The 69,598-nt window shown below is 32.2% G+C and overlaps 12 protein-coding genes across 18 annotated transcripts in view; 9 read left to right on the top strand and 3 right to left on the bottom strand.

Moving 5' to 3' along the window:
* LOC109354770 (AUGMIN subunit 6-like) overlaps nt 1-4,463 on the top strand; it is a 9,875-nt gene extending 5,412 nt beyond the window's left edge. Inside the window, exons 9-14 of one of the 2 annotated variants that reach the window (XR_002108596.1) lie at nt 51-176; nt 1,549-1,707; nt 1,812-2,058; nt 2,337-2,810; nt 3,701-3,841; nt 4,134-4,463. Coding sequence is in view for 1 of the 2 variants with exons in the window: in XM_019597480.1 (XP_019453025.1) it covers nt 51-176; nt 1,549-1,707; nt 1,812-2,058; nt 2,337-2,810; nt 3,701-3,741 (1,047 nt within the window). In the remaining variant the exon portion in view is untranslated. Of the gene's footprint in view, nt 1-50; nt 177-1,548; nt 1,708-1,811; nt 2,059-2,336; nt 2,811-3,700 lie in introns of both variants that reach the window. The other variant, XM_019597480.1, reaches the window with a different exon arrangement.
* On the top strand, nt 7,016-11,560 carry LOC109354771 (serine/threonine protein phosphatase 2A 57 kDa regulatory subunit B' theta isoform-like). Of its 3 annotated transcripts, none has more exons than XM_019597483.1 (4): nt 7,016-7,101; nt 7,249-7,362; nt 7,946-9,222; nt 10,785-11,560. In XM_019597483.1, the coding sequence occupies exons 3-4, from the start codon at nt 7,999-8,001 to the stop codon at nt 11,166-11,168; spliced, it is 1,608 nt and encodes a 535-aa protein (XP_019453028.1). In that variant the 5' UTR covers nt 7,016-7,101; nt 7,249-7,362; nt 7,946-7,998; the 3' UTR covers nt 11,169-11,560. The 3 variants fall into 3 exon arrangements, with proteins under 3 accessions (XP_019453028.1, XP_019453026.1, XP_019453027.1); XM_019597481.1 differs by having other exon boundaries at nt 7,669-9,222; XM_019597482.1 differs by having other exon boundaries at nt 7,651-9,222.
* LOC109354772 (myb-related protein 315-like) lies at nt 16,062-17,409 on the top strand. The gene is made up of 3 exons (XM_019597484.1): nt 16,062-16,220; nt 16,326-16,455; nt 16,776-17,409. Exons 1-3 carry the CDS (start codon nt 16,088-16,090, stop codon nt 17,332-17,334), a joined length of 822 nt encoding a protein of 273 aa, XP_019453029.1. The 5' UTR covers nt 16,062-16,087; the 3' UTR covers nt 17,335-17,409.
* On the top strand, nt 18,891-25,356 carry LOC109354769 (peptidyl serine alpha-galactosyltransferase-like). Of its 2 annotated transcripts, XM_019597478.1 has the most exons (9): nt 19,079-19,380; nt 20,367-20,537; nt 20,986-21,229; nt 21,356-21,556; nt 21,842-22,317; nt 23,079-23,243; nt 23,426-23,669; nt 24,291-24,992; nt 25,030-25,356. In XM_019597478.1, exons 1-8 carry the CDS (start codon nt 19,079-19,081, stop codon nt 24,963-24,965), a joined length of 2,478 nt encoding a protein of 825 aa, XP_019453023.1. In that variant the 3' UTR covers nt 24,966-24,992; nt 25,030-25,356. The 2 variants fall into 2 exon arrangements, with proteins under 2 accessions (XP_019453024.1, XP_019453023.1); XM_019597479.1 differs by having other exon boundaries at nt 18,891-19,380; nt 24,291-25,356.
* Nucleotides 26,893-30,705, top strand: LOC109353372 (protein WVD2-like 7). Of its 3 annotated transcripts, none has more exons than XM_019595611.1 (9): nt 26,893-27,146; nt 27,629-28,234; nt 28,325-28,684; nt 28,836-28,891; nt 29,000-29,074; nt 29,435-29,510; nt 29,625-29,687; nt 29,803-29,917; nt 30,269-30,705. In XM_019595611.1, exons 1-9 carry the CDS (start codon nt 27,078-27,080, stop codon nt 30,493-30,495), a joined length of 1,647 nt encoding a protein of 548 aa, XP_019451156.1. In that variant the 5' UTR covers nt 26,893-27,077; the 3' UTR covers nt 30,496-30,705. The 3 variants fall into 3 exon arrangements, with proteins under 3 accessions (XP_019451156.1, XP_019451154.1, XP_019451153.1); XM_019595609.1 differs by having other exon boundaries at nt 26,898-27,146; nt 27,629-28,235; nt 28,329-28,684; nt 29,803-29,916; nt 30,241-30,703; XM_019595608.1 differs by having other exon boundaries at nt 26,899-27,146; nt 29,803-29,916; nt 30,241-30,703.
* LOC109353373 (cystinosin homolog) lies at nt 30,945-33,085 on the bottom strand. Its single transcript, XM_019595612.1, has 8 exons — nt 32,909-33,085; nt 32,683-32,815; nt 32,262-32,351; nt 32,039-32,163; nt 31,871-31,913; nt 31,636-31,753; nt 31,494-31,543; nt 30,945-31,196 (listed from the first exon to the last, which is right to left on the bottom strand). Exons 1-8 carry the CDS (start codon nt 33,025-33,027, stop codon nt 31,062-31,064), a joined length of 813 nt encoding a protein of 270 aa, XP_019451157.1. The 5' UTR covers nt 33,028-33,085; the 3' UTR covers nt 30,945-31,061.
* On the top strand, nt 35,163-38,590 carry LOC109353561 (mitochondrial inner membrane protease ATP23-like). The gene is made up of 5 exons (XM_019595896.1): nt 35,163-35,294; nt 35,761-35,888; nt 36,161-36,295; nt 36,395-36,478; nt 38,198-38,590. Exons 1-5 carry the CDS (start codon nt 35,219-35,221, stop codon nt 38,330-38,332), a joined length of 558 nt encoding a protein of 185 aa, XP_019451441.1. The 5' UTR covers nt 35,163-35,218; the 3' UTR covers nt 38,333-38,590.
* On the bottom strand, nt 41,382-42,089 carry LOC109353530. The gene has a single exon (XM_019595844.1). It carries the CDS (start codon nt 42,035-42,037, stop codon nt 41,660-41,662), a length of 378 nt encoding a protein of 125 aa, XP_019451389.1. The 5' UTR covers nt 42,038-42,089; the 3' UTR covers nt 41,382-41,659.
* Nucleotides 48,243-51,126, bottom strand: LOC109354767 (elongation factor 1-alpha-like). The gene is made up of 3 exons (XM_019597475.1): nt 50,996-51,126; nt 49,518-49,990; nt 48,243-49,358 (listed from the first exon to the last, which is right to left on the bottom strand). Exons 2-3 carry the CDS (start codon nt 49,977-49,979, stop codon nt 48,477-48,479), a joined length of 1,344 nt encoding a protein of 447 aa, XP_019453020.1. The 5' UTR covers nt 49,980-49,990; nt 50,996-51,126; the 3' UTR covers nt 48,243-48,476.
* On the top strand, nt 54,157-55,385 carry LOC109354768 (ras-related protein RABB1b-like). Its single transcript, XM_019597476.1, has 3 exons — nt 54,157-54,408; nt 54,528-54,596; nt 55,039-55,385. Exons 1-3 carry the CDS (start codon nt 54,268-54,270, stop codon nt 55,129-55,131), a joined length of 303 nt encoding a protein of 100 aa, XP_019453021.1. The 5' UTR covers nt 54,157-54,267; the 3' UTR covers nt 55,132-55,385.
* LOC109354766 (uridine kinase-like protein 5) lies at nt 60,298-64,343 on the top strand. The gene is made up of 14 exons (XM_019597474.1): nt 60,298-60,513; nt 60,601-60,692; nt 61,089-61,158; nt 61,275-61,390; nt 61,618-61,714; nt 61,816-61,895; nt 61,967-62,161; nt 62,278-62,361; nt 62,443-62,503; nt 62,719-62,779; nt 63,280-63,373; nt 63,455-63,527; nt 63,709-63,791; nt 64,086-64,343. Exons 1-14 carry the CDS (start codon nt 60,396-60,398, stop codon nt 64,233-64,235), a joined length of 1,374 nt encoding a protein of 457 aa, XP_019453019.1. The 5' UTR covers nt 60,298-60,395; the 3' UTR covers nt 64,236-64,343.
* LOC109354764 (GDSL esterase/lipase At5g33370-like) overlaps nt 68,910-69,598 on the top strand; it is a 2,491-nt gene continuing 1,802 nt past the window's right edge. Inside the window, exons 1-2 of the mRNA XM_019597471.1 lie at nt 68,910-69,211; nt 69,570-69,598. The exon at nt 69,570-69,598 is cut by the window's right edge and continues 99 nt beyond it. Of these exons, the coding sequence (XP_019453016.1) occupies nt 68,962-69,211; nt 69,570-69,598 (279 nt within the window). The 5' untranslated portion in view covers nt 68,910-68,961. The remainder of the gene's footprint in view (nt 69,212-69,569) is intronic.

Here is a 69,598-nt window from a genome sequence, read left to right as displayed (position 1 = left end):
GTTAATTATTACATAGAAAAACTTCTAACCAACCAAACTATGACATTTAGGGAAAAGCAAATGATGGAGAGGGTCCAGATATATTGCGGAGTGCACAAGAAGGCAGTTCAAGTGGCCATGCCGAGTCTCTATCTGCAACCCTTGCAGAACATCAGCAACACTTGGCTAGCTTTCAGGTAATATATTAAAACATGTTTAAATTCTGCAAGACCCTACCAATGTTGAAGTACTCCGAGATGCAGCTTTATTTCTATTTGTCATTTGTTTTTGATGGATCTTTTGGATAACCTCTACCTCTTCCTTATTCAGGGGTATCATTTTTTGCACTATTTAGTTCATCTTTTTAAACTTATATATGCAGAAAGTTACATTGATTTATTATCTACACACTATTATAAAGGGAACTGATAGTTAGACGGCGTAAATTAGCTTTTGCCCTATTTTACCCTTACTAATATTTTATATTTCCAAGTTACACCTCAATCCTAGTATTTGTCTAAAGTAATCTACTTTTATCAGTTTATCAGTAATAATAAATTATACATATTTTATATTTAAAAGTTTGAGTCTATATTTGTATTAACTTTGATTTATGCCAGTATTAATGTACAAAATAAATTTGTTGAATTAAAAAATATGGTTTGACAGGCACGACGGTGCCTATCAAAATGCTAATTTTATTAGAAATTTTACTTTGCTTTATTGTTTTTGGTAGGCAGGGCGGATGGGTGTGTTGTTTATTAGAATGGATGAATAGTTTTGTTCTGAGAATTTTTTAGCAAACCCTGTATGAAGGATTAGATGTATGTATAAGTTTCTGCATTTTTCCTTGTAATTGCAAGTGTAGATGGACAGTGGACCTTGTCTTTGAAGAAGCAAACAGTCCAACACCTTATCATTTGCCTGGTCTGTTGACAGATGCTTGTGTATAACTAATGCTGTAGGACTATGGTTTATGATAAACTCGTATTGATGCAAATTCTAGCATAGACGAGTAAAATACTAGTTAGCTTTGTCCTTTGATTTTCAGCAAACATCACTGCCAATATAGAAAGGTAGAAATTTATTGTGCTATGGAGGAGTTACATAACTTATATCAATTACGTGCTGGTTCTACTCATAATATTAATATTTCATAGTTCATTCTGTCTTTTATCTCTCTTTCCCCCTTTTGGCTATATATAAAGCAAGAAATTTATTATGCTGTAGAAGAGTTACATAACATATATCAATTTGCTGCTGGTTCTACTCTGAATATTGATATATCATATCTTGAATCTGTCTTTGGTCTCTCTTTCCCCCTTCTGGCAATATAGAAAGCAAGAAATTTATGTGCTGTGGGGGAGTTACATAACTTTTATCAATGACCTGCAGGTTCTACTGTCAAATATTGATATGTCATAGTTTGAAATCTCACCTTGCTCTCTCTTTGTCCTTTTTTAATAGGGGTTGTGTATCTTATACTTGGTTGACCTGTAATTGTTGTTTCTATACTAATGATTCCCCCCCCTCTCTAGGAATTTCACATTTTTTACTTTTCATTTACAGGTGCTTATTAACCAACTCAAGGATGTTGCTCCAGCGATAAAGAAGTCAATATCAGAGTGTACAGAAAAGGTGAACTGCATAGCCTCCAATCTACCTCCAACTACCAGGCATCACAGTCAGTCAACTTCACATATTCAAGCACAGAGTAGTGCCAGGACGGTAATTTACCCTTTGTAGTATAATGCAATGGTTGTTCCTTCATTTCCTTTAAAATAAGAGATCTGATTTTACTCATCTTATAATTTGATTTTTGTGTTATTCAGGACAGTAGCACTGATGATGTTGGTGAGGTGACTTCTAGAATATCTAATGTTCAGCTTGACAAGGCTTCTGTTAGTCCTGCCACTTTAAAACTTCCTCAATTATTTAGTTTGACTCCATCTTCTGGAAAAGCTGGAAACGTACAAAGACGGCAAGGTAATGTTCCTCAAATCAGCCAAACAGAAAATCTCCCTGACAGCAAATCTTCTGGTCCTCCTTCAAGTACTCAAGTGGCAAGTTCGGCAGAAGGTATGCAGTGTCTTCTACTCTTCTTGGGCTTCCACCAATAGCTTAAGCTTTTAGGAGAGTTGGTCTTTGACATTGTATTAGAGCCTCTATGACCAAGTAGTTACAACTTCAATCCTTGCCACTCTTATTCTTCATTATTCAATTAAATTTTAGCACAAGTAAAGTGAGATTGTGCATTTTTGCTTGCTTTAACCCCAAAGAGCTCTTGCATGAGGTAGTATCACTAGGAATTTCGTCATGTTAGAAACCATGTTGCTGATAATTGCTCTATTTTGTAGAGGATGGTTATTCCTATATCATAAATCTGAAGAGGTCTGTAAGAGAAGCAGCACTGTCATTGCGATCATGCAATTCAGAGTCATCACGGGATAGTCGTTCTGATGGAAGTTCTGAGCACTTCTTTGCCCCGCTTTCAGAAACTGGGTTTTCTCATTTAGATGCAGAAAAAAGGGCAGCTTCATTAAGGAGCAAAAGGTTATTTGTATCTCAAATGGGTGATTCCTTCCTTGAGAGTCATGCATCTGATGGTCACAGGGAGAGCAAGTTTGATGAGCTTCCTGATATGTTGAATGAGATGGAACGACTTTCTGATTATGACAATGTAAATGGGTTTCTCTCGTACACTGGTTCAAATACAACTTCTGATGCACAACAGTCAATTTATGATTTTGAGGATGCACAGGATCAACTCTTGTCTCCACCTCTGCTAATGGACTCATCACTTTTAGCGGATACATTTGAAGATTTGCTGGGTATGTTGAGTTTTCACCAAGTTGTTTTGGTTATCGTAATTAGTATTTCAGTTATTTTTAATCATCTGATGGTTGTAAAATGCTTTGCAAGTTTGAAATATCATGCATGGCAGGGGAGTGTTTTTCTTTTTGTTGACTGGACTTGTGAGAATGATATATTTTGGAATCGATCTCGTAAAATATTTAGGATGCATGGCTTAGAGTCATACACCCAGTTTTCTCTAGATGTGGGAACGCATTTGAAGTTTGTTTCTTTATTCAAAATGCATTCTCATACATTTTGGAAACTGGACCTCATCTTTTTTTGCATTGCTTGGGGGGAAGTTCCTTTGAAATAGGTTGTTTGGGATCTTTGCAGGGTCTTCGATCTTCCCTATGGACTTGCATCCTTTTCTCCTACTAACTTCAGAGATTTTAGCTCTCACAAGGGTTTTGTGATAGTGCTTTGGTGCATATGTCTGGAAAGGAACAGTAGAATGTATAATGACTGTTTTTTACCCTAGAGTTGTAGACCTTGTTTAGGATAAAATTACTCTTTTGACATTCCTGTGGGGCTCTGTTTATGGGTGTTTTAGGTGTTTCTTTTGTTAGGTATGCAAAGGGATTGATTGCCGTGCTTTGTTGCATTGTTCTGTAACCTAAGTTTAGGGTTTTTCTTTTTGTTATATTAGTGAGAACAGCTTAACCTTTTTTGGGGTACTTTCCTCTTCTCTTCTAATAATATTTCTTTTGTTATGAACATAGCAGCTCCTAATGACTTCTTACAACCTCTTTTCTTGTAACCTCTTCTACTAATAAATATTTCTTTTGATACTGCAAACTTGTAAACTTAGCAACTCTTAATGACTTGTTATAAGTTGGTAAATTAATAATGAATTTTGTTGTTGCAGCCCCCCTTTCAGAGACTGAGAGGGCCTTGATGGAGCACTGAAACTTATTTGAGAAATCAAATGATTGATGTGGTGCATTGCTATCTATTCTTTTGGTGGGATATTCACCCCTTCAACTCTTGCTAACACGATTCTTGTATGGTTTCTCTTCTTGTTTTGTATATTTTCACAATTCTATTTGATCCCCGATGCCCAACATCCGGGAGGAAATATTTAGGTTCTGTTTGCGAGTTGAGTTTTGGAGGGGAAGGAAAGGAAAGAGAAGACTTCAAAGCCATTTCAGTAGTGTATTTTATGGTTCTCAAGCCTTCATTTCTCTTTTCTCCCCTCCAAAATCCAACTCGCAGATAGACCCTAACTTAACTCGCTGACGGACCCTGAGGATCCCCACATGATGATTTACTTTGGGATGGAGATGCTAAAATCCAAGCAGCAGAGTTTTGAGGGTGAAGTTATCTTCAACCAAATAATTGCAGTTTGGACTTGATTTTGCCTTCAGATTGTCATCCACTTGAAGAGTAAACTGACATCACGAAGGACCAGTTGGAAAATATGGTAATGCAGTTCTGGGTTTTCTGCTGCAAATTTGGTATGTTTTTACTCAATTCTGGTAAACCCTAGGAGTGCAATTTATTAATGTATTTTACATTTATGTGTCACATAAATTAGGTCTTGTATCTTGGCAATATATGAGGAATGAAAATTGAAGTCCCTTTTCTTGTACTGTTCTGTTACGTACATTAATGGAATTTGATTATTTTGATGTAATTTGTTGGGTTCACTAGTTTGTTTAGCATATAAATATCATCAGATGGTTTCCTTTTGATTATGTGGCAGACGCAGTGAAGACAACATTGGAATTTTGCATTCATTGACTCATTGCTGAGAATATTTTTCACAAGATAATGTTTTGAAATTTGATATACCATTTTTAATGCAGATCTTAGGCTTATCCATTCCTACTATCTCTTGACATATGAGTGAGTAAAGAGATGGGTAGAAGTAGGGCTGAAAACGAGCCGAACCGAGTCGAACAAGAGTTTATCGAGCTAAATAACGAATTGAATTTCGAACGAATACTGAGTTGATTCGGTTCATTGCAAGTAACATGCATTTTAATATCTTTGGATATAAAATAGTTTTAATCATCTTTACTATTCAACCTGGGTGAGATTGGTGCAATGATAAGTTTATTGCTTAGTATATGAGGTCATGAATTTAAATCTTAGAAATAACTTTTTTGTTTGAGAGAGTAAGATTTCTTATATCTACACTCCACAAACCTCATTAAGTGAGAGCCTTGTGTATTGTGCCATTCTTTTTTACTATTGAAGCAAACTCAATTTGTTACAACTACAATAATTAAACCTTTATCTTACTAGGTTAGACCGATTACATAGATCGAACAATACAATAATATTTTATCAGAGGTTATATTTATTTATTGGTGTTATGTATAATTTTATCTTGGAATGTGATGATGTAAACAGCAATAACTTATTATTAGAATTAAAGTTTCTAATGATATTGTTTACTAAGTGAGAGGAAACCATGTTGAAGATGTTCTCCCTTGCAATTTTGACTAAATTATTAATACTAAACTTGTCATTATCATCATATGATTTTTTAGTCCAAATTATGGCTTATCCCTGTCACAACTCAAGACATGTTCTTCAATTTTGAGGAAGGTGACAAAAGATTTCTTAGCAAATTATGTGGGACCCAGCACCTACTCTCATATTTTTCCTTAAAAGTTTTAATTCATTAATTAATCAACTACAATTAATTAATTAATTACTGTGCCTACCCAGGGGAATTCATATTTCTAACATACATTATTAGAGAAAAACAACTATATATTCTTTTGTTGTTACAATTTATCTTACTCTTAATATCCTTTGTCAGTCCAATTTTAACCCACAAAATTCAATTTGTGATATCAAAAATCAGTTTTACATATGCAAAAAAAAAAGTTTTGCATTAAAAATATTATACAACTTTTTGGGTGATGATATTAATGGTTACATTTTTTTAGAACGAAGATATTTGATCACTATGTACCTAAAAAATAATTTTTTGTCCTCAATAATTGTCACCTATCATAAATTGAATATTTGCCTATAATATTATTGGACCAATGTTAATGACGAGCTTCATGTCATGTTATACATATATCATATGTTATTACTTTTTTTTTGGTGAATTTTGATTAATATATGCAAGTAAATGCATTATCTTTTCAAATATTTTGTAAGATAATTTTATCATTAATTTTTGGGAGTTACAAATATAAATTCAAAATGATAATAATAATACTACTACATTATCAAGCGAACAAAAATTGTACTAAGTGTAATTAATTCAGAACTAGTTTCAGAGGTAGTTTGAATATTTATTTTGTTATTTTTAGAGCCAGTTTCAATATCTTTTATTATTGGTAATCATTTATTTGAGGTAACTAATGTGTAAAAAAGAAAGAAAATGTAAACAGAAGACTACAGAGGTATAAAAATCAATTAAACAATCTAAGAATGATTTGATAATGTAAAATAAATTTTATATTAGCACATGTATTATTTTCTGATAAAAATTAAAAGTAATTTGAACTTTACTGATATTTTAATATTTTTCAAGATTAGTTACCATATTTAAGTAATAATATAAAGTAATGAGAAAATAGTTTGCCTAATAAAAGTGTATTGTTTATCTACACTACCAATATATCATTACTTAAAAAATGAGTTCTATCAACTTGTTTTGTTCTGACCTAGAATATTAAGTTCATGAGCATAATTTTACTTGACCATCCAGAAATGAAATAAGATTTTCATCTAATGCACAATTCGCTTCTTTTTTGTGTGTGAATTAGTGTCAAACCAAACTACCCAATAATCATTAGCTCTCTATGAAAAGGAGATAATCTAGCCAAACCTTCAAGTTGATTATATAATTAAAGTAGTAGATTGGTACGATGAACAATAAATTAACACTAATATATAATAATGTATTGGTCTAGTGATATAAAGTTTTACTATATTTTTAGAAAGACTAAAAAATCATGAGTTCAATTCTTAGGAGCAATACTTGGTTGAAAAAACAATCACATATTTCGAAAATGATTAATTCCTCATTGATCCTTACCACAAAAACCTATATGTTGAAACTCAAATGATAATAATAAATTAAAAACAAAGTAGGAAATAAAATTTTGAAAGGAGATGAAAAAGGGAAAAAATATGAATAACATATACAACAACATTGTTTTTTAAATTTTAGAAATTTAGAGCATAATATTAATAATATTATCAGTAACAACTACAGCTTCAGCCAGAGAGTGCTTTTGTCTTTCAACTTTATTGATTCTCTTTCCAAGATGGACTAGCTCAAAATTTTCTCTTTTGGTAATCACTAACAACTACAACTTTTGCTTTTTCAAAAACAAATTAAAAAAAGGAAACTTTTTCTATTCTTCTTCACCCAGTTTTTCAAAAATTTGATTGTTAACATTGTTCTATTCTCTTGTTTCATTGTTCCTCAACACTTTGCAGGGAAATTTTCATCTGGGTTTTTTTCTTCTGTGGATCAGACCCAGATCCTGTTTCTATTTGATCGAGCTTTTGCTGCTGAAAATCCTAATAAAGAATCAGTACATAGAGGAACAGGTAACTAACTTTTATTAACCCTTTCCTTACTGTAGTTGAATAAACAAGTCAAAGTTTTTTGGGGTCCTTATTGTGTTAGAATTTTTTTAGTTGATACTTGGTATCAAATAATAATGGAAATGGCAAAAAAAAAATTAAAAAAATTTGGGCTTTTTTTTATTAGTATGAGTGTGGTTATTTTGATTATTATTTTTGTAGGAGGGAGAAACTAAAGTGGATTTTGTTATTTTTAACTTTTTTTTTACTGGAATATGATTTTGTTTGAATTTGGTTTAGTTTTGATGTTAGGATTTTCTTTTGTTCCAGATTCCAGATTTTTGTCATCATAAGAAGCACCATGGATGTTGATAAGGACTTTTGTTTTGAATCCTTTTGCTTCCTTCAACTAGAATGTTATGTTAATAAGTTTAGTAAAGATCACACTTTGTTATGATGGCTGAGACAGAAGTGGAGTTTTAGAGACTAGAGAGGTTATTGCTTCATTGGGATGTCATTTCTTTCGGGAATTCAATTAGTGCACTTGCTTGTCTAACTTGTTGGCCGAGGCTGCTGTTTCGTTTGTTTTGACGTTTTTTCTGGTTAGGAGTGTTTTGTGAAGTGCATGACAAAAGTCTTTTGCTGAACCAATTTTAAGTTATGATCAAGCAGATACTAAATAGGCTCCCACGGAAGCCGTCCAAATCAGTTGAAAGTCGAGATGGAGGGGGGACATCAACGTCCTCTTCGCCTGCTTCAACCAGTTCAAGAAGCAGTAATTCAGTCGAGTACTATTATGGAAGTTCAACTGCTCCATCTCTTTCCGGTGTTGATTCTAATTCGAGCCTTGGATTAAATCACAGTGACAAGTTTGTCCAAGCTGTGAATTCAAAACTGAGTCTGAATGGGAGTTTGCCAGCATCCTCCTATGAAGCCTTGCCAAGTTTTCGAGATGTTCCAAATTCAGATAGGCAGAATATGTTTATAAGAAAGCTGCGAATGTGCTGTGTTCTATTTGACTACACTGACCCTACAAAGAATCTCAAAGAAAAGGAGATTAAGCGACAAACATTAGTAGAACTTGTGGATTATGTTTCTTCACCCAATGGCAAGTTCACAGAAATTATGATGCAAGAAATCATAAAAATGGTGTCTATAAATTTGTTCCGGACATTGATTACTCCAATCCGTGAGAAAAAAACTCTAGAAGCCTTTGATTTGGAAGAGGAAGAGCCTTCAATGGACCCTGCATGGCCTTATTTGCAACTTGTGTATGAACTCTTCCTAAGGTTTGTCACATCACCCGAGACTGATGCAAAGTTAGCAAAAAGGTATGTTGATCATTCATTTGTTCTCAGATTGTTAGACCTTTTTGATTCAGAGGATCCCAGGGAGAGAGATTACGTGAAGACGGTCCTTCATCGTATATATGGGAAATTTATGGTGCACCGGCCATTCATCAGAAAAGCAATCAACAATATATTCTGTTGTTTCATTTTTGAAACCGAGAAACACAACGGGATTGCAGAACTCTTAGAGATTTTGGGAAGTATAATCAATGGATTTGCTTTGCCACTGAAAGAAGAGCACAAACTGTTTCTTGTACGAGCTCTTGTTCCTCTTCATAAACCAAAATGCTTACCGATATACCACCAGCAGTTATCATACTGCGTCACACAGTTTGTGGAAAAAGATTGCAAGCTTGCTGATACTGTTATACGAGGATTATTAAAATACTGGCCCGTTACAAATAGTTCTAAGGAGGTTATGTTTTTAGGAGAGCTGGAGGAAGTCTTGGAAGCAACTCAACCTGCAGAGTTTCAACGATGTATGGTATCCATGTTCCGTCAAATAAGTCAGTGTTTGAGCAGTTCACATTTCCAGGTTTGGTAATTTAGTAGTATCAATTGGTTTCCTATTTCCCTTTTGTTTTCACTTGGTAATTTTCCAGCCCCTCAAAAAATAAAAAATAAAATATTAGGTCTCTGAAGATGATTTGATATTTGGAGTCATATGACTGATACAAGGAGCAGTTACAACTATATCTTAGTTTTCTTAAACACTCGTTTGTTCATGCTCTCACTTTTAATTCATATTATGATCTTTGACTTTGAGTTTGATTATGTCAAATTTACTTCCGGAAATTGGTGGAGGATGTTGGTAAGAAGGCCGTCCTTATGTTATGCTATTTTTATTTTTTATGTTAACTTGTTAACCTTCAGCTCTAGACACCGATACTTTGGGTAATCTCTGTAGACGGCGGGTAATTCGGCCCGCTTGGCTGTAAAGTGGTACTCGTCCATGATGGGTCCTGTTTGTGCTCTTCTTGGAGTTACACTGCCTTGACTATTTGCTCGGCTGATCCTAGAGGTGACAAACAGTGACTTTGGTGACCACTTTGGCACTAGAGTCCCTCTTGTATCTTGGTGTCCATCTCTGCGAAGAACTTGATGATGTCTCCCGATGCTAGTCATCAAAGAGCTCCTTCAGTACTGAATCAGTGGACCACACTAGTTGCTTGAGTCTTAATTTTGCAGCAACTTTTTCGGATTTCTGAGAGAAGACTCTACAGAAACACAAGTGTTCATGGCATCACTCCGCTGCGAACAGTACAGAAAAGCGCCAATTTGATTGTATACAATCCCATCTTAAAGAAAATGAGACTGGTAATTTGATTTGGAAGGAAAACAGTACAGAAATTTAAGGGCTAAATCTCACAGCTGAGTAGAAAATACCTAGCTTCAAACCAAAAAGCCCATTAAAATGAGAATGTGATCAAATCCACATTCCTTCTCCTCTTATCAACATCCTTTCCCAATTTCAATTTCTCTCTGTAACTATCTCCCGAGGGTGAAGACACACACCATCTTCTAATTTTGTTTGGGTCCGGTTTACACCTCCCGAGGGTGAAGACACACTCCTGGTTGCACCCCTTTGGTCTGTAGCGACACCCTTGGTTGCCGGAAAAGCCACAAGCAGAATGCTGGGCCATTGCTCACTGCAACAGGCATGAAAAGTCATACCCAAATCACCTGTATATTTGTCCCGAGAAATAACGCATAGTAAGAGGCATAGTGCAAAAGCATTACAGGACAAATAGATCCAACCCAATAACACACACTTCTCTTACAATCACTATCAAAACTTCACTCAGTTGACAAACTCAACCAAATCTCCCTTTTCTCACAAATGCACAACAGAAAAACTCAGCTCCTATTTTACTGTGCATAACTTTTGTAGTCCGTAGAGTCAAAATATCAGATAAAAACTTCGATTTCAACTTCAAAATCATTCTTCAAGACATTTATTGGCAAATGTACCCCTTAATTTTGTTTGATAATCACATCGCTCTAATTTTTTTAAATAATGTCTCCATAGCTAGTTTAAGTTCGTACCGAGTGGTCAGTTTTGACGTCTATTTCTAATGATTGCTTGTTAATTTGCAGGTAGCAGAGAGGGCTTTGTTCTTATGGAACAATGATCACATTGAGACCCTAATCAAGCAGAACCACGAAACTATACTTCCCATTGTCTTACCTGCCCTGGAGCAAAATGCGAGAAACCACTGGAACCAAGCTGTCAAGATCTTGACGACCAATGTCCGCAAGATCTTCTCTGATACTAATCCCGAGTTCTACGAGGAATGCATGCACGAATTTCAGGAAAATGAAGCTAAAGCGAAAGACTTAAAGTCAAAGCGGGAAGCCACATGGAAACACTTGGAAGAAATCGCAGCCATGAGAGCTGCAAGCAATGAACCTGTTTTGGTTTCTCCGAGAACTACCTCCCTTTCACCTTCCGGTAAGACAAGTAGAGCTCAGTTTGAGTGATCCTTGATTTTTTGGTATCGAAGGTCGAAAAACACGAGAATACAATGGTTGGTATGTGTTGATTTCACTTGGTTCCATGGCTACATGATAAGCACATAAAAAGACCAAAATGAGGTACAATACAACACATAGCTTCAACTTGGTTTTGCAACCATGAATGGAATGTATATATTGGATTGGGTTGGACATAAATAGATGCCATAAGACCCTTTTTATTTGGGAATTTGCTTTCTAAATATGTTATATAAAGAATCTTTAAACTGTTTTCATTTCATATTTCATTTTGAATGTAGCATGCTCCATTTTTTGTTACCAATATTTAGATTCTAAACTTGGTTATTTTTGTGTAAGTGAGTTATTTTGTTTAAGGAAATTGGGTAGAGATTATGTTATAATGAATTGTGGTATGCTTTGTATTTTGCTTTATATATAATAATGAACACAAATTTATTCAGTACATGTATCTTTATTACTGAGTACTAGGTAACAGATACAATTGACAACTTTAGTTGTTTCTTGATTATCATAATGTGTCTAGATCGTAGGTGCACAAAATTCTTATCTTTGCAACATTATGTTGAATTAGGAATGACAAAAAAAATTTCCACTCGTAGGTGGTTGTGGAAATACCGAGTATTCGCAATAATAGCTTATGAGTGAAAATGAGTTTTATGATATCCGCAGGTATCCACAAATTTATAAATTTAATTTTTAATTAATTTTTTATATATATTATAGTTTTTTATTATTATTTTAAGATTATATATCATGCATATTATTATTTCATATAACTATCATATTATTCATGTAATAATTATTTTTACATATTGATTATTATAAAGTATATAAATATATAACTAAAATTAAAAAAACTCGTTCAGTACCCATAAATCTTGCTACCTGCATGGGCAGTGGTGGATCTTGATCTAAATTTTAGGAGGGGCAATAATATTTAGTTACTATTTACAATTGAAACTAATTTAGTAATGAAATTTTTTAAAAACGAAATTTTTTAAAAACACACATAACTGAACTAGAGTAAAAAAATCAAATATTTCATTTTCATATAATCGTATGTTGTATTCAAGAAATTCATTTGTTATCTTAGTATGTAATTTTGTTTATAGGTATTCATTGTTGAAAAATATATTTATATAGTAGCTGAATCTCAATAGTCAAGATAAAACAGATAACTTAATAAAACACTTTATGACTAACAATGATTTAGAAATTTTCAAACATGAATAACGACTAATCTTTTGTTGCTCATTAAAATTCATAAGATAAAATGTTTGGACAAAAAAATACATATACTATCAACATTAAATGACATATAAGCATCCTTAGAATATATATTACGAATACATACATAATCTTTTTATTAAGTGTAAATCATTACGCACTCAAATCAAGCATATTATTATAAGCAATATCATCATCTGTATGTTAAGAGCTTGATTCATCACGTATAATTTTTAGAATAACCATACAAGTTACACAATATTTATTTATCAAGCTACAAATTAGAGAAATATTTAAATTTCAAAGAGTTTTTGTATAAAGACATCATTTAGGTATAGGTAAAGAGAATATATTTCTTATTTCAAAAAGGGTGTCACTCTATGTATCATCTTTTATAATTGTTGGATTGAACCATTTATAATTCAAAACATAATTTGGAGTTCAGATTCTCTACCAAATGATTAAGACTTACTATTTGACATTTGCAACATGGTTTTATCCTATTTTATTATTTCTTCGATTTAATCTTATAAGTTAAAAAATTTAGAGATCAATATGTTGCGGTATCTTATGATCAAAATTTTGGAACAATTTCTTCGGGGACCAAATTTGGCCACAAAAAAAATAATAATTCATCCACCAATTTAGGTTTTTACTCTTTAATATTTTATTAATTACAGCTGCAAATATATTTTTCTAAGAAATGAAAATAAAGAGAGTTGAACAAAATATAAAAAAAAAATTGGGTCTAAGAATACTTAAGTTGAACGCATAGACATAGAAATTACAGAATTTTAAATTTGAAACTTATTAATTGTACAAGTAATTTTGTGCAACCATGTTATACAATATTTTTTCCTGAAAAATAAAATAAAGATAGGAATGTATGTAACCTTTTGTAAAGTCTTGATTGTATTAAATACATTTTCATTTATTTTTACATCTCCAATCAACTAAGCCAACAACATGCATTGACATGTTGAAATTTAAATTTCAATATGGTCATTATTTTTCGGATTGAAAGTCTTAATAATCTTCCCTTCTCACGAGTTAAATAAGTGAAACATATAAATGAGTTTGACACTAAATTTTTATACAAATCCTTAAAATATTATGTTTATATATTCATTTACTTATATATTTTATAATCTCATTCACTTATTTATAATATCTATTCACATTTAAAATACGCAACCAATATTATATCACGGAAAATAAAAGATGTTATAAAGAATTTTAATTTTGAAACTTATTATTTGTACAAGTAATTTTATGCAACAACATTATACAATATTTTTGTGCATATATTGCTTAGATCTTTAGGGAATATTTGGGTGCATGAACCAAATTATTTTCTTTGTTTAATTTTATTTCCAAAATTATGCTATAACATGATGCATGTACGTACATATGAATGAAGTCTTAGATAATGGAAGATATTCCATAATCTTGTTTTAATATTAGAATAATGTTATAGGCACGTCATTTTTATTACATTATTCTTATCTCGTTTCTTTCAAAGATGATAAAATAAAATAAATATTTCCCAAACAAGTCGTAGAAAAGATGCAAAAGAAGTGATATATAAATATGATTTCCTTTTATATTATTATATAAGGAAGAGTACACCTTTTTTTTTTTCATAATATACTTTATAATTTTATATACACTTCTTTGAGTTTAATAATGTGGTGAATATTTTCTTAATGATAATAGTGACCCTAATGTCTTCTAATGAGGAAAATAGTGACCTAATGTCTTCTAATGAGGAAAATAGTGGGTTCTGTATTAATTCATTATTTGCAGTTTATAGAGGACCCTGACTCTTGCTTTTTTCTGCTCATTTTAGGGTCTTTGATCTCATTAACTCAGACCAAATCATTGGTCAAAAGCCTCTATAATAATGTAAACAAACTATTAATACTTTTTCTTTTCTATTGGTCGGGTGTGGTCGGAACTAGAGTCTGATTGAGTAGCTTGCTTCGAGGGGTTGGTTGAGATGAAACTTGGATCCGCCAGTGGAGATATATGAGAAAGTTCTCCAACGTTCAAGTCAGTATAAGTTAATGAAGGTGAATAGAAATAAATGCTAGTAATGAATGTGAGAGAGAAAATGTTTATGAGAGTGGGTGTATATTTATGATGCAAGAGAATATGAAAAAAATATATACTCCCTGTAAGGGGTAAGGGGTAAGGGGGCACCTTTTATTTATAGTAAATACATTGGCGACGTGTTATCTATCCAGTAGTTGATGATAACTTGTCAATATGCGTGTAGGAGCGTAGCATGTCCGTCCTTGCCGTATAGTAGGTTCGTCTCTAACTATGTGTGTCAGAAGGGGCAAGTTGAGATTTATAGGTGGCATGGCAGAAACCTATTGGGAGAACATTAAATGGTGTGTCAGGAACAGTGACACTTTGATGTGAGATGTGAGGTGAAGTAAGCCTCCAAGTTGGACTTATCTATCCTAGGAGGACAGATTGATTCCATCAGGGGACATGGTAGAGTCCAATTGAGGTTGCATTAAATGTTGTGTCAGTGACATTTATGATGCTTTGTGAGGATGACCCAAGAGGCTAGCTCATAAATGTTCAAACCTGATTTAGCCACGTCAATCCTATCTTGGTCGGGCGATATGCTCGATTTGACTAGGATGGAACAATACTAATGTCACTTCCATAAGATTAAAATCAACATTAATGTCACTTATTTTATACTAATGTCCCTTAGCATCTTCAAATATAAAATTTGCACAACTTTTTTCCATCATATCTTTTATATAAATCTTTGCCTAGAAAAAAGGTTTTTGGAACCTATGTTCCACATTCAAAGGTTAAGGTAGTTAAGTTTTGTTGTGTCTTATTTGTTACTAATTTACTTGATCCATCAAGATTCCAGTTCCCAACTGAATCCATGAGTGGAATTTTATGACACTAAAACATAAAGGTAAAGACAACTATGTACTTGAAAGATGTGCCAGCCTTTAAGGACCAAGGAATCCCATCAAACTTAATATATTTTTATAATGAATATCTATTTTTTTCTTTACAAATTTTCATATATACTAATCTAATCACTGAGAAAATAAAAATAAAAATTAGTACTCATTATGAATGTCAATTAGAATAATCTCCATTAAAAGTTATAAAAATAAAAAAATAACTAATTTGACTTATGTTTAATATTTTTGGGACTATTTTTGGTCTTTCAATTTTTCATAAACCAAATTGTTCCATGCAAAAATTTCCTAGAGACCAAAACAATTATTTACTTATATTTTTATGGTTCAATTCTTACCAATAAGAGAAAAATTAATTTTTAAATAATTTTCTGACCAATCACAAGGTCATGACACATGTAATAGTATTAAATGTAAGACAACAGATATGTACCCATTTGAAAGTATACTCACGTCTAGTTCTTACTTCCCCTGAAAATGTTGTATTCAACACAAACTCTTTCTCCATACTTTTTCTAGCTTTGAACTAAAAGTGCTTTTCCATGTAATCATTTATGACCCTTTTCAAAGGACATTGTGCTTTATTTAATTCTCTTAATGAACTGGCAGCATATATTTACATAAAGTTATGAACCTTAAATACCCTTCTTTTATGTCACACTTGTTATTTGTTAAAGTCTTAAAAGGAATATCTTCATTATTTCATTTTCTTCTAAAATGGGAAGACAACCATGTTGTGATAAGGTTGGTGTGAAGAGAGGTCCATGGACAATTGAGGAAGATCACAAGCTTATCAATTTCATTATCAATAATGGTATCCATTGTTGGAGAAAGGTTCCAAGCCTCGCAGGTATTTTTCTGATATACCAACAATGTATTGATCTAATAGTGTAAAGCTCAACTCGATCCAAATATATCAAAAAACTTTATATTTTTTATTTGCAATGTGGCGAAGGTTTGATAAGATGTGGAAAAAGCTGTAGATTGAGATGGATTAATTATTTAAGGCCAGACCTTAAGAGAGGTGGGTTTACAGAAATGGAAGAGAATCAAATTATACAACTACATTCACTTCTTGGTAACAGGTACATATTTGCATATGATAAATTTACTCTACCTTGAAATACAAGATATACAATCATATATTTGGTGCATTTTATAAATAGAATAGAACATGATATAATTGAGTTGAAAAAATGAGATATTTTGGTTGTATAGAAAAGGTTGAACCAAAGATAAGTAATTTTTCTATCCATGTGTCAAACATTACCTATATGTTTATATATAGATATCGAATTTTGAAGTGTTAAAAGATCGAGTGATGTTATGTGTAGTTCTAAAATAATGTCAATGGTTACTAATTAATTCTATCTATGCTCTGATACACATAAATTGCATTTTTCAGGTGGTCTAAGATTGCGGCACATTTTCCTGGAAGGACAGACAATGAAATCAAGAATCATTGGAACACAAGAATCAAGAAGAGATTGAGGTTCCTTGGTCTAGACCCTATGACCAAGAAGCCAATTCAACAAAATGAACATTTTGATGATGATGAAAAGAATAAGATTAACCAACATCCAAATACTTCAAAAGGGTATGAAGAAAATGTAGAGACCAAGTCCTTGGACAATAATGGCATTGAAGAGATGACAAAAACAAAAGAGAAAATAGAAGAAAAAGAAAATAAGGTAACTTGGGATAGTGAACTTCACAACTATGATATTCAAAGTTCTAAGGTTGAGTTGAAATCATGGATAAGCCAAGAAAACAACACAAGTGTTAGTTCTTATTGTAGTTCTTCTTTCTCTATTGGTGATTCTAGCTACCCTTGTGTGGGTCAATCCCCTTATTTTGAGGGGAACTCCCTACAACAATGGGTTGATAGTATGGATTCCATTCTCTTATGGGATAGCTTCAATCCACTTGATGAAGATTTTATCTTCTTGGAAAATAAGGAATAAGCATAAAAACTATCCCTTTTTTTTACAATCTTTCAGAAATAAAATTTATGTGCAAGATTATATAGAAGATTGCCACTTTCATCCCTACATTTCCTTTTTTGCACATTAATGTTTAATATTGTGACTATTTTTTTTGGGATAAGTTAATATTGTGACTATTAATCTATATTGTTGAATAGTCCCACAATTTTTTAGAGAATTCTATAAGCATGTTGGAAGATATAACATTTATTTTGTATAGAAAGTTCTAGACAAATTATATCATGATAGGTATTAGTTATATTATATAGAAATTTATGAGACTCATTTAAATGACGATAGTCGTATAAGTGAAATATAATATGTGATATAACTAATGGTATTACAATAAAAATATATGTTTATGTTATTTATTTCAACCCATTGAAATTATTCCAATGTTCACTATCAAAAATACAATTCTCAATTATATGTCTATGTCTAAATTATATGCGTGTGAAGTTTATCAAAAATATATGTCCATTCTAGGAATATATGCGTGTGAAGTCTATTATATAACTCTTCTTCTCCTCATCAGTGCAACTATCAAAAATACAATTCTTAAATGGATTCATATTAATCATGAATGAGGAATTTAGGGTGCGAAATCAAGGGTTTCGAGCCCACCCTCCTCAAATTATTAAACTACTTCGATGTCAAAAATACCTGCTAAAATACATATAATGGATACCCATAAAAATAGTTTATGAGTGGAAACGAGTATCATGATACTTACCTCAAAGGTACCCATATTTATAAATTTATTTTTAATTAAATAATTTACGCATATTACATTATTATTGTTATTATTTTATAAATATATATTATCTATTTTTGTGTTATTTTATAGTGAATTTTAGTGATTGAAATATATGATAACATAAATTTTATTATTCATGTAATGATTATTTTATATGTATTGATTATTATAAAATATATAACTATATATTGAAACTTCAAAACTTATTGGGTACCTGCAAATACCTGCTAGCTGTGCGGGTACTCATAAAAAGTATAAATATGGGTACGAGAAATCACTACTCATACATGTTTCAGTCCCTGATTTTTCACTTTAGAAAATTTTATATTATTGAATATGATGAATATACTTAATTATTAAATCTATATAACAATTTGATCTAAATTAATATATTTTAATATTTAAAATATTGCATTTTAGAGGAGCCAGCCTAAGAAAGCAATTAAGTAATGTTATAAATTAGTTAAATAACTAGAAAAAACACACAAACAAAATGACACTATTTAATAATTGACTTTATGTATTAATTTTACAAGTAAATTTATTATTCCAACTAATTAAACAACTAGAGAATTCACATAATAACAACCATTACTACTATGTTTTTAATAAGTGTCGTTTCTGAAAAATTAACCAACCTTATACTATTTTATACCAACGAAAAATGCAAATGCAAATTCAATTTTATTTTTAATTTTAATTTTTTGTACAAAAATAAATAATTCCAAGTGTTGAAGAATCAAACAAACACATGTACTCTCTAACTATCTACCAACGACTCTCATGTTTTCCAGATTCAGTTCTTAATAATATTAAACATTTTATATATTTTATTAAACTCCCTAATAATTGAATCAATGTCAATACCCAAATTTTGACTTTACCCCTCTCTATAGATCAAAAAACATGAAATTCAGATCTTTGAGCCAATACCCATTTCATATTTTCCCTTGAAACCAAGCTCCAATGGAGAAAGTTTCTATTTTGATGATGTTTATGATGATGGGTATGTTATGCATTGAAACTAGTGAAGGTGCAAGGAAGAACCCTAAAGTGAGGATCCATACTTTGTTCTCTGTAGAATGTCAGAACTACTTTGACTGGCAAACTGTTGGGTTGATGAATAGTTATAGAAAGGCTAAGCAACCTGGACCAATCACACGTCTTCTTAGTTGCACTGATGAAGAGAAGAAGAGTTATAGAGGCATGCATTTGGCACCTACTTTTGAGGTTCCTTCTATGAGTAGACACCCTAGAACTGGTGACTGGTAATTTAAACAAATTCAGTTTTGTAAAGTTCATTATGTTTTTTTTTCCTTACTTTTTTTGGATTGTGAATGTGGGTTTGTTTGTGTGGGTTTATTGAGGGGTGATGTTAATACCATTGAGTTTAATTGTCATTGATTGGACTTAAGTGCATAGTGTTAGTTGATGGCATAGTTTCCAACTTTGCCTGATGTTCGGTGTTCTAAATTGCGGTTATAAAAAATATGGAAATTCGTGGGAAATACGGTCCATGTAGCATAGTTGCTGTTGCGATGCTGTTGCGGAGATTTCCAAAACCGCAATATTGTGGCCACACTTGTGATTGCGGAGTACAATTTAAAACACCGATGATGTGCACTTATAGGATTTGGGAATGTCAATTACATAGCAACTGCTGGATTTGTTATTTTCTTATGCATATCTGTGTTAGGTTCTTGAACCAGTGTATGAAAACATGCTGGATTGCAAAGTTAATCATTTATTTAATTTGAATTTGGATTACGAAATGCCGATTGGTTTGTGAGCCATGAGGGTTATTGGGAAGTGATGTTAGTGCTATCGACTTTGGTTCTGATTATCCTATTAGTTTAGCTATTAGCAGGATTTTAAATTGCAGTTGTGGTTGCGCTGTATTCATGGTTGTGTTGCGGCATGATCTTTGCTGATGTCTTTTTAATAAATATATTGTATGACCAGTTGTCTTTATAAGTAAAGAATTTGCTCTCGTCAGTAACTAATGTCAGCCATTAGATAAGTAATTTTGTTCCTTTTGCTTCATGAGGAAAATATTTCATAATGAATTTGCGCTCGTCATTAGATAACTAGATAAGTGTTTGTTCCCTCTCATACCCTCACCCCAAAGAAAATAGAGTGCTTGGAATTTGAACATCTTCCTTTGCTAAATAAAACACGTGCGTACCTTATTACATAAGCAGAATAGTTTCCAATTATAGGAGCTTGATAAATAAAATTTCGTTGCACTTTGCAGGTACCCTGCAATCAATAAACCTGCTGGGGTCGCACACTGGCTCAAACATAGTAAAGATGCAAAAAATGTTGATTGGGTTGTCATTCTGGATGCAGACATGGTAATCCGTGGCCCAATTATACCTTGGGAACTTGGTGCAGAGAAAGGAAGACCCGTCGCAGCATATTATGGGTATTCACTAAGTCTTTTTTGCGTATTTCTCATTCACTTTATTCATTCTCTTTTCTTTTATTGATATAGTGTAAAAAGCAATATATTCAGTGGTCAGTGCCCAGTTGCGGATATTTTTGTGTTTGGATAAAACCCAGTTGCAGATTTTTATCGAATGATGCTAATGGATTGTATATTCATATTTGGCAATGCACAAATATAGAAATATGGATGTTTTGGATGCCTAAGCCTATGCTCAAATTCTTTTGTCATTAATTATTTCACCTGGCATTATGAATCATAGAATTGGGCTTCTTTGAGCACAAACTAGAGAGCTTTGCTTGAAGTTATCAATTTTGATTAAATCTCTTGAAGAAGTAGCATAGTATATATATATTTTGTATTTTATATTCATTTTTTCTCTTCCTTGCTCACCATTGAAAATTGTATACCTAAATTCCTTCTCTAGGTACTTGAGAGGCTGTGACAATATTTTGGCTCAACTACACACAAAACATCCCGAACTCTGTGACAAAGTTGGTGGGCTTTTGGTCTATCATATAGATGACCTGCGAGCTTTCGCTCCCTTGTGGCTTTCAAAAACGGAAGAAGTGCGGGAAGATAGAGCTCACTGGGCAACAAACATAACGGGTGACATCTATGGGAAAGGATGGATCAGTGAGATGTATGGATATTCCTTTGGTGCTGCAGAAGTGAGTTTAATGACATGTTTTTTAGTAATATTATACTAACTGTTACTCCACCCTGAACATCTAGGACTTTTTCTTTCATTTTCTTCTCACTATCTCCACCTCTGGATTCCAACCCCTTGTTCACAGATCGGGCTTCGGCACAAGATCAATGATAACTTGATGATCTACCCAGGTTATGTTCCTCGAGAGGGAATTGAGCCGATTCTTCTTCACTACGGGTTACCATTTAGTGTAGGGAATTGGTCTTTTAATAAACTGGCTCACCATGACGATGGAGTTGTTTATGAATGTGGACGACTCTTTCCAGAGCCTCCTTACCCCAGGGAGGTATGTAAATCACTTTCCTTATTGAAGGAAACTTGTGTGGTAGTAGAAAAAATAAGCACTTTTTCCCATGGCATACTAAATATTTTAGGAGAAGAAACTGCCGTTTTATAAAGAAGCATGTGTATTTGTAATACTTCACCACTTGTTACGAAACAATCATATATTCCATGCAGCATTTCAAGCATCATCTTATAGTCCAAACTCTAAATATACAGAATTTCTGCACTTAAATATAGCATCGAGTTATTCCGATTTTTACTGAAATTAGGAAGTTTCTTACTGCAGGTAAGGCAGTTGGAACTTGACCCGAATCGAAGGCGAGGTCTATTTATAAGTATAGAGTGCATTAACACTATAAATGAGGGTCTTTTATTACAGCATGCGGCAAATGGTTGCCCTAAACCAGCATGGTCTAAATACTTGAGCTTTCTAAAAAGCAAAGCCTTTGCTGAACTAACTCAGCCGAAATATGTGACTACTGCTACTTTACAAATGATGGAGGATACCAAAGAAGAGCATGTTGATGATGATGCTGGGAAACCTTATCCTAAAATCCATACAGTGTTTTCCACAGAATGCACCAAATATTTTGATTGGCAGACTGTAGGGCTTATGCACAGTTTCCGTTTAAGTGGACAGCCTGGAAATATCACTAGACTTCTCAGCTGCTCCGATGAGGACTTAAAGCAATATAAGGGTCATGATCTGGCTCCAACCCATTATGTCCCTTCTATGAGTCGACATCCATTAACAGGAGATTGGTAATGCGTGTTTCAATTTTCAGCTGTATTTATATTAACATTTTCCGTTACTTGCTTATCATTTCTGCATTGACATTTACTCTAAGGCTAAGGGACAAGATAGTTAAAATTAGTAGTTGTGAAATCAAGCATGGAACAAAGGACGAACTCTGTAGCATCATTCTTTTGAAGATATTTAAAAGCCTTTTTAGATTAAAGCAATCTTGATTTTGATGAGCCCATCCCAAAGATTAATGCGGAAACTGTGTTCACTATGGTCAAAATAGTTATCTACCTTCATTGATTTTTTCTTTCTCATATTTTATTCTGATTTCCCTTTCTATTTAACCCGTGTGATTGCTAACTTGGAAATCAAATGATGTGTTTTGATCATTCTTTTTAGTATGCTCTTTGTCTTCTTAATGTCTTAATGCAAGACATACCCAATCGACAATCCCTGTAAAAAGTAGGCAAATCCTTAAACATTCAACATCAAGCAACTTTAACTGATAATTATGTACTGTGCTTGATTTTGATGTCCTAAAATTAATATTCTGAGTTTAGTCTATCATTGTTTGGTGGGGCGCACATTTTGTTCTGAGAAGCTTAAATTTATTTAGTACTGTAGAACTGTTTGATCTTTGCCTTATGTTTAATGTTACCTGCCTAAATGATATACAAGATACTACATGCCTCATCTTGTAGTGCGTAGTCATGGAAAGCCGAAAGCCTACCAGGCTACCACTTTTAAATCCTTAATGTGGTTGACTCTTTTATTTTAGGTATCCAGCAATAAATAAACCAGCTGCAGTTCTTCATTGGCTTAATCATGCAAATATTGATGCTGAATTCATAGTGATTCTCGATGCTGATATGATTTTAAGAGGCCCAATTACACCTTGGGAATTCAAAGCGGCTCGAGGCCATCCTGTTTCAACTCCCTATGAGTAAGCCTGGTGAATTTGATTTATGTCAATGAGACCTGTTAACGTTGTTGAGGCAAATGAAATGTTGATCACTGCAGTTTGCATGGATTCATGCATACATGATACATGTTTCTGTATCTTTTTATATTGGATCTTCAGTATGATGACTCATTTGTATTTTCTGATTAATCTTTACATGCTAGCTACCTTATTGGATGTGACAATGAGCTTGCAAAATTACATACTAGCCATCCCGAGGCTTGCGACAAGGTTGGCGGTGTAATCATTATGCATATAGATGATCTCCGAAGATTTGCTTTGCTATGGCTACATAAAACTGAGGAGGTCCGGGCTGATAGAGCTCATTATGCGAGAAATATAACAGGAGACATATACGAATCTGGGTGGATCAGTGAGATGTATGGTTACTCATTTGGTGCAGCTGAGGTATTTTTGTTTTTACGTTCTTGTCATTTTTTGGTGCAGTAGACGTATGGTTACATTCTTGCTAGAAGACCAATAGAATCCCCACTTAGAAGAATTAGTAGATGGGAAGTAGCCCTATAATCAGAGGGAGAGGAACACCAATAACAACTCTAGGTGAAATCATTAGAAATGTTTTAAGACCTAAATGGTCTATTGGAACATTGGTTTTTGATAGAACACAATGGTGTCACTTGAGCCAGTAACCTCTGCTATGAGACTGATATACTACTTATATCAGCTTCAGAATAAGAGTTTTCTAATTATTAGTCGGTAATAGGGGTTGCTATTGTGTGGGTTTTGCGATACCCTAACAAAATACTTACAATATAACTGTTATAATCTTTTGATAATGCTCCAATCCCCTGAACATAGATCACAACATTTTAAGATTTTGGGTTGATTTTGTCCTCGACACAAACAATGGTGGATTGAAATGAGCATAATTTTATCCCTTTTCATGGTACCGTGTTTCTCTCTTTCATTTTTCGTGGCATTATGCCTTGGTATGCTAAATAGTTTCTTGCCTCCTCTTTAAAGAATGAAAAAATTCCACTGCTATAACCAGTAGTGCTATTTATGCAGTTGAAATTAAAGCATAAGGTAAACACCGAGATACTGATATACCCAGGATATGTTCCTGTACCGGGTGTCAAATATAGAGTTTTTCACTATGGATTGCAATTCAGAGTTGGAAATTGGAGCTTTGACAAGGCAGATTGGCGAGAAGTTGACATGGTGAACAGATGTTGGGCCAAATTTCCAGACCCACCAGACCCCTCGACACTTGATCATGCTGGTGAGGATGAGTTACGGCGTGACCTGCTCAGCATAGAATGTGGAAAGACACTGAATGATGCTCTCAATCTGCATCACGAGAGAAGGTGCACGAATGCTAATTCCTTCTCCACATCGGAAGGGGATGAGAGAACAGATGTTAGTAGAATCTCAAGCAAAATTGGTAACCTAGACGAAAATATTGACTCAATAAGCAACAATAAGTCAACAAATCATTCTGAGAAATCGGAAAGTGTTCAGAAAGACGACGAGGTGCCTAGCTCTTTCAGATTTTGGGTGCTAACCTTGTGGGCATTTTCCGCAATAGGTTTCTTGGTCGTCATTTTTGTGGTGTACTCAGGTCATAAAAGAAGAGGAACAAGGTCGAAACACCATAGAAGCAGGAGACGAAGCTCGCACGCAGGATACATGGAAATGAATGGACGTGATCGGCACAGCCGCGGTCTTGATGTGCCTCTATAACATTTTTTGCTTATTTTCTTTCTCATGGTGTAAAGCTTGTGGATCACTTTGTAAGACTACCATGCAGGAATGACAAAGTAAAGGGTAAAAGACATGTTTCTTGAGTGAATCTATATGACTTTATTCCTACAAACCAAACCATTCTGACCCTTCATGAGGCCTCACATTTGATATTTCATATGTAAATTAGTGCTTGAGAAATTTTTACAGAGCTAAATTAATCTTCTGTTATTTAATTTGAGAGTGATTGTACTATTTTGTACCTTGAAATCATAAGATGTAGCAATGTAGGACAAGAGATTGAAACATGTACCTTCAAAGTTACACAACTTTGATTATTCTGCTGAATAGGTGAGTGAAATAATATGCTATGTACCTTTCTTCTTTTTTCCCTTATGAGTTATGACAGAAAATACATTTTCTGAATGTTGTCATATATTCATGGAACATGCCTTTAAGGTTTTTTTTTGTAATTGGCTAGTTTTATTTTATTAGATGCAGCTTATATTTAATAGTGATATTTTATATTGTATGACCAAAATCAATCCATAATAATATTCATAATGACATGTTAGACGAAGTTGACAAAAATATATTGATTCATGCTTTTTGTCCAACAATGTGTTTCTAGAAATTTTATCAAAAGAAATAGAAGAAAAACGTATTAAGCTATAAGAGTTTTTTTATACCGTATTTTCCACCGTTCATTTACAATAGTATGCCAAAGGTTGTGGTAGGGTATGATTTTGCATGAGCATGCACACCCTTATTGTAATGCATCAATTATTAAATTTATTTTGTTTAGATTAATTCCTATACTTTGAGAAAGTGTCCAAAATAATGGAATATGTTATGTACCTCCTTGTTTTTGTTTTCATTCTTTCTCTGCTGAAAATATGTGGTCAGAAAAAATTGTCACTTATTTTCATTAGTAAAAAAATATCAACTGTTTGATATTCTAATCAAGTAACATTAAATTAAATCTTTTATTGATTAAAATGACAGTACATAAAAATTATAAGCATAAAATATCTCTTCATATTATGAGATAAATTATCTCATTCAGCTACAAAAATCATAACATCTATTATACATTTTTTGTTTTTAAAAATATTTTTGCAAAAAATAATTAAATAAGATGCATATCATAATTTTAGTAGCTGAAAGATATAACATGATATAAAATAGAAACTTCATTCTAGAACAAATATTAGAATGAGTTGCAATGAGATGCTCAACCATACCCTACAAGATTAGTACTCTCTTGGTTAATAAATGAGTCATGTAGTTACACATTTATTGCTTTGACTGTTACAATCTTCAATTGAAAAATAGATCTAATAAACCATTTTCTTAGCTACTAAATTTTATGGAGTATATATATCTAGCCTTAACTATATATCGACCCTTTTATTACAATCATCCATTCCGAATATGAAAAGAAGTTGAATATAGATGGAGATTACTTGTTTCAACCGTGTCTCATTTCTTATGTCAAACCAATTATATGTTGACATGTGAATAAAAGAATAGTTTTAAAAACAAAAAGTGATAAAAAGTAGTACTCTGATTGACTTGAGACATGAAGTGAGACATCATTCAGGACATGTGATCTCCACCTGACTGAATATTAACATGATTTTTTTCAACTCTTTTGGACATATCACATAAACAAACATAATAAGTTAAATTGTAGCTTTACCAAATTCAAACAACCCAACAAAGAACATTGGTAAGTGTGTGTACCAATATTTACTCCACGTAGACATGAATAAAGTATCATAATTTATACATAGATTCTCATTCAACTAAGATTTTCTTCCTATTCACGAGGCTCCAAACATTTCTTAGTGGACCCCAAACTATGGAAACTTGAAAACTTTGCACTATAAACTAGTACACTACACTGCACTGCAATTTTTTAATATGTTAAAGTTGTCTTCTTTTCCACATAATCATGTTCAACAATGGCTTTATTTTGAATTTCAAATTTGAAAGTGTAGTACAAACTAACGGACACATAGAATAAAATAATACTAACAGATACCATCATAATAATCATAGTAAAGTTTGAATCTTTTGAGGTTTGTATGTTGTTTCAGTGAATGAAACATGGGAGACTCAGCTTGTCTCATGCAACCATTTTGTTATGCTTCTGGGATTACAAATGAAGCCAATGAGGTTAGTTCATTGAGCTTGTCACTTCTGTTTTCAAGAATTTGTACCATTGAATTCTTGTAATGATCTCTTATTTTTTATAAGTTGGGTTTTCATAAAATAACATGTTACATTTATGTTTTCTTTTTTGGGACTTATTTTGTTTGGTGCAATTTGTATCATAGAATTCTTAAGTACTTTCAAATTACTTGTATGTGATATTTTTATGAAATGGGAGTTTGAAAAATAGAAACTTTAGAAAATTTGAGAACTTCAGTTTCATATGGTCTTCATTTCTGCTATCACTGCATGATTTTAAGTTATTTTTCATGGACTTAGAAATTTGGTTATTATTACTGCATTGTTGTAAATCTTTGATGAATGGTGTTTCCATAACATAATAACACATTTCATTAATGATTGTTTGGTGCAATTAATACAAAGTAGTGTGTTTTTCTATGCTTGTTAAACTTGGAAAAAAACTATGAAACTTTTGTGCCTTTCAGAGCAACACATTTCATGCACTTGGGCAATCAATCTCATTTGGGAGGTTCATGTCAGAGTCCATGGCATGGGAGAAATGGTCTAGTTTCTCTCATAACCGATACGTCGAAGAGGCCGAGAGGTATGCAAAACCTGGTTCAGTTGCACAGAAGAAGGCTTTCTTTGAAGCTCATTATAAGAAACTTGCTGCTCAAAAAGCAGCAGCTGCTGCTGCTTTGCTCGAACAAGCAAACAATGCGGCGGCGCCGAACAACGAGGGAGAGGTAGTTGATAGTATTAGTACTCTTGATTCACAGACAAGTCCAAACTCTAAAATGATTGTCAATGAAGAACAAGATTCAAAGGTTTTGAATTTGATCTCTGAGGATCAAGATACCATGCTTAAAGTTAAAACCATTGCGCATGATTCAAATTCAGATATAAAGGCAAGTAATATACCTGAAACAAGTAACAATGTAGATGAGAAAAAGATGGAAGAAAAACCTTTAATAGGGAATTCAATGAAGGTTGAATTGCAAAACCAGCTTGAAGTTGTTGATACTCATAAGGAACAAATTGAAAAGCTTAGTGGAACTATAACACCTCAAATTATGACACCAATACTAAAGGTTATTTTGTTCATTTATTTTCATGAATCTTTCTTCATGTTTTTTGTATTTTTTGAGGTCATAGCACTAACATAGTGGTAGTTATTGCAGCAAGGTTCTACTTTTGATCAGGAAGTTTCGGCATCAATAGGCAAGAAGAAACCACCAGTTTCATTCTCAAAGTTGTTAAAGGCTACTGGAACCTCTAAATTCACCTCTACACCTGTGAAATCTACAACTCCTATTTCTTCCAAAAGAGATAACATTACTACTCCAATGAACAATAATAAGCCTTCTTCAGATAAAAAAAGATATACTCCTAAGTCTCTTCAAATGCCAAATTTCACACCTATAAGGGAGATTAATAGGTTGACTGCATCAGTCATGAAGAAGTTTGAAAGTACAAGAGCTGGTGCTGGTTCTTCCAAGGCTTCAAAAGATAGTTTGACTCCTTTAAGAACCCCAACTATGGTATTCCGGCTTCTTTATGTTGTATTTTCGATGTTTTTACCCTCTTAAAAGCTCTTGAACTTGAAGGATGTAATTGTCTTTCATTTTGGTGTTATCTTTTAAGTTGCAATTGCTGTCAAGGATGCTAAAGTGAACCATTTTACAATTTCAGGCTTCTAAGGATATGCAAAAGTATCCTTCATTGACACCATTAACAGAAAAGAATCGGTATCTGATTTCGTAGATGTTAATTACAATGTGAAACTGTTTTACTTTCATGTTTTCTCTAGCTGTTCACACCCTGATGTAGTGCATATAAATTTTATAAAACCATAGGAACAAAACATCTATTGATTTGTCAGACTCGGGCAACCGTAGGGCTCGCTCTATGTGGCGTTTGCTTTCTTCAGAGTAAGTTTTCCTACATACATTACTTGTATGATAAAATTTTGTGTCACTGCCTGATAGATAGAATCATTTTTTTCCCTAAGCCAAGAACAATTGAACAATTTGTCTTTAGTATTTCATTTTATCACCATGGTAGTTCATTTATATCTTCAAACTTCAACGTTATGGTTATACGGCTGCTACGTGCTAGCTCCGAAATCATTCTGAGTCAATTCAGCTCATTATAACCTCCTCAAAATACCAAGTGATTGGATGATCTTGCAACTTGCAAGTACTTTTTAATGTGATCATGAAAGAACTACACTTTTTTCTTGTTATTGTTGTTTATTAAACTAGTACTTCCAATGTTATATTTGCATGCAGAAACAAAACAAGATCCCCGGTTATATCATCCCCTTTCAACTTAAGGACAGAAGAAAGGGCTGCAAGAAGACAAAAGGCAACACTAATATCCTTATTTTTCTCTTCTGGTTCAGTTAACTTATGAGGCTAACTTAATATGGTTACTGAAGTACTTATGCTTCTGTTGTTTATTGATCTTCATCAATTTCAGAAACTCGAAGAAAAGTTCAATGCCTATGAGGCACAAAAGGTGAAGCTGCATACAAAAGTCAAGGTGGGTTGACAAGCAAAATTAACCAAGAGTAAAATGTCATTTTTAGCATTATCTTTTACCTGATTCATCACAGTTCAAGTTAAATCAATAACATTCAATCCTTTCCTATTTGCAGGAGAAAAAAGAGACCGAGATTATGAGCAAACTGCGCCGAAGCTTTTGCTTCAAAGCCAGGCCACTACCTGATTTTTACAAGGAAAGAAAAGCATCAAAAGATGAGACAAAAAAGGTATTTATCAATTGTTTGCAAGTATCATGATTTCTTTGCTCAATTTCCCTTCAAGCTTGTTTTGGTGTGTTAATGAATATATATTTTTTGGTACTACAAGGGTATCCCTTCTCTCTATGGGTAAGGAACTAACCCCTTTCGGGGTTCGTGGTTGTCCTTCACTCCCAGGAATCGAACCTTTGACCTTTTGGTCTTTCTGGGGATTTAGCTGGACCTTACACAACTAGACCAATGTCTTGTTGGTGTTAACGGATATCTAAACAAAAGTATACAGTCATAAGAACATTGATCAAGTTTCTAAAATTTTCAATTGCTGACTTGCAGGACACACTACCACATTCTGAATCACTTAAAGAGGGAAGAAAGAACACTCCTAGGCACAATTTGGTAGAGAGCAAAATTTCTTTGCCTCTTAACAAACCTTCATTGAGATACAATGTTAACAAAAAATTCCATGGAAATAGTAGTGACACCATGATTCATCCTATGACTTCATATTGTAGGATGGTTACTAACCTTGAGAATACATCACCAAATATTCTGCATGGAAACCAGAATGACAGAAATTACAAATACTGATCATGCATGGAGTTTAGTATCATCATTAATCAATTAACAATTTGTTTCACTGTAACACATTAAGTAGGAAAGTTCATAATTTTGAGTCATTGTTGTATTCCTGGTATATAGCAACATTAGTGGACATGTGACTGTTTTTCATGTAGTTCCTTCTATTGTTTTGATCATTCAATATATTCAAATGTCTTTGTAATTTTGAGTCATTGTTTGCCTTGTGACGTTGAGGTCATAAGTTCAAATCCCGAAAACCTCTTTGCTTGTGATGGTAAAGCTATTTATATCTATCATTCATATTTTCTAAGCCATGTAACCACTCGATTTATATACTCGGTTTATCTTTGTTAAAATCTGAATATTCCAACAATTGAATTTTCAAATTCAACTTACTAATGTATAAACAAAATTAAGAGGCACATGTAGTATGAAAATTATGAATAAAAACGATTATAATGAAGTTGGATTGAGATTAATAATATTTACAAATGAACTAATTAAGGACAGAACCATGAAATTTCAGAAGGAACAAATCATGTTGAATCTATTTCTCTAAGAGAACACTTTAGAGTTTAGACATTCTCTGCTAGTGGTTGGTCCAAAGATTTGCAATTGTTATGTTCAGTAGTGGTCTGAGATGTTGTATTATTTGCCGGATACAGCAGATAGTGTTGGCATATGAAGATAATGTCAAACAAAACAGACACCTTCATATAAAAAACAACATTATAAGACAATTAGCAACTAATTCAAACACAAGAGCCTAGCCCGCAATTATAATTTTGGTCGCAATATTATGGTTTAAGTAGAATCGCGTCGCGATCACAATTGTGGTCAAACCAACCATATTTTCTCGCAAATATAATGAACATAATCTAACCATAGTCACGATTTAAGTATAAAAATTGAAATGTAAGGAAAAATGCAACCAATAATTAAGAAAGAGATAGATAAAATATGTTATATAATAGAATATTTCACAGTTCATAGTTCATAGTTCATACCAGAGATACCAGTACTTTCCCTACATTTCCAGAGAGGTTCTTCCAAGAACCTAGAAATTGAAGATTTAATGTGTAAAAAGTGAGTTAAAAGTTCAAACTATAAGGTATATAGGAAAATCCATTGTTAAAGAAATTGACAAACCTTGATCTATTGATTGTATAGACATTTGGGCATAGTTTGCTATTCCTCCAGAAAAATCCAATAAACTAAAACCAATGCTCCATCCTTCTGTACTTTTTCTCTTGAAGTTCATCACTGCCTATATTTATAACACACTTTATCAATCGAAAATTGAAAATATGATTCCTTATCTTAGAACATGAGTATAAAGAAACTGTTAAAGAAAACAATGCACATATTGGAGCAAATCCCTTACTTGTGGAATATATTTTATAATTGTTAGACAAACTTGAATGCCACTGCATTATGATCAATGTTAACAAAAGTTAGAATTTGTGGTCGCGATGTTATTCGTAGTGCGATTTAAAACACTGGAAATAACCGATGGCATCGACAACAAAACCGAAGAGTGTAGAAAACATACTTGAAGACAAAGAGTAGCCAAAGCCAATGATGTTTAGGCAAAGCTATGAAGAAACAAGTTGCTGCAGTTAACAACACAACAACAATGATTCCAAAAGCTGTTTTAGAAACTCTTTGACTTCCACGCTACATGAAAAACTTCTAAACTTTAGGATAATTCATAATCCTAAGTTTTAATGCAAGAATAATATCAATGATTATATCAAATGAAAGAGAAATAGTACTTCATAGATAGTAATCTGGAATAGGATAATTGATGTTAGTAGAACAGCATGCATTGAGAATGCAACATCATTTGCTGCTACTGGTATCATCTGAAACAAATCAATATTCATAAGTTTTAGATCTACACAACTTTACAATAAAATATTCTTATACAACAATTGTGATACTAATTGGTGTGACATAACCAAGATATTTTCCTAATGTTTGTTCTCAATTTCATTAAGTTACTGCCACCACGGGATCCTCTCATAGACCAAAAGGTGAAATGTTCGATTCCTAAGAGTGACATTTACTAGGAGAGGCGACCATGCACCCTGAAAAAGATAAGTTTTTTACTCATAACATGAGAGGATACTCTTAGTTATACAGAAAAAATTCGAAACTGTTCGGTCTTCGATATATAATACTAATAGAACAAACCTCTTTCTGACCATATTTGTCTTCATACTGCTTCTGAACAACAGAGCTGAAGTATAGAGATGCATTGTAGATCAAATATGCAGATTGCTTAATCAGATTTATCACAGCAAAATCCAAGTTCAACCCCACCACACTAAATCACAAAACAAAACTCAAATTTCAAAAATATATATAAAAAAATCCTAAAGAATTTTATTCAAGATAAAATAATCAGAGAAAATTATACCTTTTTCTTTGAAAGTTCAAGATGACTTGTGGATAAAAACTGATAGACCAACAAAGAAATGCAAACCAACCCACAAATTCATATGAAATATAAAGTGAACTTGAATTCCAAGAAGACATTTTTTTGTTAATTTCTTCAACAAGATCAACTCCACCAACCTTAAAGTTTAATAATATTAATGTATGTAATGTAAACAAAATTAAAGTTTATGTGTAATGTGTAGTGTCACCTACGTTTGTTATGAATATGATGATTGAAACAATCTTAACTATATCACATAAGATCAGAAAATTATGCCATGAATTGTGGTATTATTTGCATGCATGGCTAATTCTTAGTACACTTATAATAGTCCTAGTCATCAGTGATTAGTGTAATGTTCTAACTACTAACAATAGCATATTTACTCCAACCATTTCACAACATGTTTAATGCATTCAAATATTTGTATTTTATAAAATAATATAACTACATTTGACTAAGTTATGTTTTTAGTTTAATAAGACACTCTCACTTTAATCAATAGATGTACCAAAAGAGATGGCATTGTTTGTTTTAAGAATATAAATTAATTTCGAAAACAAATGTTGTATTGGTCGAGCATCAAAACTGGTGTAAACCAAGGTATTGTGAACCATGCCAAAACCGGTAAACCGGCCGAAATTTGATTGAGTTGGCTGGTTCATACATGTATTTTTTTCAGTATTGTGAAAACTGGTTCGTGCCGGCTGGTTCAACTGATAAACCAGTCTCATTACTGATATGGTACAACAATTATACCAATCAAAACCGGACAAAATCAATTATACGGCTAATTTCCAATTAAACCATACTAATCACACCAGACGGTTTTTATTTAAAAATAAAAACTTTTTGGGATTTTGGGTGGGTAACAGTTAAAAAACTCTTTTTGAGTATCTACATATTAGACCAGTAAATCACTTATATATTGGTGTTGGTTCTAAATTATTAAAGCTAAGTGGAAGTGTTAGTTTTGAAGCATACAATTTATAATATTTTAAACTTGGAGCACCAACTTCAAACAAACATAAATGAATAAGAATCACTCCTAAATTTTTGGAGTTCAGGATTAATAATTATTAAATATTCTAGCTATAAGACCATTTAAAAAAAAAATCCAACTCAACCCTACAATATTTAGCTATGGAAGCACATCTTCTTAATTGAACCTTTGAACAAGAACTTTGGGTTTGTAGTCCTATCTGCATTTTATAATAAAAAACTGATTTAATAAAACTGAAATTTGTTACAATTCTAATACTTTTTTTCTCTAGTCATTAAAGTTTGACTAATGCATTTAATAATATTTGAAGGAAAATTTTGAGTTAGATTATACTACCCGAGTGAAATGGATTATGATTATCTTAGGGAAAAAGATGAATGATTTATAATTTTATAAATGTAGGTTAAGGAGTAAGCATTTCTACACTAATAAAAATAAAAAAGAGAAACTTAAAGTTTCTATTGTGGTGATTAGATTGCGTTTGTATATTACTGTATATGGAGGATAAGATGAAGGTAAGTATTTTGTTGCAAATTATTTTAATTCTCTAAGCCTTAGATATTTTTTTATATAATGAATATAATATTTGAAAATTTTATAAACAAAGTTTGATGAATACCACAAATCGTAAGAATCTTAAAGTTTCACATACTAGTGATAGTATAAGCAAAGAAATGAGAGGTCGATGAGTTCCTTTTAAATAATTGTTTTATTGTAAAAAATGGAGTTTTGTGAGTTAATTATATTTTTAAATAGAGTCTTTTACTTTATAAGCTTAAATCCACTTTTCAAACACAATTTAGAAGGATAACTATTTATTTAAACTCAATGATATAAAAATGAAGTTAAAATATTTAAACTCAATGATATAAAAATGAAGTTAAAATTGAGATATTTGAATAAAAATTTAAATGTTATGAAAATTGAGCCCAACATCAAACTATAATATGTCTCGTTTTAGGTTTAGTCAGATTGTACGATTAGATTGAATAATGTTATATATAATCAATAATTATTTATATGAGTTTACTAACCTAAGTCAAAATATTTCCATGAAGGATCATGTTAATATTGTATAGATTTAATATGTATATACTGATAACTGATAATAAGTGTTTTTTAACTGACCACCAACTGTGAATTTAATATATATGGATTAATAATTATTTATATCAGTAAATCATCCATCATTGGTTTATTAACTATTATTGACTCTCAAACAATTGTGTGGAGAATAGAAAAAGCGGAAGAAACGTTAATGTTGAATTGAGGTTGTGCAAACATCAATGGCATCCAAACGCACTTCCCCTCCCACAACAACTGTTGCGGAATGCCAAACAATGATTCAAAACACTCTCCAAAGTATTTCAATTCTTTCTTTCTTTTTACTTTTTTCCATTACTCTTACTATGGTTTAGGGTTTAAGGTTTTCAAATACCCCATTTCTTTATTTTGCCTTTCTTTTCTTCTTGTTGCAAATATCTCACTTAGTTTATGGTTTATCTCTTAATTGGGTTTTGAAATTTATCAGTATTTTAAAAAAAATCATACTTTTACTCCTTGAAAGTTGTATTTTTTTTTCCTGAGCAATCAGTGTTAGAAAAAAAAGAACATAATTTGCTGGGTTGTGTTCAGATTCGTATTTTTGGGTTAATTTCATTATTATCTGAATGTTCATTTTTTAATTGGGTTTCAATTTTTGTATGCATTTGCTGAAAAAGGAACATAATAGCATTTGAAGTGCAAATTAGTTCCAAGTGGCAATTTGATGGGCTTTGTTCTGATGATTTGTGTAACTTATTTGTCTCATGTTGTTATTATTTGACAGATCCAATGGTAAAGTTTCTGAGACAACAGATGGAGAAAGCAGGGTGTCCTGTACGAGACAGTTTCTTCCGGGCTGTTTATTGCCCCCCGCATAGGGCGGCACAGGGTGCATTCATGCGTGGTAAAGGGGTACTTATTTCTGTCCATTTATTTAAAATCTTCATCTATGTTTTACCCTGATGGGAACTTTATGTGGCATTGAATTTACCGATCCATGTATACTGTTAAGTAACCGGTTCAACTCGTATATTTCGTGAAGAAAACATGCTCACAATTCTGGACCTGTTTTGTTTATTTTAGTGGTTGAATAGTATTGTGGCCATTGCCGCCTTTGGTTCTATGATGACCTTTGCAATTAGCTAATGTTTACTACCTCATTTCTTGGTGTCTCTTTGTCCTAGGTATTTGTTTGTAGCAACTATTCAGTACTTCAGGAACAGGTCGACCGAGTGATAATTCATGAGCTAATTCATGCATTTGACGATTGTCGAGCTAAAATAAATTGGAATAATTGTGCTCACCATGCTTGTAGTGAGGTTCATATCATACAATGTGTACTTATCCATACAAAGTATTATGTATTATTAATACTTATTCCCCTTTTACCAATATCTCTTGATGTCCATCGGAAACAGATACGAGCTGGTCATCTAAGTGGTGATTGTCATTTCAAGCGGGAACTTCTACGAGGTTTTCTGAAGTTACGAGGGCAAGGACAGGTACACATATTATTCTTCTTCTCCATTGAGACAAACTGCTTATTATAGTTGAATCAGTTTATTGTTGCATTTAGTAGCTTTTAGTTGTTACTTACAATATCTATATATCAAATTATCCATTGGAGAAAGAAAGTATTATAGTACAGTAAAGTCATCCAGGGAAACAATAGTCTAAAAGGTCTTAAAATTATTATTTGAGACATGGATTCTCAATATCAAGCATGCTGTAGCTTTTTGTTAGCTTGCCAGTTTTCATCATGAACAATTAGGACTACAGTACTGAAATGCGTTTCAGTTTCACTTCTATATTTCGGAATCGGTCATCATATAGCATATCTAACTCTAGGGATAAGTCGATAACAAATTATGAAAATGAGGAATCCAGTAATTATTTGTTAATTTGAAATAACTTTTTAATTTAAGGCTATCTGTGATGCTATCCATGGAAGCAATTAGTGCCATGTTAAGAGATTGACATGAAGACTATTAATCCTCATGTTGGTTGGTTTCTGCATTATTCGGTGTTAGTGCATAAATGATCAATGGCCAGTTGAATATTTCTCTGTTTATGAGTTGGAAAGGGAAGGGAGGGAAGGGGAAAGCTTGGGACAGACATTTCTTTGCTAACCCTCCAAAAACCTCTCGTAATTGCTTTACACGGTTCCCCCAAATTGTGGTACACACACATATTCCTATTTTATAAAGAAAAGGAAGGGACATGAGGGGAATGTCTATCTCAAGCTACCTTTTCCTGACGTTCCTCTCCTTTCTCAACTTGCTAAAAAGCCAACAAGAGAATAAACTCTTTGTAGAAAAGATGAGAACGTTGTGTTTGATGAGTGGAAACACTTGATAAGATAGGTTTAGGACTGAAAGCATTAGAGAGGAAGTCAAGGTAGCATTTATTGTGGAAAAAAATGGTAGAATCTTGCTTTCGGTGTTGGCATGTGTTGAGACTGAAGAAGACCTGTATAAGCTATGGTTAGGAGAGTATCCCAATAGTTAGAGGTTGAGGGGGATCAAGAAAGTGAAACTATAAAGGATGATGACGATTTTATGGTTTGACTATCTCATGATTCAGGATAGATTATCATGGCATTGTTTCATCCATGTACCGACCCACCTAGTTAGAGAAGGCTTGGTTTTGTTGTTGATGATTTCCACTATGCATTAAAGCTGAATAAAAGTTTGCTCTAAATTTTTCTCTATAGTTTTTCTTCTGTGAACATAATGTGAACAATATATCAAATCATATTTTCAAGTTACTTTTTACTATAACAAGTCTTCCATCTCTGAGATCATATGGTTTAAAGTCATAGTGGCCATTGATCTGTAAATTCGGGTGAAGATTAGTTTTGTCAATGGATTAGAAAACAGGAAAGTTTGGACTAAAACAACCTCTATGGAAACACAACTGCTTGCTTTTTCCTAATATCCACACAGTGTTCTTCCTAGGAAAAAAGAGAGAAAAATCATTAGGCTAATTCTCTTGTTCATAAGCTAGTTAATGTTGCACATTTTTTAATCTTTACATTATTGATGTCTAAGGAAAATAAATAAATAATGTTACACACTTTTTTATCTTCACAATTTTCTGTTTTCCTTAAATTTCATGTCTTGTTAATCAGTTGCAACAGTCTTGTTAATCACTTTTTTATATTTTATGCATTTGTTAACTGCAACTTGTTGTGTACTGAATTAATGTAATGGAACTTGAAGGAATGTGTGAGAAGAAGAGTTATGGAATCATTGTCTGCAAATCCCAATTGTGCTGGATCAGTTGCCAAGGATTCAATGGAAGCTGTATGGGATATTTGTTATAATGATACAAAGCCCTTTGATAGAGCTCCTTAAAAACTGCATGGTTATTACTTTACTTACACATGTTTGTATAGTAACCATTAATACAATTCTTTCAACTAGGAACATTTTTGGTGGCCACATGCTTTGAATCATAATGGCCTAACTTGTAATACTACAAGTTTGATTCAAAATAAAGGCCTATTTATTTAGTGGAATCACACAATTTTCAACATGTGGAATATCATGTCATTTTGACATGTACATTTATCTGCTACAATAAAGTATTCAGTGACATTTTTTGTTGATTTAGCCACATTTCAATTTGGTAAGTGTGAGTCAATGGCATGGCTTAGAATGAGAAAATGGCATGGCTTTGAGCCATTTTAGTTGTCTAAAGAATGCACTTAATCTGGTTCTGATAGTCATAAGTTGCTTAAATCTTTCTTTGATCTCATGATTTGTGCTCACCTTTTGATGATATCATGTAGAATGTGTGTCTATATTTCATGTCACTCTATATAGTTTCACAAGTGACTTAAAAGGAAAATTTGAAGTGGACTAACATCACAATTGTGAGATATCAGTGTGATTATCAACTAAGGTAAAATAATGTGGCAAATGTGTCAATTATTACACTATGATTCTAAATAAATTTAAGTCAATAATAATAATTTAGATATGTTTGAAATTGTTCATCATTGATGATGCATATTAACATCATCATGTGTTTTCAAAAGAACTAGGGAAATGTGGAGAAAAGAACAATGGGAAAGGGCAACTCCAAACACACACAAAATCATGGTTCTTAAAATGAGCATTTGAGTTATTCTCCTGAATGTATTAAGAACTATTATTCTTTAAGATAACATATATAATAAGGACTTTACAACCTTAATTGGGGTTGGCACATAAAATACCATAATAACATATTTAAGAATTCACATGTTCCACTCCTCAAACTGTGCAAGTTCTCTCTATATATAACTTGGAGTCACATACAAGCATTTACTCCAAAACAGTTTATAGTTCATACTTCATACTTTGCAGGCACATAGCATCTAAATCACAGCTACAAGAGTGCCATACATATTATATACCCAGCTCCACTTACTTTGCTGAAATTAACTTCTAGATCGAAAGCGAACGACTTTCACAGCCAATTCTGAAATCTTAAACCATCACAGGTTCACAACAATAACAGAATAACACAGATAACCAGCACTAATAAATGGTTGTTTGGGAACCATTTGAAAGCAATTGCTTGAATTTGTCTTAAACAACCCAACCCCATAAATTAGAGTTCACAAGCTGTTCAAAATTCAAAGCACAATGCAGTCTTATTTTGGAGCTACATTTTCCTTATGGTTTCAAAGATGAATCTTCAATCTACATAAGCATGACTAACAATATATGATTGGAAATATCCATAGAAACTAGCACTGAAATTTGAAAAATGAAGCATGTTCCTGAAGGGAACTTTCCATGAAATGGATCTACAATTACTATTAGGACTTTCCACTAATGCGAAACTTCAAGCTTCAACTCAAATCTAACATGTAATAACTACTAAGTAGAGTTAATGCATTGAAGCAGTAAAGCTACTCAGTATATCACATCTAAATGTTATTCTTTCTCTAACAATCCCATGTGATGCGGCTTATGAACTCTCTCCTTTTTCTTCGTCTAAATTAGGGTCGGATGGAATGCGAGTATGAAAGTAGACTTGGTAAGTCTGTGGCATAAAGGGTTTGTGTGATGACAGTCCACCACATTGGACAGAAATCTGATATGGTCAGATTGAAGTGTTAAGTTGAAAAGAAACACCACAAGCTATATTCTGAATATAAATCACTTAATTCTCAATTCTGTTGAAATTAAATAGAGAATCACTATTTATTGATCACCTATATGATATTGGACTTTTCTATGCTTAATAACTTATCAAATATATAGAATAATGACTCTTGTGTAGCAAAAACATGTCATATTCTTACATGTTACAGATTTAATTAACTACAAAAACTAGAAGGGTTCTTTATTCTTCACCCCCTTGGATCTTGAATTTGAAATTGTTAAGTAATTGAGAGTCGGTTAAGGTTATTCTGTTTTTTAAAGCAACTTGTTGCAAAGCCAAAGTGCAAAAACGCGAAAAGTAAATGACTCATTATTGCCATCCTTAGCAACTTCTTGTGCTGTAACATAAGAACAGAACTAGAAAATGGAACTTAACAGGCTTAAATTAACTTAAACGCCAACAAGCTTCTAGCTCAAATGGCACTTGCCAAAGTCTTCAAGCTTTGAGTGTGATGTTAAATCGAAGATTTGATACTTCACCGGGTCACCTTTCCCCCTCCCCTACTCAAACACTTACTTACACCTCCTACGAATGTGTCTGTTTGTGTGGGTGTGTGGGCCTGCGTGCGAGCATGGGTTGGTGGGTGAGGGTGGAAAAATCTGCACACTTAAGAACGCAGTGTCCTAAAGTTCCTTTCCACTGAACAGATCCTCATCCTCCTTGATGAGATTGTTTCTGTCATAGGATAGGATAAATGCCAACATGCAAAAAACTGTCAATGACTCCTATCATAATTCATAGGTAAAGTAACAATGTCGAAAATAAGGGGAAAAACGATTTTCCCCTCTCTGACCTAAGGTTCTCAGCTGCCAAATCACAAATGAAAAATTGAATTTCAGGTGCAGTCATAAAGCACAAATAATAGGTCGTGTGCTGTGATGTTTTTGCATATATAAGTCAAAGTTGAAACTTAAGGTGCAATCATACAGCACAAACAAACTTCATCCTAGTACAGATGTCCAACTAAATATTATTCCCCTCTATATTCGACATAATCATAAAACCGCATTCACGCCTTGCCAAAACGAAAAACAACGCAATACATTTCATCCATTAAAGTTTAGAAAACAAAGAATCTATCGCAAAGGCCTTTCTGTTCAATTTGGTGCCTAGGTTGTTCCATAATAAACACAAGATTCTGCAAAGACCTATGGACTAACTGCATAACATTTTTGTTTCATTCCCATAAGCCACATTTAAAAACATTATCCTTACTCGTCTCCGAAACTACGAATTTACAAAATATCAAGCAAAAGCAAAAACAACAACATTGTTATTAACTTATTATGACCACAACAGTCAACATTGAATCCCAACAAGATCCATACTTTGTCACAACAAAAAATCCAAAACAATAGGACCCTAAATAAGTTATTACATGATTCAAGTGAACATTCACATAATTTAAAACACATTTTCCCCCATTTATAAAAAAAATCAAAATCAGAAAGAAAAAAAAAACTACTTCATTAAATTCAATGCATTTTGATTTCACTAAATAAAACATATCATTAAATCATAACCTAAGTTTGTCTCCTCATACGCTTCCTAAGTTTCTGATACTTATGCTTGTTCATCTTCTTCTTCCGCTTCTTCTTCACACTATCAGCCCAAATGGTTCTCGAATCTTCCAATCCTTCTTCCTTTACCTCAGGGGAGCAAAACCCACTATCAAAAATGGGTTTTGAAGAAAACCCAAAAGGGAAACTGGGAAAAATTATGGTTGAAGCATTGGATTGATCTGGGGTTTCAGTTGGTGGAATGAGAGAGTGAGATTCTGGATGAAGATGAATGATGGGGTTAAAGGGATTCGGTGGTTGCGATGAAGGGTGAAGGGAAGTGATGAATCTTGTTGGTGTTGATGGTAGTTTTCTCACTAGTTTTTGAAGCGCCGAAGCCATTGAAGATGAATCGAACCAAGGTTGGGTTTTCTGTTTAATCTTTTTTTTTCCTTTCTATTCTCACCGGAGGCTTAAGGGGAATGCATGTATCACTTGAACCAATGTCCGTTGGTTATGTTTATTCATTTAACACTAAGTTACACGAACATCCTCGATTTTAATCAAATTATTATAAAAATCTGATACTGATCAACTTGATTAAATTAAATAAAACATGATATATTATAGAAATAATTTCAAATAGTATAAAAGTAGATGGTTCTCTTGTAGAAATATTGATTGTAATGTATATTATAAATTAGAAATGACTTATATAGGGGCAAAAATGATAAGTAATTTATATAATTCATTAAAACTTAAGGGATATCATTGTAATTTACTCTTTATTTAATTTTTTAGATTGACTTTTTTTCCATCTATAAAAAAAACTCTCAAACTCAAATACTAGATTGAATCATTGGAAGGAGATTGATCTAATTGGTGAAGAATAAAAAAAATCTAAACTAAATAAAGTGTAAGATATATTTCACATTAAATACAAATAGGGAATTTTTGTCAAATAATTTGGTGTACAATGTTAAAATCATCTCCAAGTAGATAAGTTGTGAACAACTTTCTCAATCATGGTCGTTCTTGTTTCATTTTCATGTCACTCAACTCCATTTGCAATGGAAGTTTCATTGTTCCAAACATTCTCTTATAATGCTTCTTGCTACCATCAATCTTATAAGCAGGACTCAACCAAAGCCTAGAAAAGAAACAACAACTTGTTGGATTATAAGATTTTGGTTTTGGGTCGGGATTAGTTTGATGGGTTTTGAGTGTGCCCCAAGAAAACATCTTTTGAAGTTGCAATGGAAAGAAGCAAGAGGAAATCAAAGTTGTATATGTTTTTATACAAGTTTTTCTCTATGTTGAGTATGACACTGAGAAGAAGAGTGTTTCAAGTGTAAAGGGGTGGAGGAGTTAAAATGTTGTTAAGAGAATCTATATATACATATACATGACTAGAGAGGGAAAGAGAAAACAATGTAATATTTATGTATTGTTAATGTAAAGATTTATACGTAATCAATATATTTTTACTATTCATTTGTATTGCTCTTTTTGAATAATCAATTATGGTAAAAAATGAATGGTGAATATACACTAAAAATATATAAAATTTCTACACTATTGTTATATATATCTTTTCATGGTGAATTAGATTTGTGAATCCATGTTTAGTAAAAAAAATCAAAAGAGTAGAAAGATATAATATGGTGTTGGACTAATGGTCCAAATACATTTTATTGTAGTTTTGAAAAATCAAGAATTCATTTAATTTTATATCATTAATACATCATCAATGATAGTAACATCAAAAGAATAAAAAATTATTACATGTTTTAGGATTAATGGTTTCACTAATATTGACTTGAAATAAATTCATTTAATTTTAAATGATTAATGTATCATCAATATTATTTAAATGGGAAAATCTTAATAAAATCTATGAGAATACTATTTCTTTTTAAAACATGAATAATATATACTTTCATTAAAAAATATATTGTGTTCTTTGAAATAACATAGAGTTTAATCGGGTATAATACGAATATCATCTGAATGAGTCAAATTTAAGAAGTTTACAATATATTAAAATAAGTAAAATTATCTTTATATCTATTACTTTCCCTTTCTTATTTCTACATGTACTACAAAAATGTTAACCATATTACAACCTTGTTTTCTAATTCAACAAAAATAATCAAGTCTTAATAATAATAAATGAGATCAACTATAAGAATAAGACAATGCTATAATGTTTTTATCAAGAATCTTGTTTATTGACAAAATATTAATATCTAAATCTATTTATGTGATTAATGTTATACTTTATCGATCCTAAACTCAAATAAAATATAAAGATTAAATTAAACAATTCAGTTTTAACGTAAAATTTTGTCCAAAATATCCTTCCCCGTGTAATAAGTATTAAAATTTCCTAACAATAGTAGTCATTTTTCTTAAAGTAAATCGAGAATTGGCTATTTTCTTTCCTAAAGGGTTTTAAACTTGGTATATTTAATAATTACTTCTTGTCCAATATACATAAAAATCACTTTGATTAAGGAATGTAGGAAATGATCTCATCAAAAAATAATATATAAATATATCTACAAATGGTCATAAAGTTTGCTCTAATCTAATTATATATACTTAATTAGAGATGACAATATGGGCTTGGTCCGACGAACCAACCTGTTTGGGTTGGCATTTTAATAGGTCGAGCTGGGGATTTGAGCCTTTTAGCAATAAGGGCCGGGTCGGGCCAACCTATATTTTGGTGGGCCAAAAACGAGTCAGGCTGGCCAGTATTGCAACCCATGTCCTTAGGTTTCCATGTTATCTAATAATTTCAGTAAAAGAGAAATACATGATTGTGGTTAGTAAAGAAAGTATGTACCTTTGCTCAATTCACGAGTTGGTGTCAAGGGTTGAGATGCATTATGATCACTTTTGTTATGACCATTTTTAAATATTAGATGCGTCATATATTTAGTACCATGCTTAGTAAAATATAGTATTAGAACTTTAATATGACTTTCATAAATGTGTATCTTTTTTTGTCAAATAAGAATATCATACTAGAGAGATAGATCATGTTCCATCTTATGCATTTGTTTCCATTAAAGTTTAATTTTCAACAAGGCATGTGGACCCATCTAACTGAAGATAATTGTCTATGGTACCTCTTCATGGCAACTCATGATCAACTTATTTATTCTAATGATTTTCATTTTGTTATAAAACCAAGGATCAAGAATGTAATCATAATTTAAATACATTAAATTTCATCAACGGGAATATACTTATGAAAATTTCATGAACCCTGGATCAAAAATGTATTTATCATTTAATTTTTCTAATAATAATGTAGATGATGTTGAAGAAGATCTAAAAGATGTTGATAGAATAGAAAAGTGAAGATATCTTCTTCCAACAGAGCATCTAATGTTTAAAACTTAAGAGTTAGAAACTTTATTATGAACTAGATGTCTAAAAGTTTAATGTAGTGTTGGTGTATCGTTTAGAACTTATAAGTTTTAAACTAAAACAGTATGTTATTGTGAGATTGTGAACTTTGTGTTTGTGATTTTTTTTTAAAAGACATTTATAAGGCGTGATAATTATTTATTTTTGAAATTGTAATTGTGTTAGTTATAAATGTGTGTTTTAAAAAAACAAAACAGATTAGTCTTGACAAATATGGATTCGACTGACATTTTCGGTCCTTTTAGCAATAAGAGTCAAGTCAAGTAATTACAATATTTGTTAAGTTATTAAAAGCACATGATTATCATGCCAATTATTTCAAAAAGAGTAATTTTATATACTCCTACCTATAAGAAAGTGATACATGTCACTTGTAAATAAATTATTAATAAATAAAGTATATTTTTATACCCTATATTATTTTCTTATAGGTAGAAGGATTAATATGAACATATAGTAGAAGAATATATAATTTTTCATGAAAAAAATTACAGATAATATATCAATATTAGTTTTTTCGAAAATATTTCTAATAATAATAAGTACAATTATAACACAGACAATTTTAATAGGTATGATAAAGCACTTAAACAATAAAAGAATAAAATATTCATTTTGAAAATTACAAATTTAAATATTTTTTCATAATAAAAATTTTTTAAATGTTTACTACGTGCTAGGATACCAACTAAAAAGATCCCTAGAGAAATAGTACATGATTAATTGCCTTTATTCAAAATGTTGTAGTATTTTAAGCAATGAACTTCTTGCATCTAATTCTAAAATAACTACTCAAGAGCTTTGAACTTTGTGATTTTTATTCCAACACTGAATTGAAAAATAGGAAAATGTAAGTAGGATCTTTTGTTAATATTTTATAATTTATTTGTACTGGGCTTTCATTTCTAGACATATTATATTGAACAATGTGAATTTACTTGATAACATTCATTCCTTGTAGAAAAATTTGTTTTATTTCAAAATAGTTTGTTTTTACACTAATTGTGTTGTTAAATCTCCCATTTTTTTTCAAAAATACATTATTAATACATATGAAACAGAATAACCAAAGCTAATATGCAAACTGCCCATTAGTTCGGTTGGAAACAAACCACTTTATAGTTGTTGGATGAAAAAAATTAGTTACGGAATATCGTTTTGTGCACCATTTAGAAGTCATGGTAATCTTTAGAGATAGCAAAACGGACAGTTGGGCTCGTTTAGCCCACGCCCGCAAAAATTTAAGCGGGTGTGGGCATGTCCGCATTGGTTAACGAACAAAATTCAATACTCTGCTCGTTTTAAAACGGGCTAACGGGCTTGTGGGCGGCCCACAGGCATGGTTGAATAATTAAAAAAAAAAAAAATTCATATAATAAATGAAATGAAATTAAATAAAGTAGTTAAATATAAAAAATTAATAATTTTTTTGATATTCTATATGAAGTTTAACAAATCACATTAGATTACAATTTTTTAGGGATTAAAAATCACATTACATTATAACTTATTTAAAATTTTCTTATCTTTTCCTTAAATTATGTTTATGGGTCGCCCGCATGCCCAACGGAAATATCCGCAAACTTAGCGAGCAAAAAGGGTTGGGCGAAACAGGCAAATGGGCAAAATTTGTATGCCATACCCGCAAAAAAATGCGGGCTATGTGGGCACGCTCGCCGGCAATATCTGTTTTGCCATCTCTAGTAATATTATATAACTTCAATATAGAAGTTGTGGTGAAGTAATTCAACTTACGTCGGTATAAAGGTTGTGACACACATAATGACTTTTGAATGAAAGTTGTGATGATGTAATACAACTTCTAGTTAGTATAGAAGTGGTGATGACACATAACGACTTTTGAACGAAAGTCGTGATGATACATAACAACTTCTTTAATGGAAGTCATGTTGGTGTAATACAACTTTTGGTCAGTATTGAAGTCGTGATGACATATCACAACTTCTAGATAGCCTATAACGACTTCTAGTCAGTATAGAAGTCGTTCTATGCCAACCTAACTTCCCACATAAGTCGTATTTTGGTATCACGACTTTTGAGTTGCGACAAAATGTCTAATAGAAGTCGTGTCTTATTATCACAACTTCTAAAAACCAAATGCCTCATATAAGTCATTCTTTAATATCACGACTTCTAAACAACAACAATAGTTGATCACGATTTTGAGGGATGAGATTATGGACCATTCATCCAATAGCTAAAAAATCAGTTCGCTTGGAAGCAAACTAACTTGTAATTCGCAAGTTAGTCACCATTAAAAAAAACATGGCCAAAACCATTGACATAGGTTGACTTTGCTCATTGCTTAACTCCAATAGGAGCCCCTACCCCTTAGTTGTGGGGTTCTTAAGCTTATAAGAGCATATCAAACATTATGTATGGAACTTATTTGATGACTAAGAACATAACAAGAAGGGAACATAAGAATATGGAGATGCTCTAATAACATGTGCCAAGGTTGTTCACGAATGGAGCAAATTGCTTCTACAAGAACATTTGCTTGTATAAGCAATGGCTCTTATTTTTACGGTGGTAGCAAGAGAAAAAGTTTGAAAATGATGGGACAAATATAATAGTGTGGGTATGTTATTTTAATAAGTTTTTTAGAAAGATCGAGATGAAGTAAAATATTAATTGAGTAGCTAAAATTATAGTGAAGTAAGAAAAGAAAGCAAACTATAGAAACCGATTTATAAACTTACAATGTGATTTATGGACGTGTCTATTCTAAATAATTCGATTGTAGGTTGCTATGTACTAGAGATAAAAATTTGTAAAATATAAAAAAAAGTGAGATATGTCGTGTTGTTTATCATAAAAACTTCCGAGAGCTAGTAAGATGAAATGAAATATTAATCAAGAGTGTGTTAAATGTGAAAAATATAAAAGTTGATATGAAAAAACTCATTACTATTGGGGATGGAGCATGTTTCGTGATCTGTAGAAAAGAAAAGAAAAGCAGATCCACAAGACATTTTGAAAACAATGTCCAATTCAAGCCCACAACATAAACCACAGTACTTCAACTAAAATCACATAAAGGGTATAAGATAAACATTTCACAAAACTGTATATAATGAAAGATCAACCAAAATTCCCTGAACATCAAAACTTTAATGTGAAAATGGAATTGACAAACTCTTCAACTTCAAGCAAAAACAGTACTAAAAAACATAAATAGCATGAAAATTGTCCACCGCCGATCAAGAACCCAGTTTTGAAAACTATGACTCAAGAAATCGGCAGAAACTTGAAAATGTAACTGGTAAAACAAACACCTAGGACTCTGTAAGGGTAATACTATAAAGGAACAACAGTTTTCTGTGAGTGTGACCATGATCATGGTCACAGCTACAGGCATGAGTAGAAGGGGATTCAATCATTTCTTCTTAGCTGCAGCCTTGGTGACCTTGGCTCCGGATGGGTCCTTCTTCTCCACACTCTTGATGACACCAACAGCAACAGTTTGACGCATGTCCCTCACAGCAAAACGACCAAGAGGAGGATACTCGGAGAAAGTCTCGACAACCATGGGCTTGGTGGGAATCATCTTAACCATACCTGCATCACCATTCTTCAAAAACTTGGGCTCCTTCTCGAGCTCCTTACCAGATCGCCTGTCAATCTTGGTCAAAAGTTCACCAAACTTAACAGCAATGTGAGAAGTGTGGCAATCAAGAACTGGTGCATATCCATTTCCAATCTGGCCAGGATGGTTCATGATAATGACTTGGGATGTGAAGTTAGCAGCTTCCTTGGCAGGGTCATCCTTTGAGTTTGAGGCAACAAAACCACGCTTGAGATCCTTGACTGCAACATTCTTAACATTGAATCCAACGTTGTCTCCTGGAAGAGCTTCTTGGAGAGCCTCGTGGTGCATCTCCACAGACTTAACTTCAGTTGTCAATCCAGTGGGGCCAAAAGTCACCAACATACCAGGCTTCACAACACCAGTTTCAACACGTCCAACTGGCACAGTTCCAATACCACCGATCTTGTAGACATCTTGCAATGGAAGCCTGAGGGGCTTGTCTGTGGGTCTCTTGGGCTCATTGATCTGGTCAAGAGCCTCAAGTAGAGTTGGTCCCTTGTACCAGTCAAGGTTGGTGGATCTCTCAATCATGTTGTCACCCTCAAAACCAGAGATTGGCACAAATGGAATTTTGTCAGGGTTGTAACCAACCTTCTTCAGGTAGGAAGAAACTTCCTTGACAATTTCATCGTACCTGGCCTTAGAGTACTTGGGGGTAGTGGCATCCATCTGTTACAAAAGATTATAACATAAGTCAATATCCATGTACTTCATCTAAATAAATAATAACAATTGACAGAAAATGTTAACAAGTCAAAAAATATACCACTTGTCTTCAGAAATAATTAAATTACATAACAACTATTAAGACAACCTAGATTTATATACCTTGTTACAGCAACAGATCATTTGCTTGACTCCAAGAGTGAAAGCAAGCAGAGCATGCTCACGGGTCTGTCCATCCTTGGAAATACCAGCTTCAAAACCACCAGTGGTGGAATCAATAATGAGGACAGCACAGTCAGCCTGTGATGTTCCTGTGATCATGTTCTTGATAAAATCACGATGTCCAGGTGCATCAATGACAGTGCAGTAGTACTTGGTGGTTTCAAACTTCCACAAAGCAATATCGATGGTAATTCCTCTTTCACGCTCAGCCTTTAGTTTGTCAAGCACCCAGGCATACTTGAATGACCTCTTGTTCATCTCAGCAGCTTCCTTCTCGAACCTCTCAATAACACGCTTGTCAATACCTCCAAGCTTGTAGATCAAGTGGCCAGTGGTAGTTGATTTCCCAGAGTCGACATGTCCAATGACGACAATGTTAATATGAACCTTCTCTTTTCCCATGATGTCTTAAGCTGGAATAAATCAAAAGATCAGCAAGTCAGAACTCACGTTAAATAACAAAAATAATGACATGCATGACCAAAATAAAAAGATACATATTCCTACAAAGTTAATTGACAATAACAGAATATTCAAAACAAAAGACCATGTGGTTTTTAATTAAATGAAAGCATAAATAATTAAGCTCTAAAGAAATCTTTTGGATACAATTTTACTCACAAAACAATAAAATGAAAAATAAGAGATTCAAAGTAATCACTTTACAGTGAATAAAACGGCAATCGAAAAGAATTAAGAACAACAATTTTGCTTAACAAACAAATGTTATATTGAAATAAAAAATGTTCAGGACCGATAAATAAAATCTATGACATCAAAAGTTATCACATCCTAAAATACAGGATCCACCCAATTTGTTTTGAAATAATAAAAAAAGTAAAAATAAATTAAGCACTCAATAAACAAATATTAAATTCAAAATAAAAAATGTTCATGCAATCAATTCCATATTTTTCGTAATTTATAAATCCAATAAATAGGATTAAGCAAACTTAATATAATATCTTAACATCATATATCATGGGAGAAAAACAACCTAAAGTTTCTGAGAAATAAAAATAATCTATTAGTATAGCAAATATTAGCATAAATCAACACAGACAAAAAAACTTCAAAATAAACAAGCGAACTTAAAAAAAAAATTCATTCGAAAAAAAACTCTGAATCATCGTTTATAAAAACAATTTAACATTCAAAACATCTTAAACACCATAACTTCTCAAACTGATTCAATTTCCAAAACAAAACCATTAGATCTGCGAATACAAAACGCATATTCAAACACGAAATAACCAAAAATTCAATAATCCATGATTATAAACACAAATCTAATCATAAGCATGAAAAAAACACAAAACAAACTCTGACATTCATAAAACAGCGAATAATAAACAAAAAAACAAACACGAAAATAAAACAAAAGACATAGATCGAAGAATACGAAAGATGTTTGATACCTAAAGAAGAATCGAAGATTGAAAAACACGTTGAGAATTTTCAGCCGCAAGAACAGAGACTGAAGAATAGGAATGAAGAGAAACAGAATGGAATAAAAATCGTTAGGGTTATGTGATATTTATACTGAAGGAGAAGCTTTTTGTGTTTCCGAAAATACCCTTGGATTTCCTTATATGTTTCGAATTCGCTTATCGCTTAAGTGAACGTAGTTGTGTCCCCGTGCCACGTGAAGTAACACATACATGTGGTTAAAAATAATTGTATATATATACAAACATGTTTTTTCAACATAATATAATATGAGAAAATTCTACTTTTATATTTTTATTTTATTTAAAGGGAATGGAGTATCAGGGTATAAGAAGATAAGTTATCTCCTGAAATCATGACATGTTTCATCATTTTCTATAAAAATATTTTTAAAAATAAACAAAATAGCACACATGTCATATTTTTACTGGCTAAAGGAGATAAATCATCTCATGATATAAGGAGATACATTATTCTCAATATATATTATTATTCTTGAGAGAGACATATTTATTTGATATAATAAATTTATACTATAAATTGCAATATAAATAATATGATGAATTGTTTTATGGTAGAGTTAGTGTTAAAATCAGTGTTATAAAACTCGACTTGAACCGGTTGGTCCAATTGGTTCAACCATAAACTGGACATTTAACCAGCTTGAGTATCTCATTTAACCGATTTTGCATTAAATCGAGATGACTCTGTCAGTTTAAGCCTAAAACTAGTGACTCAAGTGGTCGGACCGGTTAAACCGGCCGAGTCAATCAAAAAAAAATATATTTTTTTAAACAGCCAAATTGATGTCATTTTTAAGTGAAAAACAAGTATTTTTAACTTATTTGTAGTTATGTTTGTCATTTGTTAGTTTACATTATAACAAAATCTTCATTGTTTAATTAAATTTTAAACTTATTGTAAGTTTTTGTTGTAGTTAAAACATATTTCCTATGTTTTTTATGATGTTATCAACTTACTTGTATCATTTTATGGTAGTAAAATGTTCTTTGTTTATTGTTTAATTAGGCATGATAATGTTTTTAAATTTTGAGTATACCATTATTAAATAGTGTTACGTATTATGAATTTTTTAGAATTTTTAATGCAAACCGAGTTAACCTGTCCAACTATTGACCCACTAGTTGAACTAATGACTCATTGACTTAGTACCCTGGCCGAATCATCAACGGGTCCGAGTTTAATAACACGAGTAAAATTATCAAAGCAAACTAAATTCGTTAGATTTAATTCTATATAATCCATTAGATAGTTTCCATAATAGATGGATTTTAATTCTTCCATTATATCCAATCCATATTTACAGGTATATCTACTTGGATGAATAATCAATCACAAGAAAAGAACATTCATAAGTTGTATGTTTTTTTTAAGTTTCCCTCACTATTTCAACTTTTACTTTCTTGTATGTGCTTTTTATTTTCACTTTGAGTTTTTATTAAATTAATTTCTAATAATCGTTCATATTCTTAAAAAGATCAAAAGCATTTTATTTTTTAAAATTATTCTTCAAAAATTTAAAACAAAAATGAACTTCAAAAAAAAATCTTGAAAAATTGTTCAAACAGTGTTTTTCTAAAAGAATAGTTGTCTTAAAAATTGTTTTTAGTTAATTGAAAAGGTCAAATGGATTGAATATCTATTAAGTTAGGATATATAAATAAATTGAAATTCATTCATTAAGTTAAGATATAAATAGATTGAATAATTTAAAATATTATTTAATAGATTTACATAGATTAATTAATGACTTTTTATTCATTATAATCCAAATACAAATTTATCTAATTCATTCATGTAAAATAACTTATCCTAATCCTAATAAAAGGAAATATAGACTAATACTAAATATACAAAATATATCATTTGAAAAGTTCACTTTTGTTTTATAAATCTATCCAAACTCCAATTCAAATTGATTTGTTGAATAAAAAACAAATCAAAATGATATAAAATAGCAATAGAAAATTATCCCAAAAAAACTTCCAAATTTGATTTTTTGATTGATTTAGATATAAACAAGATTAATTCCTTAATTATTATTTTTATAAGAATTTATAGTTGTTTTGTTGTTCATAATAAATGTGGGATGAATTTATAGTCGAAAATAACCCCTACCTATCACTTTTGGAATGAATTTGAATTGATATGACAACATATTTCTGCTATATCTTCATTCTTCAACTCACCACTCTCTCACTTGTTTGCTTCCTCTCCACACGGCGTCGTTTCTTTCTCCACCATGTCTTACGATTATCTCTTCAAGTACATCATCATCGGCGACACAGGTTTCTTCTTCTTCTTCTTCATGTCTGCTCCTCCAATTCACCGATAAAAGGTTCCAACCGGTTCATGATCTCACCATTGGTGTTGAATTTGGAGCTCGCATGCTCACCGTTCATTCTCGACCCATTAAACTTCAATACTATATTAGTACTAACTCGGGATACCTTGTTTATCTGTAGGCTGGGCAAGAGTCTTTCAGATCCATCACTAGATCTTACTACAGAGGAATTTCTAATTAAGGTGAGCATCATATATTTGACACAATGATATCAACTTTACGAGGTTGGTATTGTTATTGTCACTTTCACATTGAGCTTATGGTTTGCATCTTGAAAACAATGCCAGACTTTATATCACCCTTCTACATGCACCTATTTTGATTGTATTTACCACTTTTGTGAAATCCCTAGTGATATAAAATGTTAACAATGCATCCAATATATTTTACATGCTTTGTATTGTGCTGTTATGTCTTTACATTTAACAGCAGAAGCTTTATTGTTTCCTTCACTTTGTTCTTGTTTAATACCCTATTTTAAGTTTTCACTCTTTTGAACTAGGATCCAGGACATCGGTGTCTCAGATTATTTTCGAACTTTAAACTACTATATATGGTTTTCGTCCTTCCAATACCTCACCCAAGGAACTCTAGCTGGTTGCAACTCGTGGTGCCCCCTCTCTCATGTGCTGTGGGGTCCTCACAGTTTACAATTTTGTTCCACAAAACAAATTATTATTTCCAATCCCCTCTCCCCTTTCTTGTGTTTTTCTGTATGTGGTGGCATGCGGGTTAAATCTTGACTCTCGAGACTAGTCCATTTTCCTAATCCTGCCTCGAGCTGAAAAGCAGAAGTGCTTTTTGTTGACCAGGAGAGAAACATTTAATCATTTAGCAAGTTGGCTGGAAGATGCCCGACAACATGCCAATCCTAACATGACGATCATGCTCATAGGGAACAAGTGCGATCTGTCTCACCGAAGGGCAGTGAGCAAAGAGGAGGGTGAGCAATTTGCGAAGGAAAATGGACTTCTATTCTTGGAGGCTTCTGCCAGGACAGCTCAAAATGTGGAAGAGGTGATTTATCTCAATCAATAGCTGGCAAGACTATGAAATCTAAATTCATACTACATCATACATCAATGATATGGTAATTTTTCATCACCATCAAAAGTAACTTGATTCATATTTGCCAGGCTTTTATAAGGACTGCTGCAAAGATTCTTCAGAATATCCAGGAAGGCGTCTTTGATGTGTCCAACGAGGTAATTATTTGCTGCCAAGTTCATATAAAAATTAGTCGTTAGTTTGTTGTGACGATATCTTGGACTTCAGTCATTATTATTCCCATATCAATATGCATCAGGTTTACAATTCAAGATATCAAAATCATAATACATGTCATGAACATCAATTCTTTCAATTTTGTTCAAGAACCAATGTTTTCATCTTGTTTTACTGTCATTACTGAATGACCTGTCCAAGTGTCCATGTGATATTTGGATTTGATGTTTTCACTCGCGGTTGTAAGAATCATCATGAGATTTACTGTGTTACTCATGGTTTGGTTTCAGAAAATGAGTTAATGGTAGCGGAAGCATGACTTTTTTAATATAGAAGATGATGATAATAAAAAAGGGAAATCTTCCTACATTTTTATCTCCCCCTTTGGCTAAATTTAACATTAAATCTATGATTTTATTGCAGTCATTCGGTATAAAGGTTGGTTATGGACGTTCCCAAGGTCAATCTGGTGCAAGAGATGGAGCTGTTGCTGCAAAAGGTGGGTGTTGCAACTGATTTGGAGGATACAACTCTGTATCTAATCCTTTTGTGTTTCTATTTCTGGCACTCCCATTCTCTACAGAGTATATATCTTAGACTTGTCATTTAACTTTTGTATAACACTAAATTTCATGTATAGATCTAATCTCAAAGGTGTTTTTGGGACAAATTTGACTCTACAGTTGTTAATATCCACTAAGGAAATGATTTGCTGTGGCCTGTGGTGTTAACTACCATTATGAACTTGTTCAATACCAGGTTTTTATTTTTTTATAGCACCAATATTACTTGCAAGAATGTATTATATACATGATTAGCCACAGTTTTGAGGTTCTTATATAATGCCAAATATACAATTTTCAACCATTCGATTTAATAGTATTGACAGTAGGATAATTTTTAAGTTTTTACATTAAAAGGTGATATGTGCCCGAGCCTATGTCGGATTTAGGGATGATAGATGTATACAACCTTATTCTAGGCCGCAAGAAAGGATTTTGTTTTCAGAGTTTAAACCCTTACTTCAAGATTTCAGTATGCTATACATTTTTTTTCAATAGCCTGCTTTTTCAGTAAACTTCTTAATTTAGTCAAGGGTGCATATATGTTTTTTATACTACAACAATAATCAAAGCTTTATCTGACAAGGTGAAATGTTTCCCACCAGTTGAGAAACAAACCTGGGTTTGGCTTTTATCCCACTAGGTAGAATGTTTTGCACCAGCCGAGAAACGAACCCGGGTTTGTACCATGACAGGGTAGTATTCTACCACTAGACATATGTTTTTTACACTGTAGTAGTATTATTACATGGCCATTTTATTAAACTCAGTTTAAAGATAAAAATTGGGATACTATGGTTTGATCTAAGGGTGCAAATGAATTGATCTGGTAACTTGAAATTCAGACTTGACTTGTAAACTTCTGAAATGAAATGAAAAGATGGCTAAGTTTAATTTGTTTATTTGAACGAGTTACAAAAATATGATATACTAACTCAAATAAAATGGACTTGAGGGAGTAAAGTGAGATAAACAAGTGTAGAGACAATATAAGAAAATCAAAATGTATGGACCAAACAGAATAATTTGGCCTATTAAGAATATATGACAATAATCCAAAATGTTGGTAAATTTTATAAAACACATTGTTCTAATTTTTTTGGGTAGAAACACATTGTCTTAAATTAAAGCTATGGTAATTATTTAAAGACTGAAATATGCAATTGATAATTAATGAATGATGCATTAAATTATGAATTTAATATATATACACTGGTCACTCTATGATTTATATACATTATTCAAATTTTATTTATATTTTTTTAAAAGTCAATAATAATTAAACGTAAATGGTGGATAATACATTGATAATGTATAAAACTCATATATTAACCATATATTTTTCTCTCTTAAATATTTGTTTTCCTAGTTGATTAATGAAAGATGTTGAGTTATAGGAAGAATTTGGGAACGAATAATTGTTTAAATAAAATTGATACACATGAAAAGATGAATGCTATAATGAACTAGTAAATTCTTTACATTTCAACACATAAATATTAAACTTATCTATTAACATAAGATTATAATATCTATGTATTACGAGTTTAAACTTTTATACATTTTTACTGTAACACCCCAATTTGAACATAGTAAGATATATAATTTCAAGGTATAATTTACTATATGATATTCAAGATAAAAGAAATTTGTCAAAGAGGTTTTATGATTATTCTTAATTCTCATAAAATGTGTAGTAAGTAAACTCCCTAAGTATATTAAACCATTGTCTCCCAAGATAATATTAGATATTGTCTTTTCCAATAAAATCAACATCATGTTAAAATACCAAGAAAGTGTAGATGTATCACCAAGTAATCCTACCAGAGTATAAGAGTACTAATACAATTAAACAAAATAAAGCTAAGGGCCTTCAAGAGTCATAGGTAAATTACACTACTTTAAATCGTCAATAAGCTACTCAGCTGCTCCACCTACAATTCATTCATACATACAAACAAACAACATAGATAATGATGTTAGTGTATTAGTCATTGAAATATATACACCACAATTAAATAATCTCTCATGTTATGCTCATGCAATTCCACCAACCAATCACCATCAATTGCCCGAAGGCCAAGACCCTAGTGGGAAAGCAACCGGGAGTACAGATATCCTTAACAACGGCAAGTAACAATATCAATTGTTTTCCAATTACCTCTATCAGAGGTGCTTACGTGGTAAGCCCAGTCCGTTTCAGGATTCCTCTCTACCGATCATGAAATGCGCAAGGGGGTGTCAGAAACTACTTAGTTTGCATGTAAGACTATCCTGGTCATACGGTTTATAAGACCGGACCCTCACTGGATCATCCCACCTAAGTAATCCCTCAAGGCTTCTTGACGAGTCACCGTCATTGCCGCCCCTATCCAATTCCCAATGATATTGCTATCATCGTATCTTTCCATTTTCTCCAACTCCAACTAAAAATGCGATGATGTATGCGCACTGCTCAAAGTTAGTCCACTAAGTCTTTTTATCAATATTATCTCAATTTCAATTTCCAATAACATCACCTAAGTTAGTGGTCTCAGCCCCAATACAATTTTTATCATACAAATATCCTCAGGATGAGCTCAAGACATAACTTGATGATCAAAATACATGGGTAATGTCCCAAGGTCATTATACTTTCACGTGTGTGAATAGTCATAGTCTCTCAAGTATCTGCAAATAATTCTCATTCACATATGAATTTAATCATGATCACTATCACCATGTTAAGTCAAACATAGACATTCAATACTAATTATAGTAGTCTAATAATAGTATAAAATCATATCAGTAAGTCATCAATATCAAACATATAATCATTCAATCAAGACACAATATTTTAATATTCGTAACTAAAATGACTAAATGAGAAAGTCCATAACAATCACGACAATTGACTCCTCATTAATCATTTTAGTCTAAGGATCCTCCAACTAGTGAGTATCATTGGAGACCCCAATGCTAGATTCTAATACCACTATATCTAATGCTTCTCCCTCACCTGGGGTTACGCAAGCTCCTTGTCCAGTAAATAAACTAGTTCTCCTGTTGCTTCCTTCCAACTTTAGAATCTTCTCTTATACACAGGCCAACAACAAACAAGACAACAAATTAAATTATATTCTACATCTACAACTAGCAAACAATTTAATATAGACTAATAATTTATATTTGATAACAATCACTTAATTCAAGTAAGTTTATAATTACATGTTCTTACTATCATTAAGTTAAAAATATTAACTAAGTCCCTTAAATGCATGACACTGCCAGTGAAGAAAATTGTGAAAAAGGGATGTTAATTATCTTACTAACTCATTTCACTTAAGCATAAGATGGGATGACATAAAAGGAAAGGGGTTGTAATGAAAAAGGATTGATATTAAAGAGCCCAAAAATATAATAATGAGTGACATTAACAAAACTCACCCCTGAAAGTTATGGATAAGTATGATCTTAATTTATGATACTAAATTTCCTAAAGAGCCACGTTGGTTTACTAACAGGGAGAAGTTCAAGATTTGTCAAACTTGATTAATTATTTGGTAAATTGCCAGTACCCACCGTTTTGTAAAAAATGAAAGGAGTAAAATTTGGTTTGGAAACATCAAAGTTCAGATTCATACTCGTGTGATTAAACAAGAGACACACTTGAAATTTGTAAAGCTTTACAAAATGAGGGCCTCCCAAATTACGGTTACTTTTCAAAGATGGAAAGTGAATTTTCTATAACTTTAAGTCACAGTGAAACACATCAACACAGTATAGAAATCTTATATTTTGGTTTGTAAGGGAACACAAGAGAGAACTTACCAATTTTTTTTCCTTCTATCTACTGCCTTAACCAAGACTTGCAGGAGTGGGCAATCAGTTTTTTTTTTCTTTCTTTTCTGATTGCTTTTAGGTCTTAAACGTATAGTTACAAATTAGATTAAAATAAAATTTAAAATAATACCTAATGTTATTTTTATTCCACTATAAATATTCAGTTTTATCCCTAAATTACTAAAAATAGCTAATATAATTCATGAAGAATTACCACCTAGTATATCCAAAAATCTTAGAGATATAATTATGATAAAGATTAACCAAATAATTAGGGATTGACTATTTACAAATATATCTATTTGCAAATTAGTTGGAAAAATATTTGTGGTGTTACATTTACAATATCATTCATCATTCATTTTATATTACTTATATCTAAAAAGTGATGATGATTAAATATAAATAATGAGTAATAATATGCATAAAATAAACTCTTACATAGTAAAGATATACATTTTTTCTCTCTCAATATAGCTAGATAGTACATTAACTTGATATTATCTTATTACATAAATATTTTTAAAGTTCATAATATCTGTTATAAAATATTATAATTTTTGGATGTCCATTCTATAAAAAGGCATTTACATTAATTGTCCAATTAATGGCCCCATTATATTTTTACAAGACATTAATTATGTGGATCTCTAATATGACCTTTTTATGCTATCAAATTACAATCTCATAATAACTAAACAATAACATTACATTATTCCTAAAATCAAACATATCTGTAAAGTGATAATTATTGTTGGTAGTGGTTTTATTCGACTTTAATACAATTGTCTCCATAAAATAAACACTCGTATTCATTCTTTGGAGGAACATGATAAAGCTAGCTCTCCCTTATTCACATATTAATAAAACTCGGACAATGATTCGCCATCCCAAATGATGTCTTAAACCAGTAATACTGAAACAAAAACAAAAAAATAATAAACATTTAATTATTTTAATTAATATGATATATTTTCATTGGTTTGAGACATTTTTTAAAACATCATATCCTTGTCCCTAAAACTCACATATTCTTGCTTTGCTTATATTACTCATGAAATTCACATTTATTATTTGTCCCTAGTTAACAAGAAAATACATTACTTAGCACAACAAGTCAACTAATAACACCATTCTTTAAATAGAACTAAATAACCAACAAACATAAAGTGAATTCTAAGTGTGAAAAAGGGTGTATTAATCAAATAAATTAAAGTTGATTAATCTATGAGTAACAAATTTTCCATAACACTAGCAGTGACTAAAGGTGATTAATGCACCTTAGCCGAAAGTGTTGGGTTGTCTTGATCTCTAAGTACATAGGTACATGTGAATGTGTTGTATATATTGCAAAGATCATAGATATAGATAATTATAATAATAATAATAATAGAGATGAATAATTCAGAGAAAGATGTTACATTGTTATTGAATCAAAACATTAAGGACAATGTTTTGCTTCAATCTAATGCCTCTAATGTTACATCTACACCAAAGCAACCATTTTTCATTGGTAACCAATGTTTTGTAAGTAACTTTTTGTATTATAATTTCATAATCAATTTTGGGTTTTTGAGAAAATCAGATTTTTTTTCTTCAGGTGTTGCTGGTGGAACTGCATCTGGGAAAACATCAGTGTGCAACAAGATAAACAACCATTTTCGTGATCAACATGTTGTTCTTATTAATCAAGTAATTAATTTCTGATCTTATGTATATTAAAATTCTTTTTTCGAGTCGTTTAAAGCATGCTGGATTCCCAAATATTCAAGTCTGAGACTACAATTGTTGGGTGTTTCAGTCAACATCCCAAAAGGGATTATTTCTTTAACTCTAGGCTGAGGGATATCCTCGGTTAAACCAAAAATAAATTCTTTTCTATACCAACAAAACGTTAATCTAATAGTGTATGACTATACTGGATTCCCAAATAGACCAAAAGAAATGTTCAATTCTTGGGATGACAATTGTTGGGTGATTCAGCCACGCATCCCGAAAAAGATTAGTTACTTACCCAAAAAAAATATATTTTCTCTGTTAATAATTGATTCTGGAATTTTTTGTTATTCAACACATGATTTTTTATAGGACTCATTTTACTACTCTTTGAATGACAACATGGTACAGAAAGTTCATGAATATAACTTTGATCATCCTGGTGAGTACATTATAGACATTTTCTGTTACTTTGTGTAGCATATGAAAGACAGAATTTGATGCTGAATATGTTTGAAAATCTAACACAAGTACAATTGATCCTTCCTTAATTTTCAGATGCCTTTGATACAGAGCTTATGCTTTCATCTATGGAGAAATTAAAACTTGGACAAGCTGTTACCATACCGAATTACGATTTTAACCGGCATAAGAGAGCTGAACCTGGATGTAAGGTACTAATCTGCATTTTGAAGATCATACATATTCTAATAAAGTATTTGATATTTCTTAGTCAATATTTATCAATTGCCTCAGTTGTAAAATATTAATGTGTAACTTTATTTCATAATGAGATTGATGTATTTATACTGTGTTTATCAAAGCCTTGCTTATTTCAGCTGCATTTTGTTGATAAAATCTTTAGGGTCTTTACATTCCTTTTTCTTTTGATCACTTGTAGGTTAATCCTGCAGATATAATAGTTTTCGAAGGGATACTAGTTCTTCATGATTCTCGTGTTCGCGATCTTTTGAACATGAAGATATTTGTTGATGAAGGTTGGTTATCCTGAATTGCTGTCTTATGCATTCAGACAATACTTGGTAAAAGAACAGAAACAAGTTAATGTGAAGAATGTTAACACTCTATACTAATGTAGATTCGGATGTGCGCCTTGCACGGAGGATTCAACGTCTAGCTATTGAACGTGGCAGGAACATTCAGAATGTTTTAGATCAAGTTAGTGAAAACTTTCTTTATCTTATCTTAGATTCTTCCTTTGACTAATTACTAAACAAATAAATCTTCAGTATTCCAGATTTGTAAAGCTCAGTTTCGAAGAATTTGTACTGCCAACGAAAAAATATGCGGATATTATCATTCCGGGCGGCGGAGATAATGAAGTTGCCATTGATTTGATTGTGCAAAATATCCGTATGAAGCTTGGCCAGCATGATCTTTGTAAAATATATCCAAATATTTTTGTAATGCTTGCAACATTTCAGGTAAAATCTTAGTCATATTCTATCTTTTACATAACCATATAGATAAAGTTTATGATGTTGATGATGATCATATATATATATATATAATCTGAATCTAAATTTCTATTTGTATTCAGATTAAGGGAATGCATACCCTCATCCGCGACGTTAGAACAACAAAACATGACTTCGTGTTTTACTCCGACCGCCTTATTCGGCTGGTAAACAAGTTTGTGTAGATAGAAGTAATGTTGAAAATGATCATGAATCTGAAGCATGATGACATTGTACTTGTTTTTAAGGTTGTTGAGCATGGGCTTGGTCACCTTCCTTTTACTGAAAAACAAGTCAAAACTCCAACAGGTTCTAACAAACTTTTGGTTATACTATCTCATATATTTGGTGACTTTGTTGTAAATAACTTTAAGGCACACTATCATATATTTTCTGTAGGTAAATTCGTGTATGTCACGACCTGATTTTCGGCTGGGAACCGGTTCTGTGACGCCTATAATGTACATTTTAATATTACCAATACAAATGGTAAAGCATTCTTATGTTTAACCCTGTGGCTGCAGGATGTGTATACCCTGGTGTAATTTTCTGTAGCAGGCTTTGTGGAGTATCAGTGATTAGAAGGTACATAATTTAAGTGTTTTATTCAAGTTTGCAATGAAATATCTTGCATGATATGATACACCAATTGTGGAAAATGCAGCAGATACAGTAGTAATTGTGGTTGCAAACACTCTCAAAACCGCAATATTGCAAGTGCATACCATAATTTTTTTGGTATTACCAATGATATCTCCTCATCTTATGGGTACGTAACTAATTCCTTTCGGGATACGTGACTGCATTTCCCAACGAGCGTCACTCCCAGAAATCGAGTTCTTGACCTTTTGGTGATACTGAGTATCTAGCGGGGCCTTACACCACTAGACCAACGCCCTATTGGTGTTGCATACCTTAGTTTAAAACTAACTAGAGATGCATATTGCATGCTTAGCCTTATGAGTTAAAACCTTTAGTTTTGCACCTTTTTTCTCTTTATTTTTTGGTGTCTAAACCTTGAAGCATATCATACTTGTTCATTAATTTTTTCTATTTAAATCACTTTTCTTCAACTTCTAAATCAGTGGAGAAAGCATGGAAAATGCATTAAGAGCATGTTGCAAGGGAATCAAAATAGGTAAAATCCTTATTCATGGACAAGGCACAAATGGAAGACAGGTTTGTATAGGCTACTATATTATCCTACATACATTTTCCTCTTGTTTCTGCTTTTAGCTTATAATCTCAAATGTGATGCAGTTAATCTATGAGAAGCTACCAAAAGACATTGCAAGCCGTCATGTGTTGCTACTTGATCCAGTTCTGGCCACAGGTTTGACACACCACACCATATAATAGTTTTAATTGAGGATAAGCCTCGGGGAAACGCCAAGGTCGTTTTCCTCGTGACTGGCAAATAACGGCTATTTGTTTACGAGAATAAGGCTGCATGCATCTATCCTCCATATACTCTATTAGGTGAGAGCCTCGTGTCTAATAGTTTTAATTATCAGGAAATTCTGCTGTCAAGGCTATCTCTCTACTAGTCAAGAAGGGTGTACCAGAATCCAATATCATCTTTCTAAATCTAATAGCAGTAAGTAATAGCCTTACCCGTGCTTGTAATTCATCAATTCGGAAGACTTTAGAGTCATCTCACCAATGTAATTCATGGTTCTAGAGCCTTACTTTTGGAGGGGAATGGAAGACTTGAGAGTCATGAAATATACTAATGACTGGTGAGATAGCTCTAAAGCTCTTCCATTTCCATTCTGGGCGAACATCTATTGACGACAACTTCCGGGACAACTTTAAATTTAGAAAGGAAGTTGTTGAAAAAGTTGTGGAATTAATATAACATTACTGATGACAAATGAAAATGCATGATCAGGCACCACAGGGAATACATGAAGTATGCAAAAGATTTCCCATGATGAAGCTTGTGACATCAGAGATTGATGCATCATTAAATGAGAATTCTCGTGTTATCCCTGGCTTGGGAGAATTTGGTGATCGTTACTTTGCCACTGATGATGACTAAACCAAAAAACATGTTTCAGTTTCATGATACATCAACTTCTATCTACAAGTGATTACATTACTAGACACCAAAGTTTGATACCTTAGAAATAGAAAGAGTTCAAAAGATTAAAAAAAACTTCTGAGTTGTGAGACATTTATATACTATCCAACCTTGTTATATGTAAGATCAAATTTTGACAATTTATTAGACAATATTGTTCTAATCCATGGTCCTTGGAATGTTTTTTCTTCAAAATTTTGGTCTAAATAATTGTTATGGGCCTTTATACAATATTCATGGATACAAATGAGGAGGAATGCCATTTTATTTTCATGACAATTTGACAAAGATTAATCCTACTCATGATTTAGACAGGAGCCCAAATCTTAGGCCCATTCGTATCGAGCAGTTTAGTTGGATCCCCAATTATATTATGTAAAATTAAATATTTTAATTATCCTTTTGATTTCAAGAACGAGCCTTGTGTGTTGAGCACAATTCTAATAGTGTTTCCCCAATTCTTTAACTTTCTGTATTAAAACTGCTCACAAGAATATATGGAAGATATGAATTAAGTATTATTTTACATTTTTCTCTCTTATTGCCTAGTTTTTCTTATGCTATAATTTCTTACATTTAGCATCATTCCTTATCAATTTTTATGTTTTCATCAAGAGTACCATGCCTCCCAAACCTGCTAACAAGGAGAATGATGAGGCCTTCTTGTGAAAGTTCCCTGCACTATCATAGATAAACTAGTAGGTATTTCTACTCTCCCACCTCAACCACTAGATCCCCCATATATAGCCCAAATCTTGTTGAATCATCCATTATTTCAAATCCTAACCCTACTATCCTAGTACCACCACTTCAACCACTATATCCCCCTATCTTCGTCCCAACTTTAAACAATGCCTTTACCACCAACACAACCTAGATCCTGAAAGCTGCAAGTCAACCCATTTGATGGCTCTAAACCACTAGACTAGTTATTTTAGGTTGAGCAATTTTTTTAGTTATACCAAGTCCTACCACACCACCGTTTACGTCTCATTTCATTTTACATGAAAGATAAAGCCTTCAACTAGTTTTAATGGGCATTTCACTACTCTACTATCACAGACTGAGATAGTTTTACAAGGTCTTTGGAAACTCGTTTTGGTCCATCTTACTAAGAGAATCACCAAGTAGAGTTATTCAAACTTAGACAAACAGACACAGTTGCAGAATGCCAATAGTAGTTCGAGAAACTCGGTAACAAAATCTGGGTATCAGCAGAGGTAATTCTTAACTGTTTTCTATTTGGACTTGTCCCTGAAATTTGGCTTGAACTGGCTTTGCTATGCCATCTCGCATTGCAGATGCCTTAGGCCTTGCAAAACTGGTGGAATCCAAAATAAAAGACTCTAGACCTTCATGGCCAAGACATTTCCATCCCACAAACCCCACTACCCCGACTACACACCCTCCAACACCACACCCTACTACTCCCATTTTCCTATTTTCCCACTAATCCCATCACCCTCTACCAACCAACATTACCAATTTGTCGCCTCACTACTACTCAGATGCAAGAGTGACATGCCCAATGTCTATGTTATAACTATGACGAAAAATTGCATGCTGGTCATAATGCTAACAAATGAGTTTTCTACTGCTATTAGTAGATGATTTACAAATGACATATGCAACTCAATTATCCTCTTTAGAACCTATTATGGAAAAAATAATGCTTATCAATGATGAGCTTATCCATTTTCAACTTTCGAAACAAGCTCTTGAAGGCCAACCGCCCCCAAAAACCCTGTGATTTCAAGGCTCCACCACAGGCCACCTAATCATAGTTTTGGTGGACACATACAATTCTCATAATATCATTCAACCCCAGTTGACACACTACCTACAATTGGACGTGGATCCCACTCCTAAATTTCCAGTTATGGTAGGGAATGAAGCACATATTTACTGCACGAGTTTGTGTTCAAACACACTTATCCGATTGCAAAATCAGTTATTCCACATCCCACTTTATATACTGCCAATTAAGGTGTCGATGTTATTCTAAGCATCGAATGGTTGCACGCTCTTGATCGAATTACCTCTAATTTTGAAATCCCTTCTTTGATCTTTAAAATAAAAGATAATACCATCACCCTCTAGGGTGACTCTGAAACCCCTATCCATTAACCAACTATCCCACTTATGAGCAATATATTACACACTATTCATAACCTTATTTTACTATGATTAATGATTCTTGATGCCTAATTGACATTGTTTGACATGGTTTAATGTTTTAGACTTTATTAGAGTATTATTCCTAAAATGAGTTAATTTGGGGTTATTTAGTCTGATTAAATATATTATCATTTTCATATCATATTTGGTACCAATGACATTTTGGATATTATAGAAGTGGATGATATGTGTTGAAGTGAAGATTGTATTTTAGGACTTTTTAGAATTCGGTTGACACATTCATTCCATGACAACACACTTTACATTTTCGGTTTCCACTTACATTTTGCTCTACTAGGATTTCATTTCTTCCCCAATTTTGGTTTGCTTCAATTTCTATGGAAGGCTAAACTTATAGACTAAATTCATTTGAGAATGTTTCACAACTCTTGAGGTTTTGTTCTTAATGCAATTTCAGTTTCTTTTATATTGATTTCTTATATTCTATTTCTGATTGTGGTTTGCTTAATTCCATTGTTTAAAAATAGGTTTTGTGAGTTGATAGTCACTTAGTTGATTAACTGTCTAGTGCATGAATGCTTAATTCGTGTGAATTTGTTAACAATTTCATGCTTATGTTAATTTTGCTTAGTTAGAGACTTTGGTTATGGAGTTGTGAATTGATTATCGCTTAGTTAATTGATTCTCAATAAATTAGAAAGTTAATGGTTTGTTACTGCAATTGCTTTATGTTCATAACATACACAACTAAACCCCCTTGTATGTGAATATAAGGTGTTTAAATCATTGTTAAAAGATAATCCTTGAGAAATGACCTACAAGTAAAATGAGTAGAGTCAAAAGGCTATAAAAAATGTTAAAGTATATAACAAAGTGGAAGAAGTATAGTTAATCCCCAAAATTTATTCCAAGTCAACTTGTTTAGGTGGATGTACTTATTATCAAAATTTCTCATATGAAGTCATCATTTTTAGTAACATTAACATGTGTCATAGGATATGAACTCATCTTACATATATTTGGATTGATATATATATTTATTAGATTGATAGAGTATTATTCTATCTAGGATTTAGTTATTTCATTTTATTTGAGTTTATCTATAATTTATATATTTATCTTGTTAGTTATTATTTAGATTATTATTATCTTATAGTTTATAACAATATTTGTCTATATAATAAATTAATTGGACTGACTCATATTCGAGTTTGATTAATCTTTATCATCTTAAACATCGTTAAAAAGTTAAACATGTGTGATGGGTCATTACATATCCTCTTATGCATACTAATTTTCTTAGGCAAGGTGATAATCAAACTCACTATATAGAGATGTAGAAAATATGGAAAGGGCTATTGATTGTGACAATAGGTCTGAACTGCATTGCACCGTAATCTCAGCTGCATAATTAAATTAGTTGACTGAATTAGTCATCACCAACAAATGTTACTAGTTATAAAGTCTAAAAGTTAATCTAATTAGAGAGTTTTAAATATTTTGGTACATTCAAATAGTGAATAGAGATTCTAACTATATATTAATTTCTTTTACTTTTTTCTATTCTTCATGCAAGACCACATTATTCAAGTCAATAATATTATTAGGTAACGTATTAAACTAGAGGTGATTGATAAAATTAACTTTGGAACTAACTGAAATTTGAAAATGTGACTAATAATTAATAATATAGTTTTTTAGTGAGAGATGAGTAATGTAAATTTCTAAATATTTTGAATAGTAAAATTGGAAGATGAGTTATTGAAAGTTTCTTTCATTTTTTTAATGTTACTTTAAGTAGCATTCTAAAAATTAGTTCCAAATGTTACATTTTTCTTTTTTTTTTAAAGTTACATGTTTCTTTTAAATTTTGTTTAATGAACTACTCTAATAACTTATTGAGTAATTCAAAAAATTACAATCATGTGAAAAGCTACAAGTGGCATTGCCAAAGACTATATAAAATCATTTCCCCACATCTCTAATTTGAAAATACATATCCACTTCTTCAATTTTTGTGGTTCACTTTTCTATACATATTTAGCCGTTGAAATAATTTATGTTTTATGGGTTTTCTTTCTAACAATATTTAAGACATTTAAATTAAAAAAACACATGTCCATTTGAATTATTCAGTAAATAATAATTAAGACTACACCTACTTTTTATTATTATTTATTTATCCAAAGACTACTATATACCTTATATAATTATATTCATCAAGGTTTCATTAAGTAAGGTCTTAGTAAGATTAAATGAAATATAGAAACTTAAACTACAAAGCTATTGCAAATGTCTTTAAGTATTCTATATTTTCTTTGCATATAAATGAATCCAACCTATCTCATTTATGTCAATTTCTGACAATACCATTATTTTCAAAGCAAATTAAAGTGACCTCCTAAACTAGTGAGATTTTCACAAAAAATGTGAGACAAAGTTTACTATATATAAAGACTCGAACTTAATCTTCCTTCCACATCCAAAATTAAGTTCAATTCACTTAACAAAACAAACACAAACACAAACCCAAAGGCTTATTCCAATGGCTTCTTTCTCAAGTTTTGCTACATTGGCAATTATTAGCTTGGTTGCAATATTTGGAGTCATTGTCCCTAGAGCTGAAGCTAGACAAAGAGCTTTTTTTGTGTTTGGAGATTCACTTGTTGATAGTGGAAATAACAACTACTTAGCTACATCTGCACGTGCTGATGCTCCTCCTTATGGAATTGATTACCCTAGTCGTAGACCGACTGGCCGTTTTTCCAATGGCTATAACATTCCCGACCTTATCAGTTATATAAGTTTCCACATATTGTCATTAATTTCATTATTATATAATTTCTTATAAAGTTTCACTTGTTCATACATATCATTCTATGTTTTAAATTGCACTATGTACAGTTTTGGGAGTCTCCATCATAATTACAGTTATATCAACATTATTTTCTCACAATCGCAGTATAAGGTATTTAATTAAGAATGTCGATTTTCTCACAATCGCAGTAAAAACAATATAACTGCGATTGTGATCGCAACTACTATTTAAAACATCGACATTCTTAATTAAATACCTTTTTTTCATGCATCTTCCTTTAGTAATCAATCATTGATCATATAATGTACATTGTATAACTAATTGTATTATTTCAGGTCAGAAACTTGGTTCTGAGTCTCCATTA

The sequence above is a fragment of the Lupinus angustifolius genome, chromosome LG08 (genome assembly GCF_001865875.1).
Source record: "Lupinus angustifolius cultivar Tanjil chromosome LG08, LupAngTanjil_v1.0, whole genome shotgun sequence".
Taxonomy (NCBI): Eukaryota; Viridiplantae; Streptophyta; class Magnoliopsida; order Fabales; family Fabaceae; genus Lupinus; species Lupinus angustifolius.
The sequence above is the reverse complement of the archived record's forward strand: the minus strand, read 5'-3'. Positions and strand labels throughout refer to the sequence as shown.

Excerpts from the sequence above, each read along its gene's own strand:
- LOC109354771 (XM_019597483.1), top strand. The coding sequence starts at position 7,999 with ATGATCAAGCAGATACTAAATAGGCTCCCACGGAAGCCGTCCAAATCA. Across the intron at positions 9,223-10,784 it reads TGAGCAGTTCACATTTCCAG|GTAGCAGAGAGGGCTTTGTT; the intron begins GTTTGGTAATTT and ends GTTAATTTGCAG.
- LOC109354772 (XM_019597484.1), top strand. The coding sequence starts at position 16,088 with ATGGGAAGACAACCATGTTGTGATAAGGTTGGTGTGAAGAGAGGTCCA. Across the intron at positions 16,221-16,325 it reads AAAGGTTCCAAGCCTCGCAG|GTTTGATAAGATGTGGAAAA; the intron begins GTATTTTTCTGA and ends AATGTGGCGAAG. Across the intron at positions 16,456-16,775 it reads CATTCACTTCTTGGTAACAG|GTGGTCTAAGATTGCGGCAC; the intron begins GTACATATTTGC and ends TGCATTTTTCAG.
- LOC109354769 (XM_019597479.1), top strand. The coding sequence starts at position 19,079 with ATGGAGAAAGTTTCTATTTTGATGATGTTTATGATGATGGGTATGTTA. Across the intron at positions 19,381-20,366 it reads CACCCTAGAACTGGTGACTG|GTACCCTGCAATCAATAAAC; the intron begins GTAATTTAAACA and ends TGCACTTTGCAG. Across the intron at positions 22,318-23,078 it reads CATCCATTAACAGGAGATTG|GTATCCAGCAATAAATAAAC; the intron begins GTAATGCGTGTT and ends CTTTTATTTTAG.
- LOC109353372 (XM_019595608.1), top strand. The coding sequence starts at position 27,078 with ATGGGAGACTCAGCTTGTCTCATGCAACCATTTTGTTATGCTTCTGGG. Across the intron at positions 28,892-28,999 it reads CCATTAACAGAAAAGAATCG|GAACAAAACATCTATTGATT; the intron begins GTATCTGATTTC and ends ATAAAACCATAG. Across the intron at positions 29,688-29,802 it reads AGCTGCATACAAAAGTCAAG|GAGAAAAAAGAGACCGAGAT; the intron begins GTGGGTTGACAA and ends TCCTATTTGCAG.
- LOC109353373 (XM_019595612.1), bottom strand. The coding sequence starts at position 33,027 with ATGTCTTCTTGGAATTCAAGTTCACTTTATATTTCATATGAATTTGTG. Across the intron at positions 31,754-31,870 it reads TTATAAAATATATTCCACAA|GCAGTGATGAACTTCAAGAG; the intron begins GTAAGGGATTTG and ends TTATAAATATAG. Across the intron at positions 31,197-31,493 it reads GGAAAGTACTGGTATCTCTG|GTGTCTGTTTTGTTTGACAT; the intron begins GTATGAACTATG and ends TTTTATATGAAG.
- LOC109353561 (XM_019595896.1), top strand. The coding sequence starts at position 35,219 with ATGGCATCCAAACGCACTTCCCCTCCCACAACAACTGTTGCGGAATGC. Across the intron at positions 36,296-36,394 it reads CTCACCATGCTTGTAGTGAG|ATACGAGCTGGTCATCTAAG; the intron begins GTTCATATCATA and ends CATCGGAAACAG. Across the intron at positions 36,479-38,197 it reads AGTTACGAGGGCAAGGACAG|GAATGTGTGAGAAGAAGAGT; the intron begins GTACACATATTA and ends TGGAACTTGAAG.
- LOC109353530 (XM_019595844.1), bottom strand. The coding sequence starts at position 42,037 with ATGGCTTCGGCGCTTCAAAAACTAGTGAGAAAACTACCATCAACACCA.
- LOC109354767 (XM_019597475.1), bottom strand. The coding sequence starts at position 49,979 with ATGGGAAAAGAGAAGGTTCATATTAACATTGTCGTCATTGGACATGTC. Across the intron at positions 49,359-49,517 it reads TGATCTGTTGCTGTAACAAG|ATGGATGCCACTACCCCCAA; the intron begins GTATATAAATCT and ends CTTTTGTAACAG.
- LOC109354768 (XM_019597476.1), top strand. The coding sequence starts at position 54,268 with ATGACGATCATGCTCATAGGGAACAAGTGCGATCTGTCTCACCGAAGG. Across the intron at positions 54,409-54,527 it reads CAGCTCAAAATGTGGAAGAG|GCTTTTATAAGGACTGCTGC; the intron begins GTGATTTATCTC and ends CATATTTGCCAG. Across the intron at positions 54,597-55,038 it reads TCTTTGATGTGTCCAACGAG|TCATTCGGTATAAAGGTTGG; the intron begins GTAATTATTTGC and ends ATTTTATTGCAG.
- LOC109354766 (XM_019597474.1), top strand. The coding sequence starts at position 60,396 with ATGAATAATTCAGAGAAAGATGTTACATTGTTATTGAATCAAAACATT. Across the intron at positions 60,514-60,600 it reads AAAGCAACCATTTTTCATTG|GTGTTGCTGGTGGAACTGCA; the intron begins GTAACCAATGTT and ends TTTTTTCTTCAG. Across the intron at positions 61,896-61,966 it reads TTCAGAATGTTTTAGATCAA|TATTCCAGATTTGTAAAGCT; the intron begins GTTAGTGAAAAC and ends ATAAATCTTCAG.